The sequence below is a fragment of the Entelurus aequoreus genome, linkage group LG03 (assembly GCF_033978785.1).
Source record: "Entelurus aequoreus isolate RoL-2023_Sb linkage group LG03, RoL_Eaeq_v1.1, whole genome shotgun sequence".
NCBI lineage: Eukaryota > Metazoa > Chordata > Actinopteri > Syngnathiformes > Syngnathidae > Entelurus > Entelurus aequoreus.
The window spans coordinates 73,623,267-73,695,355 of record NC_084733.1 but is presented as its reverse complement, the minus strand read 5'-3'; the positions used below and the strand labels follow the sequence as shown (position 1 = coordinate 73,695,355).

Genomic DNA, 72,089 nt, shown 5'->3' with positions numbered 1-72,089 from the left:
TCACAATATTATGCTACATCCACTATGGACTGGACTCTCACTATTATCTTAGATCCACTATGGACTGGTCTCTCACTATTATCTTAGATCCACTATGGACTGGACTCTCACAATATTATGCTAGATCCACTATGGACTGGTTTCTCGCTATTATCTTAGATTCACTATGGACTAGACTCTCACAATATTATGCTACATCCACTATGGACTGGTCTCTCACTATTATCTTAGATCCACTATGGACTGGTCTCTCACTATTATCTTGGATCCACTATGGACTGGACTCTCACAATATTATGCTAGATCCACTGTGGACTGGTCTCTCACTATTATCTTAGATCCACTATGGACTAGACTCTCACAATATTATGCTACATCCACTATGGACTGGTCTCTCACTATTATCTTAGATCCACTATGGACTGGTCTCTCACTATTATCTTAGATCCACTATGGACTGGACTCTCACAATATTATGCTAGATCCACTATGGACTGGTCTCTCACTATTATCTTAGATCCACTATGGACTGGACTCTCACAATATTATGCTAGATCCACTATGGACTGGTCTCTCACTATTATCTTAGATCCACTATGGACTGGTCTCTCACTATTATCTTAGATCCACTATGGACTGGTCTCTCACTATTATCTTAGATCCACTATGGACTGGTCTCTCCCTATTATCTTAGATCCACTATGGACTGGTCTCTCCCTATTATCTTAGATCCACTATGGACTGGACTCTCACAATATTATGCTACATCCACTATGGACTGGTCTCTCACTATTATCTTAGATCCACTATGGACTGGTCTCTCACTATTATCTTAGATCCACTATGGACTGGACTCTCACAATATTATGCTAGATCCACTGTGGACTGGTCTCTCACTATTATCTTAGATCCACTATGGACTAGACTCTCACAATATTATGCTACATCCACTATGGACTGGTCTCTCACTATTATCTTAGATCCACTATGGACTGGACTCTCACAATATTATGCTAGATCCACTATGGACTGGTCTCTCACTATTATGTTAGATCCATTATGGACTGGACTCTCACAATATTATGCTAGATCCACTATGGACTGGTTTCTCGCTATTATCTTAGATTCACTATGGACTAGACTCTCACAATATTATGCTACATCCACTATGGACTGGTCTCTCACTATTATCTTAGATCCACTATGGACTGGTCTCTCACTATTATCTTAGATCCACTATGGACTAGACTCACACAATATTATGCTAGATCCACTATGGACTGGTCCCTCACTACTATCTTAGATTCACTATGGACTGGACTCTCACAATATTATGCTAGATCCACTCGACGTCCATTGCACCGGTCGCCCAGGGGGGAGGTCCCCACATCTGCGGACCCCTTCAAGGTTTCTCATTGTCCCATTGGGTTGAGTTTTTCCTTGCCCTGATGTGGGATCTGAGTCGAGGATGTCGTTGTGGCTTGTGCAGCCCTTTGAGACACTTGAGATTCAGGGCTATATAAGTAAACATTGATTGATTGATTGATTGATAAAGCAAAATATGTTCTAGACCAAAAATCACTTCATATTCTTTACTGCTCACTAGTGTTACCATATCTGAGTTATTGTGCAGAAATATGGGGAAAGAACTACAAATGTGCGCTTCATTCACTAACGGTGTTACAAAAAAGATCAATTAGAATAATACATAATGTTGGATATAGAGAACATACAAAACCCTTTTTTTATCAAATCACAAATTTTGAAATTCAACGACTTAGTGCATTTGCAAACAGCTAAAAATGATGTACAAAGCAAACCATAACCTGCTACCCAAGAATGTACCAGTACAACAATTCCTCTCAACAAAAGAGGAGAAATACAACCCTAGAGGAAAATCTAATTGAAAACATTTGTATGCTCGTACAACACTTAAAACCTTTACTATATCTGTATGTGTAATGTCACGGCCCGAGCGCACACCATTGCTTATTCATGTGTGCTCTGCGCTGTGCTCATCTTCGGGAGCGCGCCAGGCGCGTGTCAGTCCGGCTGCAGCAAGCAGCTGCAATCAATCGCCAGCAATCAGCGCACTTGTCACTGATCAGAGGACCTGCCTTCGTAAGCCTGCACAACCTGCTATCCTGAACATAGTCATCTGTTCCTGTACAGTAAGCGATCATCGAGATTTATGCATTCTCTCTCTGTTTTTCTCCCCCTTTGTGTTGATTGTCTCGTGTCTCGTGTGGATCTTGACCTCCCACTTGGACACGGACCTTCGACGCCTCTCTCCTCCCCTCGACGTCACGTCTGTCTCACGGATCTCCGAGCTTGTCTTGCCCCCCCTTGGACTACCGCACCTCGCTCAACTCACACACATAGTCGCACACATACACACCCTTTTGGCCTAGTCACACTCCATACCCTTGTTTATTAATATTATTATTTCTTATTTATATATACACTACCGTTCAAAAGTTTGGGGTCACCCAAACAATTTTGTGGAATAGCCTTCATTTCTAAGAACAAGAATAGACTGTCGAGTTTCAGATGAAAGTTCTCTTTTTCTGGCCATTTTGAGCGTTTAATTGACCCCACAAATGTGATGCTCCAGAAACTCAATCTGCTCAAAGGAAGGTCAGTTTTGTGGCTTCTGTAACGAGCTAAACTGTTTTCAGATGTGTGAACATGATTGCACAAGGGTTTTCTAATCATCAATTAGCCTTCTGAGCCAATGAGCAAACACATTGTACCATTAGAACACTGGAGTGATAGTTGCTGGAAATGGGCCTCTATACACCTATGTAGATATTGCACCAAAAACCAGACATTTGCTGCTAGGATAGTCATTTACCACATTAGCAATGTATAGAGTGTATTTCTTTAAAGTTAAGACTAGTTTAAAGTTATCTTCATTGAAAAGTACAGTGCTTTTCCTTCAAAAATAAGGACATTTCAATGTGACCCCAAACTTTTGAATGGTAGTGTACATATATATATATATATATATATATATATATATATATATATATATATATATATATATATATATATATATATATATATATATATATATATATATATATATATATATAAATAAAGCTTAAATGACGCCCGTCCTGTATGTGCCGTCTCCATCCTCCTGTACAGACACATGGAATTTAATTATGGAATGGATTAACCAAAGAAATCAAACAAAGCACCAATATGATTCAGTTTAATAGACTGTTCAAGTGTTCAAGAGTTCACAAAGTACACAGAACAAGAATTATGATCAACATCTTGAACCCTTTTTTTTTTTTTTTTTTTTTTTTAGATAAAGATTAATTATGTATTTAATATTTGTTTACTTACTATGGTATATTATTGATTTATTATTTATTAGTTATTCACTGTTCTGTTACAGAGAACAAAGAAACGGGATAAAATTGCTATGGTATGAAAAGTGGTAGGATTAAATAAGCTCAGCGTCTTCCTCCTCCTTTTCGGACACGCTGTAATGAAATAACTGGAAATATGTGATGCCTTACATTGTATCGTATGCATGTTCAAAATAACTGAAACTGAAACTGAAATTGAAACTCAAATAGTGAGTATCAACAATTTGTATTTTTTTTTGAGAAAGAAAACTCCAGCCATCCATTTACCTACTTCCGCGTATCTGAGGTCGGGTCGTGGGGGCAGCAGCCTAAGCACAGAAGCCCAGACTTCTCTCTCCCCAGCCACTTCGTCCAGCTCCTCCCGGGGGATGCCGAGGCATTCCCCGGCCAGCCAGGAGACATAGTCTCCCCAACATGTCCTGGGTCTTGCCCGTGGCCTAAGGAAGGAATAATACAGTAAAATAAAATTGGACTGCTGAGTCATAAGTGTAACTACATTAGTTTATTGAGAATCACATTTTCTTATTAGCCCAGAGGTTAAAAAAAAAGTATGGGAATGATATTAAATATAAATATCATTTTAATTTAGGTGTAATCCCACCAGTGAGGAAAACACATTGCCAGATGTTGTATGTACCACCAGGTGTGAATGAATGATGGGTTTTTAACATGTAAAGCGACTTTGGGTACTTAGAAAAGCGCTATATAAATCCCAGGTATTATTATTATTATTATAGTATGTGCCTTTGACATGTAAAGGCAAAACAAATGCAATATTTAGTACAGGCCAACAGTTTGGACACACCTTCTCATTCAATGTGTTTTCTTTATTTTCTTTATTGTCACTGAAGGCATCAAAACTATGAATGAACACATGTGGAGTTATGTACTTAACAAAAAAAGGTGAAATAACTGAAAACATGTTTTATATTGTAGTTTCTTCAAAATAGCCACCCTTTGCTCTGATTAATAATAATAATACCTGGGATTTATATAGCGCTTTTCTAAGTACCCAAAGTCGCTTTACATGTTAAAAACCCATCATTCATTCACACCTGGTGTGAATGAATTGATTACTGCTTTGCACACACTTGGCATTCTCTCGATGAGCTTCAAGCACACCTGTGAAGTGAAAACCATTTCAGGTGACTACATCTTGAAGCTCATTGAGAGAATTCCAAGAGTGTGCAAAAAATAAATAATTATCAATAAGTTCAGAGTGTTTATCATGGTTCTTCTTCTTTGTACTTTGTGAACACAATGAGGAAATAAAAAATATCTGCTTTTGAAATTTAAAAAAAAAAATAAGACAGGTTAAATATATTTGAATAATTATAAATATATTTATATAATAAATAATAAATATTTACAAAATAAAAAACTAAATAAAGCATGTTTCTCTTTGTTAAATGTTAAATCCAATTGAACATGTCAAATTTGTTTTGTTTTGTAATTTGACTTAATGGGAGAAACTTTTACACAGATGCCTAGAGGGCACCAACTTCACAACGTATTTTACACGGTGTATCCCGCCCTCTTACGGCTTCTCGGACGTAATGACGTTGTGGAAGTCGCTTCCTAGCAGTCCCACTGTCAGACACGGCACAGGAGCCAAGCGTGCAGGTTTAACAAGGTTTTAATATACATATAGTTATCAAAAGTCTTTCTCCGGCAGAACGTGACCTTTCTGTCACGTCCGTATCCTCTCTGTCCCTCTGCTCCCGGCCGCTCACTGTTAAAGACAACAGATGATTAGATTACCACGTACCACCTGTGAAATCTAATCACCTGTCAGCTGTGTCTCGCCGTCAGCCCTATCCGATGGTGCTCCGCCCTCAACACCATCGACAGAGGCGGTGACCTTTGCTCCTGCAGGTGCTCTGATCACACTCTCCCTCCACAGACGTAAATACGTAACACGTGCACGCGCATTAGCTTTAGGTGTAGTTAGCAAATAAAAGCAATTTGGAAAGCTAGCGTTGGCTGCCATTCAATGTATCAACTATCGTAACAACAACATGACTGCAAATTGTTCGTTGCCTCTCTAGGACTGCTCTTGTATGTGTGCACGCACACTCTGCCCGTATGTGTACTTGTTGACGGGTGACCGTCGTAAACGCCCAATCATTTAATTCGGGCTGGTAAAAAAACAAAATATTACTTAAGCTTTGTAATTGTGGAAAATGTTGGTACGTAATAAAATGCCCATCTACCTGCACATCGCTGCTGTCTCTGCATCCTGGGGCCACGTCAGAAATAGCTGCCTTCCAGGCAGGACGTGGTGTCCTCTGAGCAACCTCTTTAACGTGTGCACAGCTTCTTCTTTTTTTTTTCTATCAAGACCCGCTGACTCAGTGCTTATCTAGAAGATCTTTGGCTCCCCACAAACAAGTATGCGATTGTGAAAACACGGCACGCCGCTCACACGCTACGTGCGAGCCTACCTGTCGGGGCGTGTGCCAGAAACGATGTGGTTTTCCAGACTAAAATAAATACCTAGCAGTTAGGGTAATTATTATGTTTGTTGGTTTGCTTACATGATGTTGTTTTTTTGTGTCCTGAGAACACGCCTTACCTTGAAATCCTTCTCGGTGGCCGGTCACAATGTGAACAAAGGCGACTTAGGACTTCTGCACAGGACTGCGTGTTGTTTACATGACGCAAGAACACGCCAGCAGAGTTGAGAACCGCGGTGTAGTTTAGCTGAAACGGACCTTTTTTTGTCAGTGTGGCCTTTTTGGAACATCTGGAAGGAGGCAAGAGAGAAGTCTGGTTCTGATCGTGGTTATCTTGGAGGGCAGCGAGTCCACCATGGTCACCAAAACTGCTTTTGCACGTCTTGCACTTTTCTGCTCGCACTGCTGAATGCGACGCTATATGGATCTGCGTGTCGTACGTAACATTTATTCATTTATTTATATGTATGAATTACAAACCCCGTTTCCATATGAGTTGGGAAATTGTGTTAGATGTAAATATAAACGGAATACAATGATTTGCAAATCCTTTTCAACCCATATTCAATTGAATGCACTACAAAGACAAGATATTTGATGTTCAAACTCATAAACTTTTCTTTTTTTTTGCAAATAATAATTAACTTAGAATTTCATGGCTGTAACACGTGCCAAAGTAGTTGGGAAAGGGCATGTTCACCACTGTGTTACATGGCCTTTCCTTTTAACAACACTCAGTAAACGTTTGGGAACTGAGGAGACACATTTTTGAAGCTTCTCAGGTGGAATTCTTTCCCATTCTTGCTTGATGTACAGCTTAAGTTGTTCAACAGTCCGGGGGTCTCCGTTGTGGTATTTTAGGCTTCATAATGCGCCACACATTTTCAATGGGAGACAGGTCTGGACTACAGGCAGGCCAGTCTAGTACCCGCACTCTTTTACTACGAAGCCACGTTGATGTAACACGTGGCTTGGCATTGTCTTGCTGAAATAAGCAGGGGCGTCCATGGTAACGTTGCTTGGATGGCAACATATGTTGCTCCAAAACCTGTATGTACCTTTCAGCATTAATGACGCCTTCACAGATGTGTAAGTTACCCATGTCTTGGGCACTAATACACCCCCATACCATCACAGATGCTGGCTTTTCAACTTTGCGCCTATAACAATCCGGATGGTTCTTTTCCTCTTTGGTCCGGAGGACACGACGTCCACAGTTTCCAAAAACAATTTGAAATGTGGACTCGTCAGACCACAGAACACTTTTCCACTTTGTATCAGTCCATCTTAGATGAGCTCAGGCCCAGCGAAGCCGACGGCGTTTCTGGGTGTTGTTGATAAACAGTTTTCGCCTTGCATAGGAGAGTTTTAACTTGCACTTACAGATGTAGCAACCAACTGTAGTTACTGACAGTGGGTTTCTGAAGTGTTCCTGAGCCCATGTGGTGATATCCTTTACACGCTGATGTCGCTTGTTGATGCAGTACAGCCTGAGGGATCGAAGGTCACGGGCTTAGCTGCTTACGTGCAGTGATTTCTCCAGATTCTCTGAACCCTTTGATGATATTATGGATTGTAGATGGTGAAATCCCTAAATTCCTTGCAATAGCTGGTTGAGAAAGGTTTTTCTTAAACTGTTCAACAATTTGCTCACGCATTTGTTGACAAAGTCCTTGTTTGTGAATGACTGAGCATTTCATGGAATCTACTTTTACACCCAATCATGGCACCCACCTGTTCCCAATTTGCCTGTTCACCTGTGGGATGTTCCAAATAAGTGTTTGATGAGCATTCCTCAACTTTATCAGTATTTATTGCCACCTTCCCCAACGTCTTTGTCACGTTTTTGCTGGCATCAAATTCTAAAGTTAATGATTATTTGCAAAAAAAAAAAGGTTTATCAGTTTGAACATCAAATATGTTGTCCTTGTAGCATATTCAACTGAATATGGGTTGAAAAGGATTTGCAAATTAATTAAATGTAATTAAAGTACCAATGATTGTCACACACACACTAGATGTGGTGAAATTTGTCCTCTGCATTTGTCCCATCCCCTTGGGGAGCAGTGGGCAGCAGCGGCGCCGCGCCCGGGAATCATTTTGGTGATTTAACCCCCAACTCCAATCATTGTATTCCGTTTATATTTACATCTAACACAATTTCCCAACTCATATGGAAACGGGGTTTGTAACTTTTTTCATGCAAACATGTTGTTAATCTTATTCCTCATTTCTTTGTTTAACATAAACTTGTCCTTTCTTCTCATCTGTGTTAAAAAAAAAAAAAAATCTGGGGCAAGTGAAACAACCAGATTCTGTAAAAAAAAATTTTTATAATTACTGTACGGTATGAGAACATATTACTGTATACATTAATAAATAAGACCCTTTAAAGCAGGTGTGTCCAAATGATTTGACTTGGATTAAAGGCCTCACCTTTTCTCCTCCAAACATATTGCTGGGTATTGTGGCCAAACAGCTCAATTTTTGTTTCATCTGACATCACATGGACAAAGATAAGACCTTCTGGAGGAAAGTTCTGTGGTCAGATGAAACAAAAATGGAGCTGTTTGGCCACAATACCCAGCTATATGTTTGGAGGGGAAAAGGTGAGGCCTTTAATCTCAGGAACACCATACCTACCGCCAAGCATGGTGGTGGTAGTATTATGCTCTGGGCCTGTTTTGCTGCCAATGGAACTGGTGCTTTGCAAGGAGTAAATGGGACAATGAAAAAGGAGGATTACTGTCACGTGGGGGTCGCATCTTTATGCGGGTTCGTTCTCCCGGGATGCAGACGGACAACTCCGGACAAAGCGTGAAGTAGGAGATGATTTATTTCTCAAAAATCATAGCGACGAGCAAAAAGGAAAACGCGCCGATCGCACGGGAAGCTAAGGTAACCACTTAGCACAGGAATCATAAACTAGGAAACAAGAAATAACCCTACGTGCCTGTTGCATACAGCAAACAATGAAGCCGGACAGAGTGTGGCGAGCAACGTGAATAAATAGCTCTCTGATTAGTGCCCGGCAGCAGGTGAACGTGCCGAACACTAACCAGAGGCAGGTGAAACCAATCAGTACCCATGGTGACCAAAACAAACCCAGGAGTGCACAAAACGGGAACTGAGGGAGTCCAGAACTAACAGAACATGACTAAACGAAACATGATCCGGGCCACGGATCATGACAATTACCTCCAAATTCTTCAGGACAACCTAAAATCATCAGCCCGGAGGTTGGGTCTCGGGTGCAGTTGGGTGTTCCAACAGGACAATGACCCCAAACACACAAAAGTGGTAAAGGAATGGCTAAAACAGGCTAGAATGAAGGTTTTAGAATGCCAAAGTCCGGACTTAAACGTGTGGACAATGCTGAAGAAACAAGTCCATGTCAGAAAACCAACAAATTTAGCTGAATTGCACCAATTTTGTCAAGAGGAGTGGTCAAAAATTCAAGCAGAAGCTTGTGGATGGCTACCAAAAGTGCCTTATTGCAGTGAAACTTGCCAAGGGACATGTAAGCAAATATTATCATTGCTGTATGTATACTTTTGACCCAGCAGATTTGCTCTCATTTTCAGTAGACCCATAATAAATTCATAAAATAACCAAACTTCAGGAACGTATGTGCTCCAATCACTCTATCACAAAAAAATAAGAGTTGTGGAAATTATTGGAAACTCAAGACAGCCATGACATTATGTTCTTTACAAGTGTATGTAAACTTTTGACCACCACTATATATATATATATATATATATATATATATATATATATATATATATATATATATATATATATATATATATATATATATATATATATATATATATATATATATATATATAATTAATATGATTGGGTAATTAATATAATTGAATAATGGAAGTATGTGAAAATGTGTTTACTTCCGTGACGACTTCCTTAAAGTTTTAAAATCAATCGGAAATTTCAAGCAGCTCAACTTTGTAGTGGATTTAAATAGGTGTAATTTTGAAATATAGATGATGCTTAAACGTGTTTTATGATATCCACAAAGTTCAGTGAGCAGGTTTCTGTTATGATTAACCATGTCTGTTGATTTATTTTAATTATTAAAAATTTTTGGCAGTTTATTTGCGCAGGTTGTTTGGAGTGGGCCATATAAGTAAATGCTGTGCTGTGTGCTCTTTAGAATATAATTACCTGATGTACTCGCGCCGTCCACAACATGGCGGGAAATTTGCGGCAATTACACTGTCAGATGTTCAAAATGAAGGTGGGGGTTCCCCGCGGGTCTGATTCCTTATTTAACTTGTGACGTCTCGCGGGGCAATTTGAAGGCGCTGGCGGGTCACAACGGAGTTTGGACACCACCGCTCTTAAGTGTTATTTTCTTTGTAGTATTTTATCTTTGTGTGCGTTTGACTTCCTGTTGCTGCGTACTCTGAATGGATAGATAAATCAGTGTTTTTCAACCTTTTCTGAGCCAAAGCACATTTTTTTCTTTGAAAAAATCCCGAGGCACACCACCAGCAGAGAACATCACAAAATGAAACTCAGCAGCCGATATTGGGAGTAAAAAGTGGTTCTCGCAATTGTTGGATATGAATTCAAACCATAATCAACCATGCATCACTATAGCTCTGGTCTCAAAGTAGATGCACTTTGTGGACGCCGTCTGCTCCACCCGCTGTAAGTCTTTGCTGTCGTCCAGCATTCTGTTTTTGTTTACTTTGCAGCCAGTTTAGTTTTCGCTTCGTTTTGCATAGCCATCCCTAAGCTTCAATGCCTTTTCTTAGCGGCACTTGCCTTTTGTTTATTTTTGGTTTAAGCATTAGATACCTTTTTACCTGCAAACCATCGTCGCCGTTCCCGACATCTACAAAGCAATTAGCTACCTGCTGCCACCTAGTGATATGGAAAAGTATTGCACGGTTACTCTGCTGAGCTCTAGACAGCACAGACACTCAACAACGGCACATTTGCGTATTATAATTACTGGTTTGCAAGAAATCTTTTTAACCCAATTAGGTGCACAGTGGTTGAAAAATACTACACTAGACAACGGCACATTTTTATAATTATTGATTTGCAAAAAATCTTTTTTGGACCAATTAGGTGAAGTTGCATAATTGTGGTTGAAAAACACTGAGATAAATATTACTGAAACATAAGTTGTACACAAAACGGGGTGACGACACATTTTCCATCTACCAAAACTATGCAGACTTCCTTTCCTACACTCAGCATTTAGTTTTTTCGGGTTTTTTTTTTTTTTTTTTTACAGACATCTGCAGCCACTCAAAAAAAAAAAAAAAGTCAGTAATGATTCCAGCAGGTGTTCTTGCTGCAATGCAACACTTTTCTTTTCAAAGCCGCTTTGTCTGACAAGAGACCACTTCAATGTTTGACCAACCTGCAAAACCACCTCACATATACTCAAAATATTACAATGAACATGTTCCATATTACTAATAAGATGTATTATATCTCTTACTTATTATTGGATTTGTCATTACTGTGTTGTACTAGCAAAGTGCAGTACTTCAAACCAGCAAAGGTCGCATCTTTTCAAAATAAACCGACATTTTCGGGTGAAATATGCCATAAAGTTGCACAAAGAAATCCAGTTTTCACCGCAAGATGTCAGCGGACATCAGCTGTGTGCTTTTTTTTCGGCTTTTTTGCAACACGTGTTCAGAAAAAAGAAGCAGCATCAGCAGCAGGGCGTAAGGACTAGGACTTGGGTCAGCAACTCGCGGCTCTAGAGCCACATGCGGCTCTTTAGCGGCCCCCTGGTGGCTCCACGGAGCTTTTTCAAAAATGTATGGAAATGGGAAAAAAAATGGGGTGAAAAATATGTTTTTTGTTGTAATATGATTTCTGTAGGACATGACACAAACATTCCTAATTGTTAGAAAGCCCACTGTTTAATATGTTTGTGTTTATGCTTCACTGATGAGAGTATTTGACGAGCGCCGTTTTGTCCCACTAATTTCAGCGGCCCTTGAACTTATCGTTGTGTGGACTGTGACTCAACCGTTTGTTTACATGTATAGCTTTCTGCGACGCTGCCACAGAAAGACATGTTTTATGCCACTCCTGCTTTGTCTCATTTTGTCCACCAAACGTTTTATACTGTGCATGAATACACAAAGGGGAGCTTTGTTGATGTTATTGACTTGTTCGAGTGCTAATCAGGCATATTTGGTCACTGCATGATTGCATGCTAATCGATGCTAACATGCTGTTTAGGCTAGCTGTATGTACATATTGCATCATTATGCCTCGTTTGTAGGTATATTTAATTTCCTTTACTTATGTCCTTTGTGTATTTAATTTATATTTGCATGTCCCATGTAATATTGGCTGCATTTCTGGTAGTTGTTTGTGTGCCATGTTGTTCCAGACCACAGCAAACATTACCCAGTTTGCAAAGATTGTAATAAATCCATCGGAAGAAGACATTTCCTTTAACTTGGACACACACATCTATACCTTTGGCCGTTCTAAGACAGTCATTTCCAAGAGTTATCACACCCTCTGAGAAGTTTTACTAATGTTTTCCAATGTTGTAAAAATGTGTAGAATAAATATCACATTTCAACTTATGACACTTAAAAATGTTTTTTTAAAAAGGTTTAAGGCACATCTTTTTGCCTACATCCATAAATGAGTGTTTTGTATTAACGGCCTTTTAACTGGGATTCACTTCTTTTTAAAAAAAAAAAATTTACACAATTAAAAATGTTAAAATGTGATGTTTTAAGACTTTCATGTAAAATTTTTGTTACATCATTACATTCTTATTGCATGTTTTTGTTTTTAATTCTTACTATTATGAGTGCCTAACTTAATTTACATTTTTACAGTTAAAATGTTGAAAAAAAAAAAGTTTAAAAGCACATCTTTTCGCTTGCATCCTTAAAAAATAATGAGTGTTTTGATTTAACAGCCTACTAACTGGGATTTACTTCTTTTGACACTTTTTTACACAATTAAACATTTTTAATTGTGATGTTTATGACTTTGATGTAAGGTTTTTGTTACATCATTATATTCTTACAGCATTTTATTGTTTTTACTTCTTACTATTAAGAGTGCTTAACTTAATTTTACACTTGTATTACAGTTAAAATGTTAAAAAAAAGAATGAGTGTTTTGTTTTAACTGGGATTTACTTATTTTTACACTTTTTTACACAATTAAAAATGTGATGTTTTAAGACTTCCATGTAACTTTTTGTTACATCATTACAGTCCTATTGCATTTTATTGTTTTTACACAATTAAAAAATGTTAAAATGTGATTTTTACGACTTTTTTTTTTACCTTACCTTTGTATTGCATTTTACTGTTTTTACATCTTACTATTAAGAGTGCTTAACTTATTTTTACACTTGTATGACAGTTAAAATGCCAAAATGTCACTTGCACATTTCATAGGTGCATCAAAAGTGTTTTGAAGCCCCAGTTTGACCCTGCAACTGGTTATTATTGGGCGGTATAGCTCGGTCGGTAGAGCGGCCGTGCCAGCAACTTGAGGGTTCCAGGTTCGATCCCCGCTTCCGCCATCCTAGTCACTTCCGTTGTGTCCTCGGGCAAGACACTTTACCCACCTGCTCCCAGTGCCACCCGCACTGGTTTAAATGTAACTTACATATTGGGTTTCACTATGTAAAGCGTTTTGAGTCACTAGAGAAAAAGCGCTATATAAATATACTTCACTACTTCACCATTATTGGAATAGCATGAGAGTTTGGTATTACCTGAAAGTGTGTTGAACATCCCTAAGCTTCTGCTTTCCTAAAGCGTACAAATGATGGGGAAGAAACAGGGCAAGTAATGGCGATACAAGAAGGCAAACATCTCTCGTATTTCCTGCACTTGCTTTTTGCCCTTTTGAACTTGATGACATTTCCTCCTGCCAGGGAAACGACGTCACGCCGCTCCTCATGTTGCATTCCGCAACCTGACAGAAACGCTGGAGGTGGGACCGAATAAAAAGTGAGCGGCGTTTCCTTTGTACGGAAGACAAACTCAGACGAGCATTCCTCTTCTTAATTATTTTGTATTTATTTTAAGACGTGTATTTCCCCCTCCCGTCAACCAAAAGAAGACATTTTTGAAGCAAGTCAGGAAACGCTTGAGTGCAGCGTTTTATTTCAAGGACTTTTCAATCTAGAATGACAAAAGCAGAGAGAAATAAGACAAGGGGATAAAAAAAAAAATGCGGCCTCATGTCGGAAAAATCCGGAAAACTCCCGGGATAAACTGCGCAATAGAAAGAGGCGAGTGGAAGCGCACAAAGCCCCCACACAGACCCAGACAGGGTCTACGGGAAGATTACCCACAGACACATCTGCTCGCTCGGGGAACCCGAGTCAGCACTTTAGGGGGGGAATGCCGAGATGAGACTTCAAAGAACCGCAGCAGACTGACCATCCAGAAACACAGCGAGGTGGAATGTAACGAGTGAACTGCCTGTTAATTGGCAACAAAATGGCAGCCCTGACCTTTGACCTCACTGAGAATTTAGGGCTGGATTAGCGATCAGAACATAAAAAAATAAAAAAGTTGTTGGACCCCAACTTTGGTTAAATATGCTTTGAATCAATATGATTCCTGCTTAGATCATCTAATTAATGCCATGAGGGCAGCCTTCGTCATCACAAGCGCTCACCATGACATGCTAGCATTGCTAACTTTGTCCATAAGACAAATGTTTTTGTTTTCCACCAAGCAGCACCTTGTTCAGTCCCGTACACCTTTTTTTTTGTTATGACTGTTAGAATATTTCACCACCAGGGGGCGGTACTAATGTCTAGGTGTGATCAAACCTTAAAGGCTCAGGTCAGTTTGGGAGAAGATCTGATCATCTTAAGTAGTGGTCCCCAAACTACGGGTCGCGGGGAAATCGCAAATTAAATTTAAATAAATGAAAAAAAGTTGCTTTTTTTGGTTGTTTTTTTTTAATCTGTCCTTTTTAGCCCATCCATCAATCCATTTTCTACCGCTTGTTACTCTCAGGGTCTCCTAGCCGCTCAGTGAGCGGGCTGCAAGAGAATTTAAAAAAATTTGGGCGGGGGCCAAGCTTTATATATATATATATATATATATATATATATAAATATATATATATATATATATATATATATATATACACACACACACACATACATACATACATACATACATACATACATACATACATATATATATATATATATATATATATATATATATATATATATATATATATATATATATATATATATATATATATATATATATATATATATATATATGTGTGTGTGTGTGTGTGTGTGTGTGTATATATATATATTATATATATACACACATATATATACACATTTCCAGTATATACACACATATACAGTATATACACATATATATACACATATACAGTATATACACACATATATATATACACACATATATATATATATACACATATACAGTATATACACACATATATATACATACATATATATATATATATATATATACACACATATATATATACACATATACAGTATATACACACATATATATACATACATATATATATATATATATATATATATATATATATATACACACATATATATATATACACATATACAGTATATACACACATATATATATATACACACATATATATACACGTATACAGTATATGCACACATATATATATACATATATATATACACACATATATATATATACACATATACAGTATATACACACATATATATATACATATACATACACACACATATATATATATATAAACATACATATACAGCACCCGGACAAATTTCCTTAACCCAATGCGGCCCCCGGGTCAAAAAGTTTGGGGACCCCTGATCTAAAGTGAGGTAAAGACAGTTTGATGGTTGATGGCAAAGTGCAGTTTTCACCACCAGGCTCCGCCCACTAAAGATAGTCATGCGTACGGCACTTCAGGGTGACATCATGGTCATTTGTACCGATTAAAATCAAGATCGGAACTGGTGGAGCCAAGTATATAACGTTTCCTGTTTTGTGGCTAACTATCAGACCAAATGTTCCGCGCCAGGCCACGCCCACATCCTGTCATAAGCAGCATTTTTTTCGCAATTGATCATCCCCCATCAGTTTAGTGTCTGTATCTGATCACCAAAAGAGCAGAAATGACAGTTTGATTGGTGCTGGCAAAGGGCGGTTTTCACCACAAAGTTTGGCGCCATGCTACGCCCACATCTTATGGCGTAGGCAAAATTTGTTCACGATTTTTCATGGCCCACGTGTGTAGTATCTGTCATTTTAACCGCAGCTCATTTGGTCAAAGTCCCGAGGGGGAGTTCGGTAAAGTACCATCTCTGTTTCAAGATGGCCGACTTCCTGTTTGTTTTCAGATATTACTTTTTGGCACCCTTTTCTGGGTACCAAACACAGTGCTAGGGTAACCGAAAAGTTTGTGTTTCTATAGGCACACGCTGAGAATATTGCAACCATTTTTTTTGTCACCCTTATTCTCCGGTTTGCAGTTTTCATCATGGGAATGTTGCTAAAATAACTGATATGGAATGTTGGGGTACCAAGCACAGGGATCGTGTAGCATTTCTATCGGCACACGTTGAGATGACTGCCAAAAATAATGGGGGGAAAATTGGGGGCACCCTATTTCTTTGTGGTACTGGAAGGTTTTTATTTCCATCACCAAAAGTTGAGCTGTTTGCCAAAAAATAATGGATACATTTTTTTGGCAGCCTCATTCTTCGGGGTACCTCAGGGTTTGCATCGAATTTCGCCCAAAAATCTCATCTGGTATGTATTTGTTTTGGCACCTTTCTGTTAGGGTACCAAGCAAAGGGATAGCGGACTTAAAAGTGTGTGTTTCTCTGGGTACACAGTGAGATGATTGCCAAAAATAATGGAGAAAAAATGTGGACACCTAACTGTTTGATTTACGGGAAGGTTTGCGTTTTCATCATCCGAATGTTGCTAAAATACAGTAACTGATATGGAATGTATCTATTTTGGCACCTTTTTTGTTAGGGTACCAAAGGCGGGGATAGTGTACCTAAAGGATTGTGTGTCCATCATCAAAAGTTGAGCTGATTGCCAAAAAATAATGGACCCATTTTTTTGGCAGCCTCATTCTTCGGGGTACCTCAGGGTTTGCATCGAATTTTGCCAAAAAAGATGATTTGGTATGTATTTGTTTTGGCATCTTTCTGTTAGGGTACCAAGCAAAGAGATACTGGAATTAAAAGTGTGTGTTTCTATCGGCACACATTGAGATGATTGCCAAAAATAATAAGGAAAAAATGTGGACACCTTACTGTTTGTTTTACGGGAAGGTTTGCGTTTTCATCATCCGAATGTTGCTAAAATACAGTAACTGATATGGAATGTATCTATTTTGGCACCTTTTTTGTTTAGGGGCCAAAGGTGGGGATAGTGTACCTAAAAGGATTGTTTGTCTATCATCAAAAGTTGCGCTAATTTCCAAAAAATAATGGCTTAATTTTTTGGGCACACTCATTCTTCGGGGTACCTCAGGGTTTGCATCGAATTTCGCCAAAAAATCTCATCTGGTATGTATTTGTTTTGGCACCTTTCTGTTAGGGTACCAAGCAAAGGGATAGCGGACTTAAAAGTGTGTGTTTCTCTGGGTACACAGTGAGATGATTGCCAAAAATAATGGAGAAAAAATGTGGACACCTAACTGTTTGATTTACGGGAAGGTTTGCGTTTTCATCATCCGAATGTTGCTAAAATACAGTAACTGATATGGAATGTATCTATTTTGGCACCTTTTTTGTTAGGGTACCAAAGGCGGGGATAGTGTACCTAAAAGATTGTTTGTCCATCATCAAAAGTTGAGCTGATTGCCAAAAAATTATGGATTCCTTTTTTTGGTTTGCATTTCAATTCATCAAATTTCGGCAAAAAAGCTGATCTGGTATGTATTTGTTTTGGCACCTTTCTGTTGGGGTACCAAGCACGGGGATATTGCGCCTAAAGGTTTGTGTTTTTATTATCACAAGTTGAGATGATTGCCAAAATTAATTTTGGCACCCTTATTCTCAGGAAGGTTTGCATAATCGAATGTCGCCAAATTATTTTGGCACCTTTCTGTTCTGCTACTAGGCACAACCTTTATGCTAGGGTACCAAGCAAAGGGATAGTGGACTTAAAGGTGTGTGTTTCTATCGGCACACATTGAGATGATTGCCAAAAATAATGGGGAAAAAAATTGGAAACCGAAGAGTGCTTAATTACCGAAAATGTTGTGTTTGTTTTACGGGAAGGTTTGCGTTTTCATCATCCGAATGTTGCTAAAATACAGTAACTCATATGGAATGTATCTATTTTGGCACCTTTTTTGTTAGGGTACCAAGGACAGGGATAGTGTAAAGGATGGTGTGTCCATCATCAAAAGTTGAGCTGATTGCCAAAAATAATGGATATGTTTTTTTGGCAGCCTTATTCTACAGGGTACGGAAAGGTTTGGGTTTCAATTTATCGAATGTCAATAAAATAACTGATTTGGAATGCATCTGTTTTGGAACCTTTCTGTTGGGGTACCAAGCACTAAAGGTTGGTGCTTTCATTATTAAAAGTTGAGATGATTGCCAAAATTAATTTTGGCACGCTTATTCTTTTGCATAATCCAATGTCGCCAAATTAAGTTACCCAGAATGGGAACATTTTGGCACCTTTCTGTTCTGGTACTAGGCACAACCTTTCTGTTAGGGTACCAAGTAAAGGGATAGTGCACTTAAAGGTGTGTTTCTATCGGCACACGTTGAGATGATTGTCAAAAATAATGAGGACTTTTTTTTTGAGCACACTTATTCTCCGTGGTACTGGAAGGGTTGTGTTGCCATCGTCAAAAGTTGAGATGATTGCCAAAAATAATGGACCCATTTTTTTGGCACCCTCATTCTTCAGGGTACCGTAGGGTTTGCATTAAAATGTATCGAGTTATGCCAAAATAGCTGATTTGGAATGTATCCGTTTTGGAACCTTTCTGTTGGGGTACCAAGCACGGAGATAGTGTACCTAAAGGTGTGTGTTTCTATGGACACACATTGAGATGATTGCCAAAAATATTGGGACAATTTGAGCATCCTTATTCTCCCCAGTTGTGTTTCCTTCATCAAAACTTGATATGATAAGATACATTTTTTGGCAACCCTCATTTTTGCGTTTTAATTGCTCAAATTTTGCCAAAATAGCTGATTTGTAGTGTATCCGTTTTGGCAGCTTTTTGTTAGGGTACCAAACACGGGGATAGTGCACCTAAAAGATTGTGTGTCCATCATCAAAAGTTGAGAGGATTGCCAAAAACAAGGGATACATTTTTTGGCACCCTTATTCTACGGGGTACGGGAAGGTTTGGGTTTCAATTCATCGAATGTTAATAAAATACCTGATTCGGAAAGTATCTCATTTGGCAGCAGTCTGTTAGGCTACGGGGATAGTCTACCTAAAGGTTTGTTTTTATCGGCACACGTTGAGATGATTGTCAAAAATAATGAGGACTTTTTTTTTGAGCACACTTATTCTCCGTGGTACTGGAAGGGTTGTGTTGCCATCGTCAAAAGTTGAGATGATTGCCAAAAATAATGGACCCATTTTTTTGGCACCCTCATTCTTCAGGGTACCGTAGGGTTTGCATTAAAATGTATCGAGTTATGCCAAAATAGCTGATTTGGAATGTATCCGTTTTGGAACCTTTCTGTTGGGGTACCAAGCACGGAGATAGTGTACCTAAAGGTGTGTGTTTCTATGGACACACATTGAGATGATTGCCAAAAATATTGGGACAATTTGAGCATCCTTATTCTCCCCAGTTGTGTTTCCTTCATCAAAACTTGATATGATAAGATACATTTTTTGGCAACCCTCATTTTTGCGTTTTAATTGCTCAAATTTTGCCAAAATAGCTGATTTGTAGTGTATCCGTTTTGGCAGCTTTTTGTTAGGGTACCAAACACGGGGATAGTGCACCTAAAAGATTGTGTGTCCATCATCAAAAGTTGAGAGGATTGCCAAAAACAAGGGATACATTTTTTGGCACCCTTATTCTACGGGGTACGGGAAGGTTTGGGTTTCAATTCATCGAATGTTAATAAAATACCTGATTCGGAAAGTATCTCATTTGGCAGCAGTCTGTTAGGCTACGGGGATAGTCTACCTAAAGGTTTGTTTTTCCATCATCAAAAATGTATATGATTGCCAAAATTAGTGGATTCATTTTTGGCACCCTGTTTTGTTGCCAACATAACTTAGCTGGAATGTATACATTTTGGCACCTGTTAGAATCCTAGGCACATGTATAAGTACTTAAAGGTGTACGTTTTTAAAAAATTGTGATGATTGCCAAACATAATGGATACATTTTTTTAGCCCCACTATTCTTAATGGTACCGGAAGGTTTGCGTTTTCATCCTCAAATGTTGCTAAAATAACTGAAGTGGAATGTATGTGTTGGCACATTTTTGTTAGGGTACCAAGCACGGGGATAGTGTACTTAAAGTTTGGTGTTTTTATTCGCACACAGTGAGATGATTGCCAAAAAAATAATGTAAAATTTTTTTGGGCACCCTTAGTCTTCGGGGTAGCGTAGAGTTTGCATTTCAATTCATAGAATATCGCCAAAATAGCTGATCTGGAATGTGTTCGTTTTGGCAAATTTCTGTTAGGGTACTAAACGTGGAAGGATTGTGTGTCCATCATTTAAAGTTGAGATGATTGCCAAAAAAAGAAACGCTTATTCTACAGGGTATGGGAAGGTTTGCGTATCAATTTAAAATAATAATAAAACAACTGATTTGGAATGTATCTATTTTGGCATCTTTCTCTACGGAACCAAGTACGGGAATAGTGTGCCAAAAAGTTTGTGTTTCCATCATCAAAAGTTGAAATGATTGCCAAAATTAATTGATCCATTTTTTGGCACCCTTATTCTCAGGAATGTTTGAGTTTGCATATTCAAATGTCGCCAAAACAAGTTATCCGGAATGGAAACATTTTGGCACCTTTCTGTTCTGGCACGAGACATAAGGATAAGCGCTTAAAGGTTTGCGTTTACATCATTAAAAATTGAGATGATTGCCAAAACTGATGCATGATCCAATTTTTTGGCACCCATATTCTTCGGGGTATGCAAAGGTTTGTGTTTTCATCATCGAATGTTGCTAAAATACCTGCTATGGAATGCATGTTTTAGCAACTTTCTGATAGGGATAGTGGTGATACCACTTTTTGGGATGCCAAGCTAAGTGGTGAGGGACCTAAAAGTGTGTGTTTCCATTGTAACACGTTGAGTACCAAAACAGTTTATCCGTGTGATACCACTTTTTGGAAACCTTTGGTTGAATGTGGGAACTAAAATACTATCATGTACCACTTTTTGTTAGCATATACTTTATAAGTTGAGAAGAGAACCAAAACGGTTTATCCGAGGGGTGTCCAAACTTTCTCCAGGGAGGGCCACGTAAATAAAACTTGAAGTCTGCGGGGGCCACTTTGATACGTTTTGTACATTAAAATTATTCAAACCAAAACAATGTAGGTCAGTCAATATATGCTCAACTTTTTGAACACAACATCCATATCTTAGCTTTGTGTTATTGGTAACAAGTAATATTCTATGTAATTCTGCCTTAAATTAAGCATTTTAAATCATAAAAATGGCTAAATGAACCAAAAATACCAATACTAAAGAAGTATTGGAAACTAGACAAGACCAATACAATTAGCCAATGCTGTTCAGTATCCTGGCCACTGATTGGCTCAGCCTCAGGAAGCATTACTAACTTGCATGCTAACTTGTTTAGCAAATTTTGCAGCCAAACACCTCAGAGTCATATAACTTGGTACTTGACACATGCGAACTGTTAGCATGCTAACATTACCATGCTAACTTTTTTTCACCTCAGAGTCGTTCTATTTGGTACTATATACACGCTAACTGTTAGCATGTTAATTTTTTTTTTAAATAAATTTGCATGCGTACACGTTATAATCATATAACTCGGTGCTTGGCGCATTCTGTTAGCACGCTAACGTTAGCATTTAGGTTTCTCTTGCTTATTTCAGTGTTCACGCGCAAATGTTTTGTTTTTTCGTGTAGTAATCTAATTCTAAATGTGTTTATTTTGTTTTTATTATGTGTCGCAGGCCAATGAACCCCAAACTGCTTTGGACACCCCTGGTTTATCCGTATGATACCACTTTTTGGCATCCTTTGGTTGAATGTTGAAAGGGAAAATAATAAGTATTACTTTTTGGTAACCTTTCACTGGTATAGCAAGGGCAGGAGAAAGGTACCAAAAAGTTAGCATTTGCAGCCCCATAAGTGGTGATAATAAACAAAATAGTTTATTTTATTCTACTTTTTGGAACCCTGCAGTTGTGTGGGGGGGACCAAAATAACTGGGACCACGTTTGGTACCTACTGTGTATCAAGCAAGGTGCCAAAAATGTTGCTATTACCAAAATTATTCAAAAATATATTTATCCATATGGTAACACTTTTTTTTTGGGACCCAGCTGTTGGGCGGGCTACCTAATTCAGTTACGGTGCCAAAAAAAAAAAGTTAGTGATTTATCAGTTTTTGGTACCCTTCCATTGGGGCACCAAACACAAACATACAGTAGGGTACCAAAATGTTTGTGTTTCCATCATAAATTGAGGAGAGTACTAAAATAGTTTGTCTACCACCACTATTTGGAACAATTCAGGTGAGTCGGTGGGACCAAAAAAAAACAAAAAACGGGTACGAGATGAGTCAGGTTTTGGCACCCTTCCATTGGGGGTACACGGCACAGTGATAAGGCACCAAGTTGAGGAAAAGTTTTTTTCTGTTGTATGAGTTACCAAAATAAAGTGCCAAGAAAACTGGTCAGTGATGCATCGGGATACCACACACAGACATGGTTTTGTGTTCCCGTCGTCAGAAGTCGGTAAGGGTGCCAAAGCGTACCGAGCTGAACCGGACCGCCTGGTGGAAAGCGCGACATGAAGGCACATCGGCAACAACGTGACGGTGTGATCAGTAGGTGGTCCACGTAAGGGGGCGGAGTCTGACAAACAGGAAAGAGTTGACCATATTTGGGTACGGCTGAAGCCAATATGGTTGTCAAAGTGCATTCAAAGGGGATTGAATGGGGGTCCACACTGGGAACAGGGAAGTATTGAAAACCTGTACCTTGACGCGGTAATACTTTAAATTATGACGCGTACTGCGAGTACGCCCTACCAAATCCTTCTTAGAGACATTCGTACATGCGCAGCGAGCGCTCCAGTTGCTGCACCACGCGCTGGTAGAAGGCGATCTGCTCCCTGAGGTACGCCTGCATCATGTCTTTAAAGTCCACCTCGCGCTGCCTGTGGAAGTGGCTCATCTCCGCCTGCAGCGCGAAGCCCACCGTCCGGCAGCGCTTACGGATGCCGTCCGCCTCGTCCTGGTCCATCTTGCCCTCGTCCGTCATGCGCTGGCTCTCCTTCACCTTGGCGAAGGCACCTTGGAGGCGACAAACAAAAGATTTTGGGTCTCGTCAACATGACTGGCGAGTACAGCCCTCACGTTTTATTACAACTTGTTCTCAAACTCAGCTCCCAAAGTTCCACCATAAGGAACAACATTGAAACACAGTAGCGTAGTAGGCCTAAGTATTCCCTAACAACAAGGCCCAGGTTTTATTTAACACGTATATTTTATATTTTTGGCCACTGTAACATTACACACACACTGTAAAAAAAAAAAAAAAAAAATCTGCACAATTTACGGTAAAATACCGGCAGCTGTGGTTACCAGGAATTCGCCGTAAAAAACCCAGTCACGATGTATAGGACATTTCGGTAGGTTGATGTTGAATTCGTAAGTTTTACAGTTGATAACGGTTTTGCTTACAGTAAATTACTATGAAAAATAACTGTTATATTGTTAACCTGTTGACAAAAAAATATATAGAATTTACGGTAAAACACTGGCAGCTGTGGTTTTTAGTATTGCCAAGGAGCCTTGTAAGGTTCAAACACTGATGACATCTATTAAACAAGACAAGAAGCAAGGAATTAAACAGAGACAGAATTAAATTTGGCTCAGTTGAGGAGAGACGTCTGGACTGTGCTCTTGTAACAGTCTCACCACGCTCTGACGAAAGATTGTACGCCTCCTCTTTTATTTGGACTTTCCCTGATTACATGGCAACACCTGTTTCTAAGGTACGGGGGTCATAAACAGCCATCGCCTTTGGTTACAGAACAGTTCAAAGAAAAGGTCGTAAAACAGTTCAAAGAAAAGGTCGCCTGGAGGGGAGTCAGGTCCTGCTTCCTCTTCGCTTTGTAGATCTCGGGTCCAGACAAAATCTTTCTGTGGATTACAATACATCAAAGAAACAGAACACCTTCATGTTGCTTCCCATCCTACAGAGTGGAGTTTTATACAAGCCTTCATCTTGGTAGGATCAAAGATAGCTTTTGTCCTCTCGCCGGGAACTCATGGCAACACAAAGTTTTGTGATAACTTAGATACAATTATTCTGACAGCCTATGCCCAGGTGCATGCCTTTGGAGGTGGGAGGAAGTCGGAGTACCCGGAGAGAACCCACGCCGTCACGGGGAGAACGTGCAAACTCCACACGGAAAGACCCCTAGCCCAGGAATCGAACCCAGAACCTTCTCACTGTGAGACACGAGCGCTAACAACAGCTCCACCGTCCTGCCCCGTCACCAATTTCAGTACCTGCAAAATGCCTGTTTTTCCGAAACATGTGAGCGGTACATGAGGATTTTAACTTGAAAGTATTTGTACAACCTTTCACTGGACAACTCGCAACACGGCTACAAAGTGAGCTATTACAAATGTGCCTTAAATGCTATGTATCTTTTAAATAACCGCATGGTTCATTTCCCTGCAGTTCACAATGAAGCACATGTCTGAAATCCACTGGCCACAAAAATACCAGAAAACATGTTGTTAGCCAAAAGTTAACTTGGCTAACACTTTAACACAAACCCTTAAAACCATTAAGGCAGAGGTGTCCAAACATTTTTCAGCGAGGGCCACATAGAGAATAATTGAAGGATGCAAGGGCCATTTTTATACATTTTCTATATGAAAAATACTCAAACCAAAACAATGTAGGTGAACATATGCTAACAGTTGAAAAAAACTTCTACATCTTAGCTTTGTGTTATCGATAACAAAGCAATAAAATAATTAATTATTATTTGAATAATGATTATTCTTGTATTTATGTTAACTGTGCTCGAAAGTAAGCCTGTATTTACTAATATTACTATTATACTGTCAACTGAAACACTTTTGAGAGCTTTAGTACACTCAAAAACATATGTCTCACAAGAAATTTGTACACTTTTTCATCATGACCAGGACACACGGAAATCATCAAAGACCTTATACAGTAAGTGTCGGAATAATTATATCTAAGTTATCGCACAACTTTGTGTTGCCATGAGTTCCCGGCGAGCAGACAAAAGCTGTCTTTGATCCTACCAAGAAGAAGGCTTGTAAAACTCCACTGTATAGGATGGGAAGCAACATGAAGGTGTTCTGTTTCTTTGATGTATTGTAATCAACAGAAAGATATTGTCTTGACCCGAGAACTACAAAGCGGGGAGGAAGCAGGACCAGACTCCCTTCCAGGCGACCTTTTCTTTGACTGTTGTAATCAAAGGTGATGGCTGTTTACGACCCCCCTCCCTTAGAAACAGCTGTTGCCATGTAATCAGGGAAAGTCCAGGAGGCGTACAATCTTTCGTCAGAGCGTGGTGAGACTGTGCAAAGAGTACAGCCCAGACGTTTCTCCTCAATTGAGCCAAATTTAATTCTGTCTCTGTTTAATTCCTTGCTTCTTGTCTTGTTTAATAGATGTCATCAGTGTTTGAACCTGACAGTAAGACACTCTGGTTGTCGGCCATTTTGGTTTTCAGGCCCCATTTTTGGGGGATTTGGTCCCGTTTAATTTTTCATAGTTTTTTTTTCTAATTTGGGACCTGTTTAGCTTGTCTATAGAATGTGTCGCGGGCTAATAAAAACCGAGCTGCGGGCCGCAAATGGCCCCCGGGCCGCACTTTGGACACCCCTGCATTAAGGTATGCTGAAAATGTACAATCTGCAATTTATTTTAATTTAATTTAAAAACATATTGTAAATTTCAGAGTATTTCCATGTCATTACAGTATTTGCTAATATATTGTACTCATTTTCACAGTAAAGTCCTGTGTGTTCTACGTATTATAACCACAGTCATTTAGGTTATCTACTGTTTCCACTGCATTTACTACTGTAATAAATTATTTTTTAGTAGTTTTTACGGGCATTTTTTAACAGTGTAATTTGAACAGTAACACTTTTTGAATATAGGAAAATAAAACATTGTACTTTCGCCAAGTGACTCTTTGGCATTTTATTTTAAACAAAACCAGTTTTCTTTTAAGTAATATAGAAATTGATCAGAGCTGCTTATTTTATGGGGGAATGTAGTTAATCATAGAACTGGCACACAATGTTATTAAAAAAGTGCCTTAAAGGGACATACTAAAAGGAAGCAAACAAAATGTATAAGTGTGTGCACATAGTCGCACAATGGTGCCAACGTGACGACACACCGCTACTTTTTGCCACGCCGCATACCAAACGTCTGGGGACGAGCCGTGACCACGTTGCCCCAGACGGCCATGATGTCACTTTCCAGGGGCACGTCGCCACCTCGGATTAGTCGGGGCCAAGAGCGCCGACGAGCAGATATCTTGAATACCCGCGTTGGCCGGGGCGAGACGGGACAGGCAAACGACGCCGCGGGCCGGCTCGCGTCTCAGAGTTGGCGCGGGCGTGGAATTTGCGTGGAATTCCTGGCAGGGGTTTGGGGAAGAAGGGAGATTCAGTCTGCTGCGGGGCAGAGTCGTGCAACTGTGGAGATGACCTACATTCACGCACTTTTCCACATGAGAGGAGAATGTGCATCACCACGTAACCGTGTGTGTGTGTGTGTGTGTGTGTGTGTGTGTGTGTGTGTGTGTGTGTGTGTGTGTGTGTGTGTGTGTGTGTGTGTGTGTGTGTGGAGAGGGAGAGAAGGGGAAATAATGAGGGCTGAATCAACATTTTTGGACCAAATCAACACAGAATCTCACCTCTTGGACTCTTTAGCGCCGCCCTAGTGGCCCCCTGGACCTCTTTCAGAGATGTGTGAAAATGGAAAAAGATGAGGAAAAAAAAAAACCTTCCTAATTGTTAGAAATCCCACTGTTTATATCAAACATGATTCACTGATGAGAGTATTTGGCAGGCACCGTTTTGACCTACTAATTTCAGCGATCCTTGAACTCGTCGTAGTTTGTTTACATGTACAACTTTCTCCGACGCTGCCACGGAAAGACGTGTTTCATGCCACTCCTTCTTTGTCTCATTTTGTCCACCAAACATTTTATGCTGTGCGTGAATGCAAAAAGGTGAGCTTTGTTGATGTTATTGATTTGCTGGAGTGCTTATCAGGCATAATTGGTCAAGCTAATACATGCTAAAATGCTATTTAGGCTAGCTGTATGTACATATTGCATCATTATGCCCCATTTGTAGGTATTTTTGAGCTCATTTTATCTCCTTTACTTATGCCCTCTGTGTATTTAATTTATATTTGCATGTCTCATGACACATTATCTGGATGTAATATTGGCTGCATTTCTGATTGTTGTTTGTCCGCCATGTTGTTCCAGACTACAGCAAACGTTACCCAGCTGGCAAAGATTGTAATAAATCCATTAGAAGAAGACAGCCTGCCGTTTCCTTCAACTTGGACACATACATCAATACCTTTGGCCATTCTAAGACAGTCATTTCCAGGAGTTATCTTATCCTGTGAGAAGCCTCCATTTTACTAATGATTTCCAATGTTGCAAAAATGTGTAGAATACAAAAATAAAATACTAAATTTCTGTCAACGAAGATTTGCGTCAGCCTCTGATATTAGGCTAATATAGCTAATATAGACACTTACATCATGTGTTGCCTTCATTATAGCACTTATATAAGTCTTTTACGTTTTTGCGGCTCCAGACAGATATTTTTGGTCCAATATGGCTCTTTCAACATTTTGGCTTGCCGACCCCTGTGTTAGACTATTTCTCCAATAAGGGTACTTGAAAGCACAACAGTAGGAACTAAAGATGTTAAAAACAAATGTATTAATACTTTTTATTTATGAAAATTGCTGTAAAACTCCAGACGAGTAGTTTAAATGATGGAAAAACCATGACTGATAGCTGCGCTTTGACAAACTCACGGACTGACCGGCGCCAGCTCACGAGTTTAAATGCTATCATGAAAACAAGACACATTAACCTCTTTCCCAATTAAGAAGCGACATACGCCAATCTAAATTTATGTACGTACATTACTGTCAGAGCAACTAAGATGTTAATCATTGTGCACATTGAACCTACAGGCTGTGCTCTCTTAGAACACAGTGATTGTTCTGTACTCGGAGGAATCCGAGACGGGGGGGGGTTATGGTGCGTTCATGGCCTGCTGAACCGAGTAGTACGCCACAACGCTCACCATAGTAAATAATAACAATTGAAAAAACGTGTGTTAAGTACTCCTCATTAAAATAGGTCTTCAAGTGCTACAGTGCCATCTAAAATTAAGACAATAAAAGCTTAGCCATTAAAACCGATAAAATAATAAGACTAGTGAAGCATAGGAAACACCAACAATGCAAAATAGTGTTTTTTAACAGTGCATTTATTTTTTGTATTTTTTTAAAATAACTTTTCAGTGTGTGTATAAGTACTTTTTGAGCACATTCAACAATACCACGATAATAATAACCGTGATCTTTTTGGTCACGATAATTGTGATATGAAATTTTCATATCTATATATATATATATCTATATATATACTGTTTATATATATATATATAGATATATATATATATATCTATATATATATATATATACACTACCCTTCAAAAGTTTGGGGTCACATTGAAATGTCCTTATTTTTGAAGGAAAAGCACTGTACTTTTCAATGAAGATAACTTTAAACTAGTCTTAACTTTAAAGAAATACACTCTATACATTGCTAATGTGGTAAATGACTATTCTAGCTGCAAATGTCTGGTTTTTGGTGCAATATCTACATAGGTGTATAGAGGCCCATTTCCAGCAACTATCACTCCAGTGTTCTAATGGTACAATGTGTTTGCTCATTGGCTCAGAAGGCTAATTGATGATTAGAAAACCCTTGTGCAATCATGTTCACACATCTGAAAACAGTTTAGCTCGTTACAGGAGCTACAAAACTGACCTTCCTTTGCGCAGATTGAGTTTCTGGAGCATCACATTTGTGGGGTCAATTAAACGCTCAAAATGGCCAGAAAAAGAGAACTTTCATCTGAAACTCGGCAGTCTATTCTTGTTCTTAGAAATGAAGGCTATTCCACAAAATAGTTTGGGTGACCCCAAACTTTTGAACGGTAGTGTGTATATATATATATATATATATATATATATATATATATATATATATATATATATATATATATATATATATATATATATATATATATATATATATATATATATATACATATATATATATATACATATATATATATATATATATATATATATATATATATATATATATATACATATATATATATATACATATATATATATATATATATATATATATATATATATATATATATATATATATATATATATATATATATATATATATATATATATATATATATATATATATATATACTGTATATATATACATACATACAGTGGAACCTCAATTTAAGAATTTATTTGGTTCTTGAACACGGTTTGTAAATTTAAAAGTTTGTAAGTTCATATATTTGAGGAAAAATTTCCATGAGAAACAATGTAAACATGAATAATGGGTTCTAACTTCTAGCCACAACAAAAGTCCATATTTTAGTCAAAGTTTGTACACTTTGAAACCGATACAAAAAACCTAACAAAAAGGCGTAATTGATCAACTATTGATTTAATAACAAAGCCAAAACAACAACAACTAGCTCAGCTGTCCTCCTATGCAGCCGCCCTGCCGACACACACAAATCACAAAACTCCTTAACTTCAATAGCCAGGTTGCTACAATGAATGAAAAATAAAACCCCTTCACCTTGTCGGTTAATCTTCTCAGCATGCAACATAGGATAGGGGGAGGAGGAGGAGGCAGTGTCGACAACGCTGCAGATACTTCCTGAATGTTTCAAACCACACAATGCGTGTCCATTGTTTTCTTTGGATTCATACTGAGCTAGCAAAACTCGAAAAAAAGGCTATAAAAGGCTAAGAAAAAACACTTAAAACGGCCACACTACAAGACTAGCACGGTAGCTAACGACAGCACTACTCGGACTGCCCACAATGGCTGTGCTGCCGAGCACAAAATGGCTAACAATCTGTGGTTCGTAAACTAAGAAAAGTTCCTACAATGAGGGGTTCGTAAATGCAGAATTCCACTGTATGGATATTATGTCAATATGGACACAATGACCGAACGGACTACAATATTGAACTGTATCAGACAACTTTATATACGAGCTGGAGCAAATATTAATGTGTGTAAGGGCTGGGCGATAAAACGATACCAGTATATATTGTGACAGACACCTAGTCGATATCACAAAAAAATGCGTTCGATAAAACGTTTTGATTTTTTTTTTCTTTTCTTTAATGTCAAAAAAACAAATAGTGCAACTGGTAAGCGCAAATGCAGGGGAACCAGGAAACAGCCAACAGGAACCAGGAAACAGCATAACAGGTTACAGGAAACAGGATACAACCATCGAGCCCTGACTGGAGGGCAAGGCAGGCATAAATAGTAGCCTGTTTGGCAACTGCAACCAGTTGTGCCAGGTTGCCAATCAGGGACAGGTGAGGGAAACGAGCGCTCGGGAAGACATGCAGGAAATGGAACCAAAATAAGAGTGCTGACAGGAAATAAACACAAACAGAGGAAAACCCAAATATAACCAAACTGTCAGTAACAAGCCTGACAACGGCAGTTTTTTGGATTTTTTTTAAAAACAAACCATAGTCAGACCAATGTGGTCTGTAAATGATGCAAGACGCTCGTCCCCACCAAGACCGCTAATACCACACCGCCTTGCATCGCGCTCACCCTTTAGAGCACAGCTCAAACCAGCAGAAGATAATTCTTCTCAGGTTTCCCCGTTTACATTGTCACACTTTGCACTATTTTGTTACACTTTATGAAGCATTTCATCCACATTCCCTATTTTTACCATTTTAAGCGCTTATTGTTCAGTGTGATTTCACAATGTTTTGATTACATTGAGTGTTTTCCATGCTTGTGTTGACATTTCCTTTTGTTTGGTAACACTGTTGTGTTTCATCATTTCCCTGCCTTCTCCTTTTATTGTGATGTCTGTTTTCTTCAGTTCATTAGTCCCCAGCGAGGGGCGGACACTAAGGCACACCTGCAACCAATTTCAACCTAGGAGTATTTAAGCTCGTCACTGACAGCTTGGTCTTGCCGGTTATTGTCTCCTGAACCTCCCACGTGCATGCGCCTGCTTCACCTCGTCAGTCCTGGTACGTTGTCTCTCCTTAGTCCTGTAATCCCTCACCTCTTTGTGTTTGTTTCCTAGCCTCCCTGAGGTAAAGAGGATTCTGTGTTGGACTTTTTACGGTGCTCAGTGCACCGTGGCTTTTTCCCCTGCCGACCATTGAGGAACCTGTTTTCGCCTTTTGTTACACTTTTTGGACTTATTAAATGTTTCCCTTTTTTGTAATTCAACCTTGCCTTCCGTCTCTGCATCCTGGGGTCACCTCCTTGAACAGTTCCTAACAAACACTTTAGTATGGGGAACATATTCACCATTAATTAGTTGCTTATTAACATGCAAATTAGTAACATATAGGCTCTTAATTAGTCATTATTAAGTACCTATTAATGTCTTATTCTGCATGGCCTTATAATACAACCAGTAAGCCATTGACTATAGTCTTCCCTCAATAACCTCAGAATTATTGCTTATTAGTAACCCTAACCCTTACATGTTCCCCTAGTGTCCAAATAACTCTAAATTAAGTCGTTTGTTACTTAGAATATGTTCCCCATACTAAAGTGTTACCAAATGTTTACATTTAATATGTTTTTCTCCTGCTCCTTATTTTCAATAAGTCATAAAAAATATCAATAATTATTGATATCATCCGATATAAAACACTTTCACCGTGATACAGTTTTCAGCCATATTGCCCAGCTCTAGTTGACGCCCACAATGCACTTAAAAGTTTGCCGGGGCCTGCTTGGCTTCTCTGCATGGCGGCAGCCTGGATGTTTAATGGCTGCTGTCAAGGCGGGAGTGTGACAGCTTAATGAGGCTGGGGTGGTTAGACACTCTGTGAGGGGATTAAGGAGAGGAGGGGGCTGGTAGTCTAAACAGCGGCGAGGCATCAGCTCCGAGCGGTCCAGGCTGGTACGCTCTGTCGACGGAGAAGAGGAATGAGGACGGTCAGATTAACTAACACCACAATCCTCCGGGGCGGCTGAACTCTGGCATCTGCTAAATGTTCTTTTCCCACAAGCCTCGCCAGCCCCGAGGTCACCAACACCAAATCTGCAGGAGCGGAATTTCCCTTCGGTACGACTACCGCATCGCCAACTACTGGTCTGGCAAACACATTGCAGGGCTTTCGCCGGCTGCATTTTGCTGGACGCTTAATCGGACGTTTGATGGCATTGTCTACTTGACGTGAGAATGAAAACGGGGCGGGGAGCAAAAACCGTACGACCGTGACTTGCAGAACTCGTTACGCACCTGACGAGATGGGGCGATAACCGTCACTCTTCCAAGTGTCAACAACAGAAAATCAACGGTTGTGTTAGAGTTCCCCACAAGAGTGAGTGCAGCCCTCCCACTTCAGCAAGTAGTTCTTCTACAAAGGAATCCGGGATATATTTGTGAGTAGTCAGTGTACAGCTTGTACGGCGGTATAGATTTACCATCCACTGAAAATGAGTCAACACACAACCATTATAGCAGTAAACACAAGTGAGCAGTAAGATCATTCTGTCTTGCCTCCAGTGAGTGCATGATTGATGCGGGCACAGGGGAGCTGTGGTTCATCGATGGAAAATGTGGCATTTGGAAGTGGTAATGGTCTGGGGCTGCAGAAATGCTTCCAGCACTGGGGAGCTGTGGTTCATTGAGGGGACAAGTACTGTGCTAACATGTAGCGTCACGGTCTGGCGCTGCACGAGTGCTGCCAGTACTGGGGAGCTTGGGGTTCATTACTGGAAAGCATTCATCTGTAACATGTACTTTGACTCCTGTGGTGGTGCTGCACGAGTGCTGCCAACACTTGGGAGCTGTGGTTCATTAAGGGGAAACATTCATTTCCAACATGTAATTACGGTCTGGCGCTGCACGAGTGCTGCCAGCACTGGGGAGCTGCGGTTCATTACTGGAAAGCATTCATCTAAAACATGTACTTTGACTCCTTTGGTGGTACTGCACGAGTGCTGCCAACACTTGGGCGCTATGATTCATTAAGGGGAAACCTTAATTTCCAACATGTACCGTCACAGTCTGGCGCTGCACGAGTGCTGCCAGTACTGGGGAGCTGGGGTTCATTACTGGAAAGCATTCATCTGTAACATGCACTTTGACTCCTTTGGTGGTGCTGCACGAGTGCTGCCAACACTTGGGAGCTGTGGTTCATTAAGGTGACCCATTTATTTCCAACATGTCGCGTCACAGTCTGGCGCTGCACGAGTGCTGCCACTACTGGGGAGCTCGGGTTCATTACTGGAAAGCATTCATCTATAACATGTACTTTGACTCCTTGAGATCGGTAGGTTGGAGTTCAAATCCCAGCCGAGTCATACCAAAGACTATAAAAATGGGACCCATAACCTCCCTGCTTGGCACTCAGCAACAAAGGGTTGGAGTTGGGGGTTAAATCACCAAAATGATTCCCGGGCGCGGCGCCGCTGCTGCCCACTGCTCCCCAAGGGGATGGGACAAATGCAGAGGACAAATTTCACCACATGTAGTGTGTGTGTGACAATCATTGGTACTTTAATCTTAATCTTAATCTTTGGTGGTACTGCACAAGTGCTGCCAAACCTTGGGAGCTGTGGTTCATTAAGGGGAAACATTAATTTCCAACATGTAGTCACGGTCTTGCGCTGCACGAGTGGGAGCTGCGGTTCATTACTGGAAAGCATTCATCTAAAACATGTACTTTGACTCCTTTGGTGGTACTGCGCGAGTGCTGCCAACACTTGGGAGCTATGGTTCATTAAGGGGAAACCTTAATTTCCAACATGTAGCGTCACAGTATGGCGCTGCACGAGTGCTGCCACTACTGGGTAGCTCGGGTTCATTACTGGAAAGCATTCATCTATAACATGTACTTTGACTCCTTTGGTGGTGCTGCACAAGTGCTGCCAATCCTTGTGAGCTGTGGTTCATTAAGGGGAAACATTAATTTCCAACATCTATCTGTGTTGGCCCTGCGATGAGGTGGCGACTTGTCCAGGGTGTACCCCGCCTTCCGCCCATGTGCAGCTGAAATAGGCTCCAGCATCCCCCGCGACCCCATAAGGGACAATTGGTAGAAAATGGATGGATTAATTTCCAACACGAAGTGTCACGGTCTGGCGCTGCACGAGTGCTGCCAGCACTGGGGAGCTGTGGTTCATTACTGGAAAGCATTCATATGTAACATGTACTTTGACTCATTTGGTGGTGCTGCACGAGTGCTGCTAACGCTTAGGAGCTGTGGTTGATTAAGTGGAAACCTTCGTTTCCAACATGTAGTGTCACGGCCTGGTGCTGCACGGGTGCTGCCAGTACTGGGGAGCTGTGGTCCATTACTGGGAAGCATTCATCTGTAACATGTACTTTGACTACTTTGGTGGAACTGCACAAGTGCTGCCAACACTTGGGAGCTCTGGTTCATTAAGGGGAAACATTAATTTCCAACATATAGCGTCACGGTCTGGCGTTGCGCAAGTGCTGCCAGCACTGGGGAGCTGTGGTTCATTACTGGAAAGCATTCATCCGTAACATGTACTTTGACTCATTTGGTGGTGCTGCACGAGTGCTGCCAACGCTTGGGAGCTGTGGTTCATTAAGGGGAAACATTAATTTCCAAAATGTACAATGACATGTAATAGGTCGCTCTCTTGACGCTGGTAGCGCCACAGTCTGAGGCTGCACGAGGGCTGCCAGTACTGGGGAGCTGTGGTTCATTACTGGAAAACATTAATTTCCAAAATGTACTGTGACATTTGGAAGACCCGCTCCCTTGGTAGTGCCACAGTCTGAGGCTGCACGAGTGCTGCCAATACTGGGGTGCTGTGGTTCAATACTGGAAAACATTAATTCCCAAAGTGTACTGTGACATTCGGAAGACTCACTCCCTTGTTAGTGCCATAGTCTGAGGCTGCACGAGTGCTGCCAGTCTGGGGAGCTGTGGTTTAATACTGGAAAATATAAATTTCCAAAATGTACTGAGAAATTCGAAATACCCGCTCCTTTGGAAATGCCAAAGCCTGGGGCTGCACGAGTGCTGCCTTGGAGTTGTGGTTCGATACTTGAAAACATTAATTACCTAAATGTACTGTGACATCCAGAAGACCCGTTCCTTTGGTAGCACCACAGCCGGGGGCTGCACGAGTGCTGCCAGTACTGGGGAGCTGTGGTTCATTACTGGAAAACATTCATTTCCAAAATGTACTGTGACATTCGGAAGACCCGCTCCCTTGTTAGTGCCACAGTCTGAGGCTGCACGAGTGCTGCCAGTACTGGGGAGCTGTGGTTCATTACTGGAAAACATTAATTTCCAAAATGTACTGTGACATTCGGAAGACCCGCTCCCTTGTTAGTGCCACAGTCTGAGGCTGCACGAGTGCAGCCAGTAGTGGGGTGCTGTGGTTCATTACTGGAAAACATTAATTTCCAAAATGTACTGTGACATTCGGAAGACCCGCTGCCTTGTTAGTGCCAGAGAAGTAGTGAAGGGGAGGGGAGAAGATACAAGTGCTTCTAGAATGCAGGACAGGGTCAAAAGGATCCCACGACATCCCTCCAAGTGGGTCTTAAAAGCTTTGAGCGTACATAAACACACTAGAGAGAGGGCTCGGTAAACCAACATCAGTCATGTTTGAAGCAGCACAAAATGAAGATCTTTGTATTTGTTTTTATTCTTGAAAATTGGAGGTCCTGCTACGAAACAGCGCTCGAAAATAGTTTCCATTCTTTTGGGTTTTTTCTTCTTTCTTTTTTTTTTTAAATGGCCTCAGAAAGAGAAGAGGAATGTTGAAAACAAAAACACCCGCACAAAGAAACCTGGCTCTCATCAAGCTGAGTCCAAAGACTGAATGTCGACGTCTTTGTGATGAACGGATGGCGTCATGTCCGCGTGCAACCACGTCTTGATGACACCTTTTAAACTTGGAAGACAAGTCATCACATCTGCTAAAAAACAAACAAAAAAAACAATGACGGCTACTTCATCCTTGTTTTGGTCATGCTTGGCGCCGTTGAAATATCTTCTAATAGTCAAAAGTATTTGGGATTCCCGGCGGCCAAATGGAGCGGAACACAAGAGGACGGATCTTGCAAGTTAACCTTGTAAAGTTTTGGACATAAAACAAACTGGAGACAGCCCTGTGGTGCACCATGCAGCTGAATCACACGGACCGTACACCCGCATGTCTCTCAAGGAGTGATGTCTCCATGCCAACTGTAAGCGTCAAAGCCCTCGGTTACCATGGCGACAGCATCAGCTTCTGGTTCTTATCAAACAGTTATATGCAGCATCTCACAGGGAAAATACACTTGGATGTACTTTAGAGTAGTCTGTGTACAGCTTGTATAGCGGTTTTCTGTCATGTTGGAATTCACCTTTGCCCTCAATGAACCGCAGCACTCGTGCAGCCCCAGACCAAGCATTATACCACCGCCGTGCTCGATTGTAGTCACGACACAATTATCCTGCCTCTGACTTGTGTTGCTGGCTATTTCATCAATATTTTCCATTAATAAACCACAGCTCCCCAAGTGCCGGCACCACTCGTGGAACCCATGTCTATGACACTACCACCACCATGCTCAATAGTAGACAGGACACAATCATCTTGCTAGTTCTCACTAAGGTTGCCGGCTATTAAGTCAACGTTTCCCCTAATAAACCGCAGATCCTCAAGTGCCGGCAGCACTCATGCAGCCCCTGTCTATGACACTACCACCACCATGCTTAATAGTAGACAAGACACAATCATCTTGCTACTTCTCACTAAGGTTGCCGGCTATTAAGTCAATGTTTCCCCTAATAAATTGCAGATTCTCAAGTGCCGGCAGCACTCGTGCAGCCCCTGTCTATGACACTGCCACCACCATGCTTAATAGTAGACAAGATACAATCATCTTGCTACTTCTCACTAAGGTTGCCGGCTATTAAGTCAACGTTTCCCCTAATAAACCGCAGATCCTCAAGTGCCGGCACCACTCGTGTAGCCCCTGTCTATGACACTACCACCACCATGCTTAATAGTAGACAAGACACAATCATCTTGCTGCTTCTCACTAAGGTTGCCGGCTATTAAGTCAACGTTTCCCCTAATAAACCGCAGATCCTCAAGTGCCGGCACCACTCGTGCAGCCCCTGTCTATGACACTACCACCACCATGCTTAATAGTAGACAAGACACAATCATCTTGCTACTTCTCACTAAGGTTGCCGGCTATTAAGTCAACGTTTCCCCTAATAAACCGCAGATCCTCAAGTGCCGGCAGCACTCGTGCAGCCCCTGTCTATGACACTACCACCACCATGCTTAATAGTAGACAAGACACAATCATCTTGCTACTTCTCACTAAGGTTGCCGGCTATTAAGTCAACGTTTCCCCTAATAAACCGTAGATCCTCAAGTGCCGGCACCACTCGTGCAGCCCCTGTCTATGACACTACCACCACCATGCTTAATAGTAGACAAGACACAATCATCTTGCTACTTCTCACTAAGGTTGCCGGCTATTAAGTCAATGTTTCCCCTAATAAACCGCAGATCCTCAAGTGCCGGCAGCACTCGTGCAGCCCCTGTCTATGACACTACCACCACCATGCTTAATAGTAGACAAGACACAATCATCTTGCTACTTCTCACTAAGGTTGCCGGCTATTAAGTCAACGTTTCCCCTAATAAACCGCAGATCCTCAAGTGCCGGCACCACTCGTGCAGCCCCTGTCTATGACACTACCACCACCATGCTCAATAGTAGACAGGACACAATCATCTTGCTAGTTCTCACTAAGGTTGCCGGCTATTAAGTCAACGTTTCCCCTAATAAACCGCAGATCCTCAAGTGCCGGCAGCACTCATGCAGCCCCTGTCTATGACACTACCACCACCATGCTTAATAGTAGACAAGTTACAATCATCTTGCTACTTCTCACTAAGGTTGCCGGCTATTAAGTCAATGTTTCCCCTAATAAATTGCAGATTCTCAAGTGCCGGCAGCACTCGTGCAGCCCCTGTCTATGACACTACCACCACCATGCTTAATAGTAGACAAGATACAATCATCTTGCTACTTCTCACTAAGGTTGCCGGCTATTAAGTCAATGTTTCCCCTAATAAACCGCAGATCCTCAAGTGCCGGCAGCACTCGTGCAGCCCCTGTCTATGACACTACCACCACCATGCTCAATAGTAGACAGGACACAATCATCTTGCTAGTTCTCACTAAGGTTGCCGGCTATTAAGTCAACGTTTCCCCTAATAAACCACAGATCCTCAAGTGCCGGCAGCACTCATGCAGCCCCTGTCTATGACACTACCACCACCATGCTTAATAGTAGACAAGACACAATCATCTTGGTTCTTTTCACTTGGGTTGCCGGCTATTCAGTCAAAGTTTCTCCGAATAAACCGCTGATCCCTGAGTGCTGGCATCACTCGTGCATCCTCTGACTAGATATACTGCCAACACAATGCTTGATAGCAGCAAAGTCATCATTATTTTGCCTCTAACTTGTGTTGCTGGCTATTTAGATATTATTTTCCCTTAATAAACCGCAGCTGCCCCAAGTGCAGCCTCCGACTATGATACTACCACGGCCATGCTTGATAGTAGGCAAAGCACAATTTAATTACCTCTCACTTGTGCTGTTGGCTAATTAAACAATATTTCCCCTTCAAAAAGCATAGCTCCCTAGGTGCCGGCACCACTCGTATAGGTCTTAACTGTGCAACTATACTACCATCACAATACTTGATAGTAGGTAAGACACACCTAATTTGCTTCACATATTCATATATACACGTACACACACATATACACACATATAAAGATATATGCACATATATATACATGTGTACATACAGTATACACACATATATACATATTTACACATGTACATTTATCTATGTATATATACATACACAAATATATACATACACACATATATACATAAATCAATACAAATATATACATTTTTCAATACACCTATATACACATACACATATCTGTATATCAATATGCACATATACATATATAAATACATATATACACATATCAGTACACATATATACATACATACTGTATATATACATATATGTACATACATATATGTACTAGTGTTGTCCTGATACCAATTTATTTCTGTACTTTTCAGTACTTTTCTAAATAAAGGGGACCACAGAAAATGGCATTATTGACTTTATTTTACAAAAAATCTTAAGGTACATTAAACATATGTTTCTTATTGCAAGTTTGTCCTTAAATAAAATAGTGAAGATAATAGACAACTTGTCTTTTAGTAGTAAGTAAACAAACAAAGGCTCCTAATTTAGGTGCTGACATATGCAGTAATATATTGTGTGATTTATCATTCTATTATTTTGTCAACATTATGAGGGACAAATGGTAGAAAATGAATGATTAATCTACTTGTTCATGTACTGTTAATATCTGCTTACTTTCTCTTTTAACATGTTCTATCTACACTTCTGTTAAAATGGAATAATCACTAATTCTTCTGTTGTTATATACTTTACATTAGTTTTGGATGATACCACAAATTTGGGTATCAATTCGATACCAAGTAGTTACAGGATCATACATTGGTCATATCCAAAGTCCTCATGTTTCCAGGGACATATTTCCTGAGTTTATAAAGATAATATACATTTTTAAAAAACGAAAAAAGATTTTGTGATGCTAAAAAATATCGACATAATCATAGTAGGATCGACTAGATACGCTACTATACTTGGTATCATTACAGGGAATTTTAGGTGTAGATCCACCAATGGCGTTTGTTTATAATGTAGCGTCCCAGAAGAGTTGGTGCTGCAGGGAATTCTGGGAATTTGTTCTGTACTGTTTATGTTGTGTTGCGGTGCAAATATTCTCCCAAAATGTGTTTGTCATTGTTGTTTAGTGTGGTTTCACTATATAGCACATGTTTATGACAGTGTTGGCGTTGTTCATACGACCACCCTTAGTGTGACATGTATGGCTGTTGGCTAAGTATGACCTTCATTCACATGTGATTGGTGTGTTCAAAAGTTAAGATAATTGTCTTATAGGTTAATGATCGGACATATGGATATCTTGTCTACGACGGGTATGGGACCGGTACTTTTTAGAGGCGGTATAGTACCGAATATGATTCATTAGTATCGCGGTATTATACTAATACCAGTATACCATACAACCCTAACATGTACATACGTATGTATATACGTACATATATATATACATACATATATGAATATATACATATATACGTATTATTATTTTAATTGCTAAAATATGAACTTCAGATCTGTCCCTTGATATTAAGGGTTTTATATATGTATATATTTCATGCCTTTTTTGTCAAAAACACAAAATATGCAATATTTTCCCGAAAAAAATCTTCAAAGTGAAATATTTATTGTGACATAATTGGAGCCTAAAAATAGGTCAATAAATCATAACAACATTGCTTTTGACTCACTATTCTGTTTTGAACAATGACAGTTTAAAAATAAATCAGACTGAAGGTCTCTGGGATCCAAAATGCACCCCACTTATAGAAGAAAAAATAAGTCCTATATCAAAATATAATTTTTACTTTCAAATCTTTAAATCTCTAGAATAGATTAACTTCAACTACATCCCTCAATATATGTTTGTTGTTTTTTTTTCTTTTGAAAGTAAAAGTTACACTGCAAATTATTTGCCATTTTTAAAAAAAATTCTAGAAATATCCCTAGTTTTAAGAGCTTTTTACTTATTTTTAATCATTGACTTTACATCATGATTTAATTTTAGCATGAATATTTATTATTTGCCTATTCTAGTTCTAGTTGAGAAAATACCTAGTCAAATAAGATATTTTGGTTTTGCCCACATATACATCTTGTTTAAACATTCCTTAAATCAAGAATTGCAAGTTTAATAATGCTTGTTTTCAGAATAAAATACTTATTTCTAGCTTAAAAGTCCTACTAATTTCAAGATATATACATCTTAATTTAGGATGTCTTATCAAGTATAAGTAATAGAATAGAATAGAATAGAAAGTACTTTATTGATCCCTGCTGGAAATTCAGCACCACAGCTCACAATAAACAATAAACACTTAGGTATTTTTACATGTGAATAATATAAATACAGTCTATTATACAGCATTATTCACATATGAATAATATAAATACAGTCTATTATACAGCATTATTCACATGTGAAAAATATAAATACAGTCTATTATACAGCATTATTCACATGTGAATAATATAAATAGCCTATTATACAACATTATTCACACGTGAATAATATAAATACAGTTTATTATACAGCATTATTCACATGTGAATAATATAAATACAGTCTATTATACCGTATTATTCCCATGTGAATAATATGATAATACAGTCTATTATACAGCATTATTCACATGTGAATAATATAAATACAGTCTATTATACAGCATTATTCACATGTGAATAATATAAATAACTAGCTGCATGGACAGATCATTTCACTAGTTTTTAGTATTTTATTTTCTAAAATCAATTTTTTATCCTACATTTTGTCAGCTGTTTTTCGCAAAGTATATTGCACCTGTTTGTGCTTTTATTGAATTGTTTTATGTTTTCTTAGTGATATTATTTTCTAAATGTGCCGCGGGCCTTTAAAAAAATTAGCTCCGGCCCACAAATAGTCCGCGGGCCGCACTTTGGCCACCCCTGTATTACAATACATTACATTGTACTGTTGTACGTTTGATAAAACACAAGACAAAGAAGCAGAAGGAAGAAGTCTTAATTTGTACACGACTGCAGCCAACAACTCTGATCCAAACATAAACAAACACAGATGGTCCTGACTCGTACTTTCCACGTGTTTCGTGACACGGCGAGTATTTTACAGTCAAATCAGCAATTCTGCCAACTTTGTTCAATAGAAGAAAGAAAGAAAAAAAACAAGTCATCCGGTTGACAAGTAAGGCTGAAGGCAGAAGGAGGACACATACCAAACTCATTTGGCCTTCTATGGTTTACATTTGAAGGCGTGCCTCCAGTCGTTTGAGACCAAAGCAAACACTTTGTGCTTTTTGTTTTTGTTGCATAAACACGCTAAATAGCTTCTTAAATACCGCTGAAATTCACCTAAAACTTCCAGACGTCTCCAGCTGGGCTAAAATTGCCGCTTTCAAACTTTTTAAAGGGCACACGCAGGAAAAAAAGGAAGTCATATTTACTGCAAAAAATAAAAAATAAGCCAGGCAGCAGTCAAACAAAAGCCAGGTCAGTAAAAAATGTCTGCAGAGGGTGTGGTGCACAAATAGAGGAGGGACACGCGAGCACGCTGAAAGGGTAATAGGAGTACGCAAAGAAGGGCTGTCCCGATCCGATATTAGTCCGATATCAGCTGGCATCTAAAATCTATGATACACTATAAGCGCTAAGATAAAGAATGTCCGGCCTTTGTTTACTTGTGCAAAGCTGGCAACATCTAAATGTTGGTCTTTTCTTCTATTTCAGTGAGTTATTTTAGTCAGTCATTTGCAAAAGGTAAACATGGAGAGCTGGCAGCTACACAACAGCTAAGCACACAATAGCATACATGTTAGACATACTGTTCATAATATGGTAACACCAAAAGGTTGGTCTTTTCTTCTATTTTAGTGAGTTATTTTAGTCAGTCATTTACAAAAGGTAAACATGGAGAGCTGGCAGCTACACAACAGCTAAGCACACAATAGCAAACAAGCTAGACATACTGTTCATAATATGGTAACATCGAAAGGTCTGTCTTTTATGTTTTACTGAGTTATTTTAGTCATTTACAAAAGGTAAACATGAAGAGCTGGCAGCTACACAACAGCTAAGCACACAATAGCATACAAGCTAGACATACTGTTCATAATATGGTAACATCGAAAGGTCGATATTTTCTTATGTTTTAGTGAGTTATTGTAGTCATTTACAAAAGGTAAACATGGAGAGCTGGCAGCTACACAACAGCTAAGCACACAATAGCATACAAGCTAGACATGCTGTTGATAATATGGTAACATCGAAAGGTCGGTCTTTTCTTCTAATTTAGTGAGTTATTTTAGTCATTTACAAAAGGTAAACATGGAGAGCTGGCAGCTACACAACAGCTAAGCACACAATAGCATACAAGCTAGACATACTGTTCATAATATGGTAACACCAAAAGGTTGGTCTTTTCTTCTATTTTAGTGAGTTATTTTAGTCAGTCATTTGCAAAAGGTAAACATGGAGAGCTGGCAGCTACACAACAGCTAAGCACACAATAGCATACATGTTAGACATACTGTTCATAATATGGTAACACCAAAAGGTTGGTCTTTTCTTCTATTTTAGTGAGTTATTTTAGTCAGTCATTTACAAAAGGTAAACATGGAGAGCTGGCAGCTACACAACAGCTAAGCACACAATAGCAAACAAGCTAGACACACTGTTCATAATATGGTAACATCGAAAGGTCTGTCTTTTATGTTTTACTGAGTTATTTTAGTCATTTACAAAAGGTAAACATGAAGAGCTGGCAGCTACACAACAGCTAAGCACACAATAGCATACAAGCTAGACATACTGTTCATAATATGGTAACATCGAAAGGTCGATATTTTCTTATGTTTTAGTGAGTTATTGTAGTCATTTACAAAAGGTAAACATGGAGAGCTGGCAGCTACACAACAGCTAAGCACACAATAGCATACAAGCTAGACATGCTGTTGATAATATGGTAACATCGAAAGGTCGGTCTTTTCTTCTAATTTAGTGAGTTATTTTAGTCATTTACAAAAGGTAAACATGGAGAGCTGGCAGCTACACAACAGCTAAGCACACAATAGCATACAAGCTAGACATACTGTTCATAATATGGTAACATCGAAAGGTCTGTCTTTTATGTTTTACTGAGTTATTTTAGTCATTTACAAAAGGTAAACATGAAGAGCTGGCAGCTACACAACAGCTAAGCACACAATAGCATACAAGCTAGACATACTGTTCATAATATGGTAACATCGAAAGGTCGATATTTTCTTATGTTTTAGTGAGTTATTGTAGTCATTTACAAAAGGTAAACATGGAGAGCTGGCAGCTACACAACAGCTAAGCACACAATAGCATACAAGCTAGACATGCTGTTGATAATATGGTAACATCGAAAGGTCGGTCTTTTCTTCTAATTTAGTGAGTTATTTTAGTCATTTACAAAAGGTAAACATGGAGAGCTGGCAGCTACACAACAGCTAAGCACACAATAGCATACAAGCTAGACATCCTGTTCATAATATGGTAACACCAAAAGGTTGGTCTTTTCTTCTATTTTAGTGAGTTATTTTAGTCAGTCATTTGCAAAAGGTAAACATGGAGAGCTGGCAGCTACACAACAGCTAAGCACACAATAGCATACATGCTAGACATACTGTTCATAATATGGTAACACCAAAAGGTTGGTCTTTTCTTCTATTTTAGTGAGTTATTTTAGTCAGTCATTTACAAAAGGTAAACATGGAGAGCTGGCAGCTACACAACAGCTAAGCACACAATAGCAAACAAGCTAGACATACTGTTCATAATATGGTAACATCGAAAGGTCTGTCTTTTATGTTTTACGGAGTTATTTTAGTCATTTACAAAAGGTAAACATGAAGAGCTGGCAGCTACACAACAGCTAAGCACACAATAGCATACAAGCTAGACATACTGTTCATAATATGGTAACATCGAAAGGTCGATATTTTCTTATGTTTTAGTGAGTTATTGTAGTCATTTACAAAAGGTAAACATGGAGAGCTGGCAGCTACACAACAGCTAAGCACACAATAGCATACAAGCTAGACATGCTGTTCATAATATGGTAACATCGAAAGGTCGGTCTTTTCTTCTATTTTAGTGAGTTATTTTAGTCATTTACAAAAGGTAAACATGGAGAGCTGGCAGCTACACAACAGCTAAGCACACAATAGCATACAAGCTACACATACTGTTCATAATATGGTAACACCAAAAGGTTGGTATTTCTTCTATTTTAGTGAGTTATTTTAGTCAGTCATTTGCAAAAGGTAAACATGGAGAGCTGGCAGCTACACAACAGCTAAGCACACAATAGCATACAAGCTAGACATACTGTTCATAATATGGTAACACCAAAAGGTTGGTCTTTTCTTCTATTTTAGTGAGTTATTTTAGTCAGTCATTTACAAAAGGTAAACATGGAGAGCTGGCAGCTACACAACAGCTAAGCACACAATAGCAAACAAGCTAGACATACTGTTCATAATATGGTAACATCGAAAGGTCTGTCTTATGTTTTACTGAGTTATTTTAGTCATTTACAAAAGGTAAACATGAAGAGCTGGCAGCTACACAACAGCTAAGCACACAATAGCATACAAGCTAGACATACTGTACATAATATGGTAACATCGAAAGGTCGATATTTTCTTATGTTTTAGTGAGTTATTGTAGTCATTTACAAAAGGTAAACATGGAGAGCTGGCAGCTACACAACAGCTAAGCACACAATAGCATACAAGCTAGACATACTGTTCATAATATGGTAACATCGAAAGGTCGGCCTTTTCTTCTATTTTAGTGAGTTATTTTAGTCATTTACAAAAGGTAAACATAAAGAGCTGGCAGCTACACAACAGCTAAGCACACAATAGCATACAAGCTAGACATACTGTTCATAATATGGTAACACCAAAAGGTTGGTATTTCTTCTATTTTAGTGAGTTATTTTAGTCAGTCATTTGCAAAAGGTAAACATGGAGAGCTGGCAGCTACACAACAGCTAAGCACACAATAGCATACAAGCTAGACATACTGTTCATAATATGGTAACACCAAAAGGTTGGTCTTTTCTTCTATTTTAGTGAGTTATTTTAGTCAGTCATTTACAAAAGGTAAACATGGAGAGCTGGCAGCTACACAACAGCTAAGCACACAATAGCAAACAAGCTAGACATACTGTTCATAATATGGTAACATCGAAAGGTCTGTCTTTTATGTTTTACTGAGTTATTTTAGTCATTTACAAAAGGTAAACATGAAGAGCTGGCAGCTGCACAACAGCTAAGCACACAATAGCATACAAGCTAGACATACTGTACATAATATGGTAACATCGAAAGGTCGATATTTTCTTATGTTTTAATGAGTTATTGTAGTCATTTACAAAAGGTAAACATGGAGAGCTGGCAGCTACACAACAGCTAAGCACACAATAGCATACAAGCTAGACATACTGTTCATAATATGGCAACATCGAAAGGTCGGCCTTTTCTTCTATTTTAGTGAGTTATTTTAGTCATTTACAAAAGGTAAACATAAAGAGCTGGCAGCTACACAACAGCTAAGCACACAATAGCATACAAGCTAGACATACTGTTCATAATATGGTAACACCAAAAGGTTGGTATTTCTTCTATTTTAGTGAGTTATTTTAGTCAGTCATTTGCAAAAGGTAAACATGGAGAGCTGGCAGCTACACAACAGCTAAGCACACAATAGCATACAAGCTAGACATACTGTTCATAATATGGTAACACCAAAAGGTTGGTCTTTTCTTCTATTTTAGTGAGTTATTTTAGTCAGTCATTTACAAAAGGTAAACATAGAGAGCTGGCAGCTACACAACAGCTAAGCACACAATAGCATACAAGCTAGACATGCTGTTCATAATATGGTAACATCGAAAGGTCGGTCTTTTCTTCTATTTCAGTGAGTTATTTTAGTCATTTACAAAAGGTAAACATGGAGAGCTGGCAGCTACACAACAGCTAAGCACACAATAGCATACAAGCTAGACATACTGTTCATAATATGGTAACACCAAAAGGTTGGTCTTTTCTTCTATTTTAGTGAGTTATTTTAGTCAGTCATTTACAAAAGGTAAACATGGAGAGCTGGCAGCTACACAACAGCTAAGCACACAATAGCATACAAGCTAGACATGCTGTTCATAATATGGTAACATCGAAAGGTCGGTCTTTTCTTCTATTTTAGTGAGTTATTTTAGTCATTTACAAAAGGTAAACATGGAGAGCTGGCAGCTACACAACAGCTAAGCACACAATAGCATACAAGCTAGACATACTGTTCATAATATGGTAACACCAAAAGGTTGGTATTTCTTCTATTTTAGTGAGTTATTTTAGTCAGTCATTTGCAAAAGGTAAACATGGAGAGCTGGCAGCTACACAACAGCTAAGCACACAATAGCATACAAGCTAGACATACTGTTCATAATATGGTAACACCAAAAGGTTGGTCTTTTCTTCTATTTTAGTGAGTTATTTTAGTCAGTCATTTACAAAAGCTAAACAAGGAGAGCTGGCAGCTACACAACAGCTAAGCACACAATAGCATACAAGCTAGACATACTGTACATAATATGGTAACATTGAAAGGTCGATATTTTCTTATGTTTTAGTGAGTTATTGTAGTCATTTACAAAAGGTAAACATGGAGAGCTGGCAGCTACACAACAGCTAAGCACACAATAGCATACAAGCTAGACATACTGTTCATAATATGGTAACATCGAAAGGTCGGTCTTTTCTTCTATTTTAGTGAGTTATTTTAGTCATTTACAAAAGGTAAACATAAAGAGCTGGCAGCTACACAACAGCTAAGCACACAATAGCATACAAGCTAGACATACTGTTCATAATATGGTAACACCAAAAGGTTGGTCTTTTCTTCTATTTTAATGAGTTATTTTAGTCATTTACAAAAGGTAAACATGGAGAGCTGGCAGCTACACAACCGCTAAACACACAATAGCATACAAGCTAGACATACTGTTCATAATATGGTAAAATCGAAAGGTCGGTCCTTTATGTTTTACTGAGTTATTTTAGTCATTTACAAAAGGTAAATATGGAGAGCTGGCAGCTACGCAACAGCTAAGCACACAATAGCATACAAGCTAGACATGCTGTTCATAATATGGTAACATCGAAAGGTCGGTCTTTTCTTCTATTTTAGTGAGTTATGTTAGTCATTTACAAAAGGTAAACATAAAGAGCTGGCAGCTACACAACAGCTAAGCACACAATAGCATACAAGCTAGACATACTGTTCATAATATGGTAACACCAAAAGGTTGGTCTTTTCTTCTATTTTAATGAGTTATTTTAGTCATTTACAAAAGGTAAACATGGAGAGCTGGCAGCTACACAACCGCTAAACACACAATAGCATGCAAGCTAAACATACTGTTCATAATATGGTAAAATCGAAAGATCGGTCTTTTATGTTTTACTGAGTTATTTTAGTCATTTACAAAAGGTAAACATGGAGAGCTGGCAGCTACACAACCGCTAAGCACACAATAGCATACAAGCTAGACATACTGTTCATAATATGGTAACATCGAAAGGTCGGTCTTTCATGTTTTACTGAGTTATTTTAGTCATTTACAAAAGCTAAACAAGGAGAGCTGGCAGCTACACAACAGCTAAGCACACAATAGCATACAAGCTCGACATACTGTTCATTATATGGTAACATCGAAAGGTCGGTCTTTTCTTCTATTTTAGTGAGTTATTTTAGTCAGTCATTTACAAAAGGTAAACATGGAGAGCTGGCAGCTACACAACAGCTAAGCACACAATTGCATACAAGCTAGACATGCTGTTCATAATATGGTAACATCGAAAGGTCTGTCTTTTATGTTTTACTGAGTTATTTTAGTCATTTACAAAAGGTAAACATGGAGAGCTGGCAGCTACACAACAGCTAAGCAAACAATAGCATACAAGCTAGACATACTGTTCATAATATGGTAACATCGAAAGGTCGGCCTATTATGTTTTGCTGAGTTATTTTAGTCATTTACAAAAGGTAAACATGGAGAGCTGGCAGCTACACAACAGCTAAGCAAACAATAGCATACAAGCTAGACATACTGTTCATTATATGGTAACATCGAAAGGTCGGTCTTTCATGTTTTACTGAGTTATTTTAGTCATTTACAAAAGGTAAACATGGAGAGCTGGCAGCTACACAACAGCTAAGCAAACAATAGCATACAAGCTCGACATACTGTTCATAATATGGTAACATCGAAAGGTCGGTCTTTTATGTTTTGCTGAGTTATTTTAGTCATTTACAAAAGGTAAACATGGAGAGCTGGCAGCTACACAACAGCTAAGCAAACAATAGCATACAAGCTAGACATGCTGTTCATAATATGGTAACATCGAAAGGTCGGTCTTTTTTTCTATTTTAGTGAGTTATGTTAGTCATTTACAAAAGGTAAACATGGAGAGCTGGCAGCTACACAACAGCTAAGCACACAATAGCATACAAGCTAAACATACTGTTCATAATATGGTAAAATCGAAAGGTCGGTCTTTTATGTTTTACTGAGTTATTTTAGTCATTTACAAAAGGTAAACATGGAGAGCTGGCAGCTACACAACAGCTAAGCACACAATAGCATACAAGCTAGACATACTGTTCATAATATGGTAACATCGAAAGGTCGGTCTTTCATGTTTTACTGAGTTATTTTAGTCATTTACAAAAGCTAAACAAGGAGAGCTGGCAGCTACACAACAGCTAAGCACACAATAGCATACAAGCTAGACATGCTGTTCATAATATGGTAACATCGAAAGGTCTGTCTTTTCTTCTATTTTAGTGAGTTATTTTAGTCAGTCATTTACAAAAGGTAAACATGGAGAGCTGGCAGCTACACAACAGCTAAGCACACAATAGCATACAAGCTAGACATGCTGTTCATAATATGGTAACATCGAAAGGTCGTTCTTTTATGTTTTACTGAGTTATTTTAGTCATTTACAAAAGGTAAACATGGAGAGCTGGCAGCTACACAACAGCTAAGCAAACAATAGCATACAAGCTAGACATACTGTTCATTATATGGTAACATCGAAAGGTCGGTATTTTATGTTTTGCTGAGTTATTTTAGTCATTTACAAAAGGTAAAGATGGAGAGCTGGCAGCTACACAACAGCTAAGCAAACAATAGCATACAAGCTCGACATACTGTTCACAATATGGTAACATCGAAAGGTCGGTCTTTTATGTTTTGCTGAGTTATTTTAGTCATTTACAAAAGGTAAACATGGAGAGCTGGCAGCTACACAACAGCTAAGCAAACAATAGCATACAAGCTCGACATACTGTTCATAATATGGTAACATCGAAAGGTCGGTCTTTTCTTCTATTTTAGTGAGTTATGTTAGTCATTTACAAAAGGTAAACATGGAGAGCTGGCAGCTACACAACAGCTAAGCACACAATAGCATACAAGCTAAACATACTGTTCATAATATGGTAAAATCGAAAGGTCGGTCTTTTATGTTTTACTGAGTTATTTTAGTCATTTACAAAAGGTAAACATGGAGAGCTGGCAGCTACACAACAGCTAAGCACACAATAGCATACAAGCTAGACATGCTGTTCATAATATGGTAACATCGAAAGGTCGGTCTTTTATGTTTTACTGAGTTATTTTAGTCATTTACAAAAGGTAAACATGGAGAGCTGGCAGCTACACAACAGCTAAGCAAACAATAGCATACAAGCTAGACATACTGTTCATTATATGGTAACATCGAAAGGTCTGTCTTTTATGTTTTGCTGAGTTATTTTAGTCATTTACAAAAGGTAAACATGGAGAGCTGGCAGCTACACAACAGCTAAGCAAACAATAGCATACAAGCTCGACATACTGTTCATAATATGGTAACATCGAAAGGTCGGTCTTTTATGTTTTGCTGAGTTATTTTAGTCATTTACAAAAGGTAAACATGGAGAGCTGGCAGCTACACAACAGCTAAGCAAACAATAGCATACAAGCTCGACATACTGTTCACAATATGGTAACATCGAAAGGTCGGTCTTTTATGTTTTGCTGAGTTATTTTAGTCATTTACAAAAGGTAAACATGGAGAGCTGGCAGCTACACAACAGCTAAGCAAACAATAGCATACAAGCTAGACATACTGTTCATAATATGGTAACTGTCACAGCCAGGGCGCATTAGAACGCGCCCTCATCCTTGCGCTCTAAATGTCTCTCCTCGGGACACGCCCACGGCCGCACACATCCAGGAACGCGTCGTGCGCGTCTCCGCCCTGCAGCAGCCGCCAGCTGCAATCATTCACCGGCAATCAGCGCACCTGCCTGTGATCATCAAGCTGCTTTCATAAGCCTGCACAAGCTGGCATGCTGGGCCGGAATAAAGTCTTCTGTTGGCGTTCAGTCAGCAATCATCGAATATTTATGCTCTCTCTCTCTCTCCGTGTTCCCCCTGTGTTTCATTGTTCTTCCTTGTCCTTCCAGCGTCGGCCCTTGTTCCTGTGTTGGCGAGCTGTGCGTCTCGTCACCTTTTTGTGACTGCCCTTTTGGATTCTCGACGGATCTTGCCTCTTCTCTCCTGCCCTGGATCATCTGCCTGCCCCACGGACTTCCGTGTTCATTCGTTCTCGACAACATTTGGTAACACACACCTCAGCTAATCACACACATAGCAACACACCACATACACTATTGGATCTAGTTCACACTCCATTTACTTAGTTTATATGATATTGTTTGATTATTGTATATATATATATATGGTGAATATATATAATACATCTATAGAGCTACATCGCCCCCTGGTGTCTGAGCCGTCATCTTCCCCAGCTAAACCATAACAGTAACATCGAAATGTCGGTCTTTTCTTATGTTTTAGTGAGTTATTGTAGTCCTTTTACAAAATGTAAACATGGAGAGCTGCACAATAGCATACAAGCACGGACCACTACAAACATTGCGCACGGCACGGAGACAAGACAAACAGGAGATCCAACAGACATATGTCGCCGCCGGGGTGACTCAGCAGCGGCGTGCGCAGCAATGTTGCAGCGTGCGGACGCACGGACAGTTCGTGTGAAGACGAGGGACTGGTATGGTGGGAGATTTACGAGAAAGCAAACAGCACTTGGGGGAAGGGGGGACATTGCGCTGTGAATAGTCACCACAGTGGAATAAACCAAGCAGACGATGATAAAAGTAACAGACCTTAGTTCTGGTTCCGGACTATTTGGTGTGGACGAAGACACCATGGACCATCAGAGAGACGGACACAGACTAGACCGGGAAATCAGAAGTGATGTACATTGGTACTTCTGGGTAAAAGTGCTCCATCTTAGAAGGTTTTTGTTATCAAAGCTTCAGTAAAAATTAGAGTTACGAGCCTCCCAACCACTAGTTGGCGTTGCAAATGTCAAAATGAACCCCGTAAGTAAGTTTTGCTGGTTGACATGTTATCCCACACATTTCTGCCGATATTATCAGAATTGTTTTGACATCAAATTAAGCATAATGTATAATAATAATGCAAGTAACCCTTGTTAAACGCGATAAAACTTTTATTTCTAATTACTGTAGTGTTTTTGAACCATTGTGATTGGAAGGTGAAGAACTTAATGATCCTCAATAAGTAAACATAATACAAATAAAAATGACTCTCAATTAGGGATAGTACGGTTTGAAACCGAAATATTCATAATATTAATTTGGCTTTGCGATAATACTCACTAGCAAGTAGCGAGGAGGGACTAGCGAGTAGGGACTAGCATGTAGCAAGGAGTGACGAGCTGCTAGCGAGCAGCGAATAGCGACTAACGAGTAGCGTGGAGCAACGAGCTAGTTAGCAACTAGCTGGTAGCAAATAGCGACTAGCGAGTAGGGACTAGCAAGGTTTGAAACCGAAATATTCACAATATTGGAACGTTTGGGTTTGTGATCACATCTTTGGGTTTTACTTTGCAATGCTACTCACTAGCGGGTAGCGAATAGCAAGGAGCACCAGCAAATAGCAAGTAGCAAGGGGTGACAAGCTGTTAGCGAGCAGCGAATAGCGCATACCGAGTAGCGACTAACGAGTAGCGAATAACGAGTAGTGACTAGCTGGTAGCGAATAGCGACTAGCAAATAGCGAATAGCAACTAGCGACAAAGAAAACTATTTATTGATGCCAGCTAAGTTAACAAGTTAATTTTAATTTACCGTTCCATTAAACTATTTATTATCATGGGCCCAGGCCTGCCCGTATGGTGTCTGACTCGCTACCATTAGCTTATAGCTAGGAAGACATGACTTTTGTCCATTTTCCAACCAGGGGGAGGAAAAGAGTGATTGAGAAGGACAGTGCTGTGATTATTGTGATGATCATTGAATTAAATAAAAAATCATCAAAAACAAGGCATGTATCTCACTGCTAGTCTGTACCATACTGAAGCAGAGTGAGACGATAACGCCAGCCGAGGCGTTTGAATACCGTAAGAACGGCTGACGTTTACCCATGAAAATATGGAGACGCTGCTGATGGTGTGTTTGACCAACTTCATAAAACTACTGCAGTTGTTTGTCTTACATTGTGTTTAGGGATGTCCGATAATATCGGACTGCCGATATTATCGGCCGATAAATGAACACTCACCACTTTATTACTTGCTTACCTCTGATAAAGATCGACTGTGCAATATGTTTTTTTTAACATTTTATTATATTTTCAAAATTGTAAATTGTTTTATTATTGTTGTTGTCTTAAGACTATTTTATGTAGGTTTGTTTTAAAAGCACTGAGCTGGATTGCTGTCCAATTTCGTTGTTTACATACAATGACAATAAAGGTATTCTGATTCTGATTCTGATTCTGAAATGCTTTAAAATTTGATATCGGAAATTATCGGTATCGGTTTCAAAAAGTAAAATGTATGACTTTTTAAAACGCTGCTGTTTACACGGACGTAGGGAGAAGTACAGCGTGCCAATAAACCTTATTATGGCCCAGTCACATAATATCTACGGCTTTTCACACACACAAGTGAATGCAAGGCACACTATTTCAACAGCCATACAGGTCACACTGAGGGTGGACGTATAAACAACTTTAACACTGTTACAAATATGCGCCACACTGTGAACCCACACCAAACAAGAATGACAAACACAATTCGGGAGAACATCCGCACCGTAAGACAACAGAACAAATACCCACAACCCCTTGCAGCACTAACTTTTCCGGGACGCTACAATATACACGCCCTGCTACTCCCTACCCCCACCTCAACCCCCCCAACCCCGCCCACCTCAACCTCCTCATGCTCTCTGAGGGAGAACATGTCCCAAATTCCAAGCTGCTGTTTTGAGGCATGTTTAAAAAAAAGAATGCACTTTGTGACTTCAATAATAAATATGGCAGTGCCAAGTTGGCACATTTTTCCATAACTTGAGTTGATTTATTTTGGAAAACCTTGTTACATTGTTTAATGCATCCAGCGGGGCATCACAACAAAATTAGGCATAATAATGTGTTAATTCCCCGACTGTATATATCGGTATCGGTTGATATCGGACTCGGTAATTAAGAGTTGGACAATATCGGAATATCGGATATCGGTAAAAAAGCCATTATCGGACATCTCTAGTTTTGACAGTTAAGTCTCTTTCAGACACAATACCAAACCTTAATACCATATTAGTCCAAAGTCCACCATGAAACACATTCTTCCTCAGACTGACCGAGTCTGCATGTGTTTAATTTTCACGTGGACAAGTAACCTCCAGTCCGGATTAAACGGGCCTGCTGCAGGCGCCCCGGGGGGGGGGGGAGCTAGCGGCGTTCCGGAACGCTCTGGCGTGCATCACCATCGCTATCAGCAGTCAGAAGACGGTCGCCGGCGGTTTCTAGGCTTTAGAGCGAACAACTCCAAGTGTGTGGCCTTCTCTGACAATTAGGGATAGAAGGAGAGGTCTGGGGTTGGTCCACTATTTGTTCTGCGGATGCTTTAGTTCGGGAAACACTGCGGTTGTCGTGGATACTTCCAGTAATGACAGGAACTGAGTGTGAGTCGTGACCGCCCACTCGGCGGTCTTGTGTTTTTGGCAAAGAAAGCAGAACGTTTCCAGTGAAGAATGCCGGACTCAACGGTTCCGGGCCTAATTTTACTGTACACTTTAAGACAATTGCATTATTACACTTTAGAGACAACTCTGTTACCTTAAAGGGGAACTGCACTTTTATTTATGCATTCTAAATCGTAAATAACCATTAGCAAAAGTCAGCTAACAATGAAGCCAATGAAAGTCGCTCTCTTCCGCCTATAAAGCGCTCTAAGAAGCATCCAAAAAGCTCCATCAGTGTTTTATATACACGCTGTAAGTGCATATTTAACATAGTAACATTTATAATAACATGTGATAATTACGTATTTTGCTCATTTTAAGCATACAGCGGTATTCTAAATTATAAATAAAAGCTATCAAAAGTCAGCAAACAAAGAAGATAATGGTATTTGCTCTATTCCGCCTATAAAGCGCTCTAAAAACATTAAGGTTTTATATACACGCTGTAAGTACATATTTAACATAGTAACATTTATAATAACGTGATAATTACGTGTTTTGCTCATTTTAAGCATACGGTGGCATTCTAAATCATAAATAAAAGCTATCAAAAGTCAGCAAACAAAGAAGATAATGGGATTTGCTCTATTCCGCCTATAAAATGCTCTAAAACATTAAGGTTTTATATACACGCTGTAAGTATAAATGTAATATCGTAACATTTATAATAACAGATAATATTTACGTATTTTGCTAATTTTAAGCATACGGCAGCATTCTAAATCATAAATAAAAGCTATCATAAGTCAGCAAACAAAGAAGATAATGGGATTTGCTCTATTCCGCCTATAAAGCGCTCTAAAAACATTAAGGTTTTATATACACGCTGTAAGTACATATTTAACATAGTAACATTTATAATAACATGTGATAATTACATATTTTGCTCATTTTAAGCATACGGCTGCATTCTAAATCATAAATAGAAGCTAGAAACAGTCAGCAAACAAAGACGATAATGGGATTTGCTATATTGCGCCTATAAAGCGCTCTAAAAACATTAAGGTTTTATATACACTCTAAGTACATATTTAACATAGTAACATTTATAATAACATGTGATAATTACGTGTTTTGCTCATTTTAAGCATATGGTGGCATTCTAAATCATAAACAAAAGCTATCAAAAGTCAGCAAACAAAGAAGATAATGGGATTTGCTCTATTCTGCCTATAAAGCGCTCTAAAAACATTAAGGTTTTATATACACTCTAAGTACATATTTAACATAGTAACATTTATAATAACATGTGGTATTTACATGTTTTGCTCATTTTAAGCATATGGTGGCATTCTAAATCATAAATAAAAGCTATCAAAAGTCAGCAAACAAAGAAGATAATGGGATTTGCTCTATTCCGCCTATAAAGCGCTCTAAAAACATTAAGGTTTTATATACACGCTGTAAGTATAAATGTAATATCGTAACATTTATAATAACAAATAATATTTACGTATTTTGCTAATTTTAAGCATACGGCAGCATTCTAAATCATAAATAAAAGCTATCAAAAGTCAGCAAACAAAGAAGATAATGGGATTTGCTCTATTCCGCCTATAAAGCGCTCTAAAAACATTAAGGTTTTATATACACGCTGTAAGTACATATTTAACATAGTAACATTTATAATAACATGTGATAATTACATATTTTGCTCATTTTAAGCATACGGCTGCATTCTAAATAATAAATAGAAGCTAGAAACAGTCAGCAAACAAAGACGATAATGGGATTTGCTATATTCCGCCTATAAAGCGCTCTAAAAACATTAAGGTTTTATATACACTCTAAGTACATATTTAACATAGTAACATTTATAATTACATGTGATAATTACGTGTTTTGCTCATTTTAAGCATATGGTGGCATTCTAAATCATAAACAAAAGCTATCAAAAGTCAGCAAACAAAGAAGATAATGGGATTTTCTCTATTCCGCCTATAAAGCGCTCTAAAAACATTAAGGTTTTATACACACGCTGTAAGTACATATTTAACATAGTAACATTTATAATAACATGTGATAATTACGTGTTTTGCTCATTTTAAGCATACGGCGGCATTCTAAATTATAAATAGAAGCTAGCAAAAGTCAGCATACAAAGAAGCTAATGGTATTTGCTCTATTCCGCCTATAAATCTCTCTAAAAACATTAAGGTTTTATATACATGCTGTAAGTATGTATGTAATATAGTAACAGTTATAATAACAAATAATATTTACGTATTATTTTGCTAATTTTAAGCATACGGTGGCATTATAAATCATAAATAAAAGCTAGCAAAAGTCAGCATACAAAGAAGATAATGGGATTTGCTCTATTCCGCCTATAAAGCGCTCTAAAAACATTAAGGTTTTATATATATGCTTTAAGTACATATTTAACATAGTAACATTTATAATAACATGTGATAATTACGTGTTTTGCTCATTTTAAGCATACGGTGGCATTCTAAATCATAAAAAGAAGCTAGCAAAAGTCAGCAAACAAAAGAAGATAATGGTATTTGCTCTATTCCGCCTATAAAGCGCTCTAAAAACATTAAGGTTTTATATACACGCTGTAAATATATATGTAATGTAGTAACATTTAGAATAACAAATAATATTTACGTATTTTGCTCATTTTAAGCATACGGCAACGTGTGAATTTCACAGACGCATCAAAACTTTTACGGTTTCCTTCAACAACAACACTACTGATCATTAGAGCCAACTTTGGGACAATTGATGATCCAAAAACGTATATAAAGTAGCGCTGATTGTCACACACACACTAGGTGTGGTGAAATTTGTCCTCTGCATTCGACCCATCCCCTTGTTCACCCACTGGGAGGTGAGGGGAGCAGTGAGCAGCAGCGGTGGCCGCGCTCGGGAATCATTTTTGGTAATTTAACCCCCAATTCCAACCCTTGATGCTGAGTGCCAAACAGGGAGGTAATGGGTCCCATTTTTATAGTCTTTGGTATGACTCGGCCGGGGTTTGAACTCACGACCTACCGATCTCAGGGCGGACACTCTAACCACATTGAGCCTGAATATAAAGAGGATGAGCAACAAGTTTTAATAGTTGAGAGATAAGCAGATCCAGCAAGTAGCAGTATTGCTAAGAGCTAAACAACAAATGGAAAACAATCACTTACTGTACAATGTCTGCTCTAACTGGGATGCCGACTAATGGATCTTCCAGTTTAAATCAAAAATGTATCATAATCCTCAAAAAAAAGTGGCGCAAACGAGGGCTAAGAGCTAAACAACAAATGGAAAACAATCACTCACTGTACAATTTCTGCTCTAACTGGGATGCCGACTAATGGATCTTCCAGTTTAAATCAAAAATGTATCATAATCCTCAAAAAAAGTGGCGCAAACGAGGGCTAAAAGCTAAACAACAAATGGAAAACAATCACTCACTGTACAATTTCTGCTCTAACTGGGATGCCGACTAATGGATCTTCCAGTTTAAATCAAAAATGTATCATAATCCTCAAAAAAAGGGGCGCAAACGAGGGCTAAGAGCTAAACAACAAATGGAAGCTTGTCCTTTATAATTGACAAAATAATAGAAGGGAAAATGACACAATATGTTACTGCATATGTCAGCAGACTAATTAGGAGCCTTTGTTTGTTTAATTAGTACTAAAAGACAAGTTGTCTAGTATGTTCACTATTTTATTTAAGGACAAACTTGCAAAAAGGAACATATGTTTAATGTACCATAAGATTTTTTGTTAGAATAAAGCCAATAATGGCATTTTTTGTGGTCCCCTTTATTTAGAAAAGTATGGAAATACATTTTGGTACCGGTACCAAAATATTGGTGTCAGGACAACCCTAGTATATGCTAATATGTGTTCTAAAGCATTTAACCACAGGTGAGTCAGTGTCTCCAGTGTGCTCTTCTTACATAACAAGGAGATCTAATCACGCCGGTGGTGGATCGGTTTCCGCCGCTCCTTTGTGTCACGATATCAAAACTCCCACGACTCCTTTTTGTCTCAGATCTCCGTGGCTTAACACCATCGGCGGCCCGTCCCCCGGTGGCCGTGGCGCGCAACAACCCTGGGTTATGATGCAACTGATGACGCACTGAGATGTATCAGGAGGCGACACAATGCATTGTGGGAGCAGCATCAGCAACAAAGGATCAAGTGTGACAGGCCGCCAGTGCTCACATCTGCTCAAACAAAAGCCTCACAGGCCTTTTTTTTTTTCTTTCTTATTCCGGAACAATGTGATGCAATTAGCTCTCGCCATCGCCATTGTTGGAGTGGAGTACGTCAACGCACTTTCTCCACACACAAGGTGAAGGACTTTGGGACAAGAAGGATGGAAAGAAAAAGAAGCTATGAATTAAAACCAAAAGGGAGCAGTGGATAATGAGTATGTTTGGACGTAACCTGGAAGAGTCCCTGTCCGAGATCCAGTGAAATCAAGTTCCACATGGCGTTTAACATTCCAGAATAACAACGCTCACACCCAGGAAAGAGCTGCACCAGAACTCGCGTCCATATTTTGGCCGCTGATGATGTTTTTGATTAAGGTTTTAACACCAAACTCCTTTCGAAGGATGCAAACTTTCGCCTCAGTACAGTAAAATTGGCTTGTTGGTGACGTTCGAACACAGGCAGTGTTTCCCATAAACTGCCAAGATACCTGTGGCGGTGGGGGCGTGGCTATGGGCGTGGTCACATGACAACATCGAGTAATTTGCATAATTTACTACAATGATATGATTTTCTCTAAAAAGCCTCAAAAAATGTATACTTAGTAATTAATAATAACAGTTCTGTTTTAAACGTCCATCCATCCATTCATCAATCCATTTTACAATATAATTACAACACTTTATGTACATATTTATATACAGATTTGAACAATAAGTTATTCACTGAAATATATTTATTAATTGTGGTTCTTACAAAAAATATATCTTATAAAATATAAAAGCTAAAATGTCTCTTAAAGCTCTGCCCCTTTAATTAGTGCATACTAAATAATTTAACTTCAGCCTACTACTACAACCCTATTATTTACCAGCAACATAAAGTGAAACAGAGGCACAGGTGTCCTGCCACAGTCAGTAACAAATAAACAGAAAACAGTAGTGGTCAAATACAAATAAGGCAACAAGAGAAGTATGCTACACTTCTCTTTTGTAAAGTAAATCTGAACAGCCTATGTGGGGATCTACATCAACTATATGATTTGCCTGAGAAGCTGGACAGGACAAAAATAAATAAATAAATAAATAAATAAATAAATAAAAAAAAATTTTTTGAATTTGTGGCGGACGTAATTCTTTCGTGGCGGGCCGCCACAAATAAATGAATGTGTGGGAAACACTTAAGGGGTTCTGGGTATTTGTTCTGTTGTGTTTATGTTGTGTTACGGTGCGGATGTTCTCCCGAAATGTGTTTGTCATTCTTGTTTGGTGTGGGTTCACAGTGTGGCGCATATTTGTAACAGTGTTAAAGTTGTTTATACGGTCACCCTCAGTGTGACCTGTATGGCTGTTGACCAAGTATGACTTGCATTCACTTGTGTGTGTGGAAAGCCGAAGATATTATGTGATTGGGCCGGCACGCAAAGGCAGTGCCTTTAAGGTTTATTGGCGCTCTGTACTTCTCCCTACGTCCATGTACACAGCGGCGTTTTAAAAAGTCATACATTTTACTTTTTGAAACCGATACCGATAATTTTGAAACCGATACCGATAATTTCCGATATTACATTTTAAAGTATTTATCGGCAGTCCAAAATTATCGGACATCCCTAATCTTTAGGGTTCTCCTCGAGTTTGGTCTCGGAGACCCCAAAGGTCACAGTCATAAGACTTTTCAACACTCATAATCTCTAGATCAGGGGTGTCAAATTGGTTTTAATTGAGGGCCACATTGCAGTTCTGCCTGCTCTCAGAGGCCCGCATGTTACAGTGAATATATAAGAATTATAATATGTAATCGCCTTATTATGTTATTGCACAATCCCCTATGGATCGCCTTTTTTTTTTTTTTCACATACAAATTGAAGGACAACATCATAAGTGAGGGGGACAAGCATACAAAAATGTTGGGAAAATACGTTAATAATACAGAGGCGTCGCAACTTTTTCCAACAAGGGCCGCATAATAAAAAGTCAAAATATGTGGGAAGCATTTTGATATATTTTGAATTTTGTAAAATAAACTTAGTGTCAGCTTTGTGTTATAGGTGACAATGTGTAGTAGGGCTGAACGATTTATCGTTTTCAGATCGAAATTGCGATTTCAGAAGTCTCAATCTTGAGATCGTGAAGGCTTCGGTTTTAGACGAACGTTATTTAGCTCTCCTGGCTGACATGTCTGTTGTGTATATGCAGCCTGCTCGTGCTACTCTCATGCCTTGTCAAACTCACCAATCAGAAGTGGTAAACTACTTGTGAGCAGGGCATGCCGTCACGCTAACCAATCAGAGGCGGCCATTGACGAGGCTACCGCGTACACGCCCACTAACAACTTTGGTGAAGAAACAAACGTCCTGGAGGAAATGGCTGCTGCCGCCGGGTCAGAAGTGGAGGAGGATTTAGTTTTAATACAGAAGAAGAGCAGCACGTCTGTCATTTGGGACTACTTCGGTTTCGAAACTTCAGATGTGCATCAGAAACAGGTACTTTGTAAAACTTGTCGGGCCAAAGTCGCCACATCCCAAGGCAACACGACTAATTTATTCCGGCACTTGAAAAATCACCACCGGCAGTTACACGACGAATGTATGACCAAAAAGTCCGGTGAAAAGTCAACCCCGAGCGATTCAGCCCATTGTAGCAAACATACCACAATTACAGCGTCGTTTGCCAGTATAACTCCTTATGAGAAGAGCAGCCGTTCTATTGTTAACAGAATAGATGTGCAATATTTGGGTGCTGCTAAGCGGTAAATGAATGACCCACCTATTTTAATGTCTGACATATTTTTCAGAAGGGCAGAGGTTGGGTCATTTTGTTTTTGTAATAGTATTTTCTTTATTACCATTACTTTTCAATTTCACTTTAAAATATTGTTCAGGTTTCTTCCAGGGTTGAATAAAGTACTTGAATTGCTGCTATAGATGTTGATAGGCTAGCTCTCTTGAGCCATAAAAGACTGACCTACCTACTTGAGTATAAGACTGTTTACATAAGGTCAGGATCCTTTTTTTCCTTTATTGAAGTTGTTGAATTTTGTTTTTCTTATTATATATTAAGCATTGCTTTTTGTGTTGGAATTGTTTTGTATTTTATTTAACTTAAACTTTTTTATTTATCTTAACATAATTAAGGTTTTTGTACTGGTTTTAGTTCTTTAGTTTTAATAACTGCTGTTGGTCAAGAACTTTGGAGAATGTACATGCATGTTTCTTAATAAATACATGTTTGAAGCAATTCTTACCTTTTAGTATTCATCCTTGCATTACATAGCATTTAATGTTTTCATGGTATATCATTTTTTGTCATGTTTTAAATCTGTTACTGTTACTGAAGCTTGATTTGAAAAGAAATCGTGAGTCAAAATCGAAATCGCAATTTCTGTCAGAAAAATCGTGATCAGATTTTTTCCTGAAATCGTTCAGCCCTAATGTGTAGTATTAATTATCACACAGGTAAATACAGTAAAAAAAAAAAAAATAAAAGTGCAAAAAGACAATGTCATGAGAAAAAGCTAACATTTTGATACTAATAACTAATTATCTATTTTCACTTAAAACACACAGCTATGCCTATATGTATGTATGTATGTATATATATGTATATATATATATATATATATATATATATATATATATATATATATATATATATATATATATATATATATATATATATATATATATATATATATGTTTATATTTTATTTTATTTCTGATTATCAATGTATTATTATTATTATTATTTATTTTAATTTTTTTTCTGTTTATTTAATCGATGTGTTTGTAGATATTACTTATTTTTTTTGTTGTCTCTTTCTTTTTTGGGGGCGGAGGTGGGTGGTATGGGTGGGATATAAACATAAATATTTTGACATTTAGGGTAGACAATAGATATATTATTTATGTGAATATGATGTAATGGATATGAATGTCTGATGCTGGATGTCAATAAAAAAAAAATGGAAAAAAATTAAAAAAAACACACAGCTGACCCCAAAATATTTTCTTTAAATAAAGTATAATTAATGCCTTTTTGTTGGTGTGTTTTCTTTTTACAAAATAAAAAATCTAAATGGCCCTTACATACTTCGACTTTTCAGTATACAACCCTTACTAGAAGACGTTTGGACACACCTGAGTTGTATTCGATGTTTAGAGTTTTTTGCATTACATTACATATTTTTGCTTTTATTTTTCGTTTACAATTTTACTATTATTGTTTTATCCAACAATATGCCTTTGGACACCCTCGTGTTTATGTTTTTGCATGTTCAGATTGTTCTCAAGTTTAAAAAAAACATGCAATTGTATGCATCGCATGCAATTTTTCTGTCAAAATTTAAAGAACGAATACATTTAGTAAGAAAAGATGAAGTGCTTTAGTAGTATACTTTACTTCCAGGCTTTTGCGGGCCACATAAAACAATGTGGTGGGCCAGAACTGGCCCCTGGGCCTTGAGTTTGACACCTGTGCTATAGATCAACTACAGATCTATCTGTCCATATAAAATTTGCTCTTTTTTTTTATTTTTATGTTTTATGCACTTTTTGTGAAAGAAAGCCCTGTCTTTTAATGGCACACAAAGAGTCTAAGTGGAATATTTGATTTGAGCCTAAATATGTACAATGATTTAATAACATTGGTTTTGATTCATTATTATTTTTTGAGAAAAAAACAAAAAAAATCTATTTATTTATTTATTTATTTTTATTTTACTTGCTGGGGTTAAAAAAAACAAAAAACATTTGATGTATTTTTGACATCTCCTGTCTGAAAATAAATAAATGTTAAAAAAAAAAAAATAAATAAATAAATGTTTTGATCCAAAAGGGCCCCCGACTCATAAAACTGTTGAAAAAAAAGGCATATATCTTTTTTTAATTTTTTCACTTTCAACGCTTAAATCTCTAGATCAAGGTAAATAAATAAATAATTATTATAATTGTTTTATATTTAAAAAATTAATTACTATTGCAACAACACGTCATCAGTAGGATAAAACTAACCTGACGGTCTAATCCCACTTGCACGTTCCCCGTTACTGGGTGAACGTGCAGGTGGACGCCTGCTCTAGAGTAACTTCTTATCTATCTAACCATCCGTCTGCTTCTGCTTGTCCGAGGTCGGGTCGCGGGGGCAGCAGCCTAAGCAGAGAAACCCAGGTACCGGGAATCTGTAGCGTATCGGTTCAAATGTGATCGGCACCCATCCCTAGTGAGGGTTGCGCGATATAGACGATATAAGACATAAATAATATGAACTCAGCCAACGATCGAGCTTTTAATACCATGGTTGTATCGTGATAACGCATGTTGAAAACGCATTCTAGTTCTGTCCTGCAAATTTGATGTAGCAATGTAGCATTTACGCTAGCGGCTAATGTGTCGGCAATCCTCGCCTCAATGGCGGCAAACCAACTCGTTTCGTACAAGGTATCATCATCACTGGAAAACGAGGACTATCTAAACATGCTACACTACACACTGTAGGAAGATATGCTAACCGCTAACGGAAAAGAGCTCTTAAATGTAAACAAAGGTGAGTGGATTGACACAAATATGAACGATAAAGATACCAAGTATGGTATCAGTTTATTGTCAATAATACAGTGGTTTGATCTGTACCTTTTGATTTTCAAAAAAGGTTTGTGTCGTTTTTGTTGTTGTAAATTAGGCAGGATGGCTTTAAAGCAGGGGTGTCCAAACTACGGCAGTCCGCCGACGTCCTTAATTTGGCCCGCGAGACGTCATGAGTTTTAATAAGGAATCTTAGCCATGCAGACATTTTAGGAGTCTAATAATTTGGAGTCTGCGGACGACGTTGAGTAATTCAGGTCAATGACCTTTAATTATGCTCTGCATGGATGTATGCGCGGCATTTGCGAACAATGCCAATGCAAACAACCTTCCCTAGTCATGGTGCAAAAAAAAATAAAAAAATAAATGTCAACAGGCATGGTCACACATAATACTACCTGCTCACTGACATTATACAAAGCGTCATAGCACCATAAAAAATATATATTAAAGATTAAAGATCTAAGATTAAAGTACCAATGATTGTCACACACACACTAGATGTGGCGAAATTTGTCCTCTGCATTTGTCCCATCCCCTTGGGGAGCAGTGGGCAGCAGCGGCGCCGCACCCGGGAATCATTTTGGTGATGTAACCCCCAACTCCAACCCTTTGTTGCTGAGTGCCAAGCAGGGAGGTTATGGGTCCCATTTTTATAGTCTTTGGTATGACTCGGCTGGGATTTGAACTCCAACCTATAGTTACTTTACATGCTTTCGGTTTTTTCCAGCCCAATGCGGGCCCCCGAGTCAAAAAGTCTGGACACGCCTGCCTTAAAGGCATAAACCAATTGATTTAAATCAAAAATCGATTTAAAAAAAATGATAGATATATGTGTGTGTGTGTGTGTGTGTATGTATATATATATATATATACATACATACATACATACATACATATATATATATACATACTGTATATACATATATATACATATAAATATATACATCTATATACATATATACATACATATATATACATACATAAATATATACATATATACATATATACATATATACATACATATATATACATACATACATACATACATATATGTATATATATATGTACATACATATATATATATACATATATATATGAATTATTTTAAGTAATATAGAAATGTATCACAACTTTCTATCTATTTTAAGGGGGAATGTAGTTAATCATAGAACAGGCACCCAATGTTATTAAAAAGTATGAATCAAGTCTGAATCGAATCATTACCTCCAAGAACCGAATCGAATCGTGTGATGCCCAAAGATTCACAACCCTACTAAACAGTAAATTAACAAGTTGATAAAAATGTTTTTTTTACCAAATAATACAACCGGAAATTACGCAAGTAGCATTAAAGCTACAAACACACACTGTATCAAGTCTCCAATACACTACTGTGGCACCGCTGTTTTATATCAAATTTAAAACCCCACAATATTGGCCTTTTAAAAATGTCTTCTTGTTAGTAAAGTCAGGGGCGCCTGTTTTGGATAACAGAACAGGCGAGGATGACACGTGACTTCGCTCACATCAAAAGCTGCCGAATATCGGCACACGCAGCAACCTTGTTACTATTAGATGACTTTTATGCAACTTTGTTACGCAAACTGTTTGTAATTGGAGCAATGTGTCAGGGTTATAAAAATCAAGGGACAGCTGTCTTCGTCGCCGGCCTTCCGTGCGAGCGAAACAATGCAGCGGCACGCCGTGTTTGCGTCGGGGGTGAGCGACAAAACACCCTCGTAAATTTCCGCCTTGATTTGGAAAGGTTGGCGCACGAGGTGGAAGAGCAGCAACCTCATCTGTCATTCATAAGGAGATAGTAAACACAAACTCTCACTGGCGCCCTCTATGGGCTGTGGTCAAACTGCTTTGGAAACCATGCTCGCATACATGGAATACAAATATCTTCATCATGAGCAATTCATTAATGACTTGTGGACACTTAGTTGTTACGCTTTGTTTGAAATCGGCCATGTTTTTTGACGAATCTTGCTCAGATTTTACAAACATGTGCTTGTCAGTCCCCTGAAAGTTTGTACCTAATTTTGTGCTGATTCGGGTAAACACCCTTCAGTTACAGTGGGTGTTTTGCATTGAGCTGTGCTAGAAATTACAAGTATACATTTAAATATACATATATACATACAGTATATATACATATACATACATACATACATATATACAGTACATACATATATATATACATACATATATATACATTTATACAGATATACACATATATACATATATACACATATATACATATACACATATATACACATATACACATACATATATACACACATACATACACTACAGTTCAAAAGTTTGGGGTCACATTGAAATGTCCTTATTTTTTAAGGAAAAGCACTGTACTTTTCAATGAAGACAACTTTAAACTAGTCTTAACTTTAAAGAAATACACTCTATACATTGCTAATGTGGTAAAAGACTATTCTAGCTGCAAATGTCTGGTTTTTAGTGCAATATCTACATAGGTGTATAGAGGCCCATTTCCAGCAACTATCACTCCAGTGTTCTAATGGTACAATGTGTTTGCTCATTGGCTCAGAAGGCTAATTGATGATTAGAAAACCCTTGTGCAATCATGTTCACACATCAGAAAACCGTTTAGCTCGTTACAGAAGCTACAAAACTGACCTTCCTTTGAGCAGATTGAGTTTCTGGAGCATCACATTTGTGGGGTCAATTAAACGCTCAAAATGGCCAGAAAAAGAGAACTTTCATCTGAAACTGGACAGTCTATTGTTGTTCTTAGAAATGAAGGCTATTCCACAAAATTGTTTGGGTGACCCCAAACTTTTGAACGGTAGTGTACATACATACATACATACATACATACATACATACATACATACATACATACATACATACATACATACATACATACATATATATATATATATATATATATATATATATACATATATATATGTGTGTTTACGTGTGATGTGTGTATGAGTACATATTATTATAATATTATTATGATATAATGAAAACATAATAATAATAATAATAATATAATTGTTATAATTGGCTATTAAGAGTATGTGAAAGTTCAACTCCTTTCTTGTTTACTTTTGTGACGACATCAAAGTTTTTAATCAATCAGAAATATTGAGCAGCTAAAATGCGCCAAACATGGATAGGTGTGGAGAGAGTGTGATGTACGGTTTCTACGTGTCTACTGTTTAGCATTTTTTCCCATAATCCCTTGTAATTGATTTAGATGGCTGTAATTTGGATTTTTTTTAATGCTGATTGGACGTTTTTTATAATATCCACAAACTTCAATGAGCAGGTTGTGTTATGTGTGACCATATTTGTTGAATTTTATAATATCCACAAACTTCAATGAGCAGGTTGTGTTATGTGTGACCATATTTGTTGATTTTTTGAGCTGGTTGAATTATTTTTTTCTGCACCATGACTAGGGAAGGTTGTTTGGACTGTTCAAACTGTGTGCAATGTTACAGTGGCCCAAAATAATAAATAAGCTTGTTAAGTAAAATATTACTTAGGCCAACTACGCTACTGTAATTTAATGTTGGTCGTTATAATGGTACTTGAGCCAAGTTTTTTCTTAGGTGGTACTATAGTGGTTAGAGAACCACTATCGTATCAGCTAAATATTGGTATCGGCCGATACTCAAAGCTCCACTATCGGTGTCATATCAAAAGGGGGGAACGTTGTATCGGGACACTCCTGCGGTCTAACTTATAGGGGTCAGAATTTGGGGAGTGCCAAAGTCCAAATGCTTTCATGTTGTTTAACCAATCTTGCTCAAATTTGACACTCATGTGCTTGTTGGTCCCCTGATGGTGTATACCAAATTTTGTGGTGATTCGGCTCACAGGCAATGAGCTGCGTGAGAAATTTCAAGCCAACAAAAATGCCGCAAATAGTCCCTGGGACGCGTTTTGGACACCATTGTCTTGCACAAACAAATACATGACTTGTGAAATTCGAAAAGGATAGTCATGGTTTATGAGGGTCAGCAAGAAGGCGGGATTTGAAGGAGGCACTAAAAAGCTAAACCCTAACAAGTGTAGTCTTAAAAACTGAAAACATGGGATTACCTTTCTGTAGATGAATAATGTCGGGGAAGTTGGCGAGCAGGCCTTGGTAGAGCGACAGCGTGTCCAGCATGTGGAAGAGGTCGAACTTCGGCTGCTCGGCGAACAGCTCCCCGATGTTCTCGTATGTGCGCCCCGTGTGGGAGATGGCGTTGTTGAGGGCCTCGGAGCTGTGCGGCGGGTCTAGCGTGAAGGACTGGCTGATGGACTGGAAGGCGTTGCCGAGCCGCTGGAACTCTTTCCTGAAGCCGCCCAGGTGCTTGCGGACCAGCTCCGAGGTGACGTGAGTTAGCTGCATGACGCTGTCGTCCATCTTCTTGGTGAAGGCCTTGAAGGTGTCCACCCGCTCCTCCACGTCCTGCAGGTCCTGGTGCTCGTTGGGGATCTGCAGGGTGAGCATGAAGTGCGCTCCCACCATCTCGTCCTTCTCCGCCCGCCTCTTTCCCAGCTTCCATTGCTTGTCGTCGGCACACATGAGGAAGTGCTCGAAGCCTTCGTACTGGGAGAGGACCGGGTGGCTGGTCATGTGGTTCATCCACAGGATCAGCCGCCTCTTGCGCTTCTCGATAAAGTCCTCCTCGAATCGCCCCGTGGCTTGCTTCTCCGGCAGATGAGGCACCGAGATAACGGTGAACTTGTGCAGCAGGCGGTTGTAGAGCCAGTCAAAGTGCTTGTAGCGCCGGTACACGGGGTGTCCGGTGTGGCTCGGCGTCACTCGGTAAGAAATGTACGTCTTGATGCCCTTAAACTTGGTCTGCTTCGTGGGGTCTTCGATGGAGCAGGTGAAAGGCTGAGGGCTGTCCTTCCAGCAGGGTCCAGGGGGCGCCATCTCGATGGTGTAGGCCTCGGCGATCTTGGCCATCATGGGCACGTCCCCCAGCACGAAGGCCTCCACCCCGGAGCGCACAAAGCTGGAGAAGCGGTTCAAGTTGCGGCCGACCATGCTGCCCTTCCTGGCGCTGGAGATGCTGTCTTGCCTCTCCATGGGCGGCTTGGCGCGGTAGTGCACGTTGGGGTTGTTGGACAGCGGGCTCTGGTTGGGGTGGCCATTGGCGCCGGGGCCCCGGGGGTGATCGGCGTCGTCCACCACCGTGGAGCGGTCGTCCCAGTCGTCCCAGTCGTCGTCGTCATCGTCGTAGAAACTCTGCTGGGCGACGTTGGGGGTGGACGGCAGGTAGTAGGAGTCGTTCCCCAAGGAACCCGCCGGGCTGATGGAACAATCCGTCACGTTGGAGTTGGAGCGCGTGCGGATGATTTCCACGTACGACGCCGGGAAGAGACCCCGCTCCCCTCGGCTGTTCTCGCCCTGGAACCAACCATCCACCGAGTTCTCGTCGAAGATGACCAGTTCCTCGTTCTCCTGGATGCTGATCTCCTCTTTGTTTTCACTTTGGAACGTGTAGAGGGCTTTGGCTTTGGCTTTGGCCGACATCTCGACTCCCCCGGTTCAGACGAAATAACAAAAACAAATATATCCTACACGCACGTGGTGCCTAGCAGCTGTGTCGGAAACATCTAGAAGTTCATATTTCAACTCATCTCACGTTACATGGATCAGGTGTGCAGCTGCATCATCATCAGTCTGGAAGAGTTCAATGCTTTAGGTTGGACTTGGGGGGTGTGCTCAAAACACATCTAAAGAGACTCCTAGCCCATTGATGCACAAAAACCCTTGAGTTTTAAGACATGCACTAAATAAAAAACAGGTTTCAATCAGTTCCAAGCCAGTTTTAAAACCGGTTTTACAGATGTAGGAGGGGTTTTGGATAATCCTGTGCAGCAAATCCTCACACTTTGGTCACATTACAGATCCTGGAAATGGTCCTGGGTGCAAATAATCCCAAGTGTTGGTGGTATGCGTCTGCATGGTGAGAATGCAGCTCCTTCCTTCCTTCCTTCCTTCAGAGTTCAGACTACCCAAACTTCCTCACAAAGCAGGTTTCCTGCGCATCTTCGCTCGGTGCTTTTCAAACCAAAAAAAAAAACAACCGTCTTCCCGCTCCGCACCATGCCGTTAGGCGAGCCGGTATTGTTTGTGCAGCCTTCCTCCTCCGAGCCCCGACACAAAGTAACTATTTCCATGACGTTGGGCTGAGACAATTGGAGGCAAGATCGCCTGCTCTCTGCAGACGCTTGTTGGCTCAACGCTGCCCCCTAGCAGGACACACCGAGTCATTGCAGGGACAAAGAGCTTTGCAGGGAAAGGTTCAATAACAAAAACGTTGATTAAAAAAAAAAAAAAAGACCCACCTTTTTCTTCTTAGGTTTTTATTTTTATTGTCTTATTTTATTTTTTATTTATTGCTATTATTACAGTTTTTTGCATTACATTATATATTTTTGCCTTTTTTTTTCATTTACAATTTTACTATTATTGTTTTATTCAACAATATTGAATTGAATTGAATTGAAGTATTTATTTCAAACCTGCACAGTACAAAAACACATCTTTTTTTTTTTTACATTTTGGCAGAGACATTTATGCAAGGCTTGAAAAGGGGTTGGATGAAGCAGATGCTTATAATATCCCAACCCCTCTCACTCATTCCACATTTAACATAAACAATATAATACAAGAACAATACTATACAAACAAAAACAAGAAAAGCTCCTGTACACTAACAATACTGTTACTACGAGACAAGACAAGACGAGACAAAACACACACACACACACACATACACACACACACAGGCCCAAACACTCCCTGACCATACACCTCTCTCCCATCGCTCTGTGCTGAGGGCATCACTCTCTTTCCTCCTCGTACTTCTTTTTTAAACAGTCTATTAAATTTAATCATGTTAGAACAGGTTTTTAACTCGTCCTCTAAGTTGTTCCACAGACTGACTCCACGCACTGAAATGCA

At 39.1% G+C, this 72,089-nt stretch overlaps 1 protein-coding gene across 1 annotated transcript; it reads right to left on the bottom strand.

Annotated features, from left to right (window-relative positions):
* Nucleotides 1-15,557: 15,557 nt before the first annotated feature.
* On the bottom strand, nt 15,558-71,361 carry snx33 (sorting nexin 33). Its single transcript, XM_062042730.1, has 2 exons — nt 69,224-71,361; nt 15,558-23,369 (listed from the first exon to the last, which is right to left on the bottom strand). The coding sequence occupies exons 1-2, from the start codon at nt 70,650-70,652 to the stop codon at nt 23,116-23,118; spliced, it is 1,683 nt and encodes a 560-aa protein (XP_061898714.1). The 5' UTR covers nt 70,653-71,361; the 3' UTR covers nt 15,558-23,115.
* Between the last annotated feature and the right edge of the window lie 728 nt (nt 71,362-72,089).

What these genes read in the sequence shown, in the direction of transcription:
- snx33 (XM_062042730.1), bottom strand. Translation starts at nt 70,652, where the DNA reads ATGTCGGCCAAAGCCAAAGCCAAAGCCCTCTACACGTTCCAAAGTGAA. An exon ending in CATTATTCATCTACAGAAAG is followed by an intron (nt 23,370 to 69,223) that starts GTAATCCCATGT and finishes GTCGCCTCCAAG; the next exon opens with GTGCCTTCGCCAAGGTGAAG.